Genomic DNA, 72,089 nt, shown 5'->3' on the forward strand with positions numbered 1-72,089 from the left:
AAACACTGAAAGACTGATTTGCAAGAAAGAAATGGAGAAAGTATTTAATCTGGTATTTCTTGTCTCCTAAGCTTCCAATAATTGTCTATCCAGCAAATTAATTTGTCTCTTTCTTCTTCTGTTATTCTGTACTTCATGGACCCTTCTTACTGAGTGTTTTACAGCAGAGATTTTCTGTGAGCTAAAGAGCTTGAATTTCACAGATACGTATTAAAGTGCATCAGGAAACAGTAGAAGACATCACATTTTCTCCACTTATTGTGGCTGAATTGCTACAAATTTTAAATTTCCATACTTAAAAGTATTAGCTACAGATACATAAATCTCTCATTTTTCTGAACACATCCCAGCCTCTACAGGCCAGGAATCCAGCTTTTATGCTAAGTAACATGACAAGCAATTCAAGGTGCCTCTGTTTCTGAATATACAATCTGAGCCAATTTAAAGGGACATAGCTTGGGGCAACCTAAATTGCAATACCATACTTGAGCTGGAAAACACTGGATTTTTGGAAAAAAGGGGCTGAATCAGTATCTAGGTTGTTGCAAGCAGGTTTTTTGTGTAACCTCTTCTTGAAACCCTGCTAAACATGGTCCCACAGCCAGCCTAGGCATATTCCCAGTGCATGCCTATTTTTGGAATTAGGATACACAAATTGACTTATATTTGCTGCAAATTAAACTGATTGTGTCTTGTCCCACCTTCAGGGGACACAAGAAACATTTGATACTTGTTCTTATATATCCTTTTCATACAGAAAAGTGTTACTGTGATTCTCAAATTTATCTCTCCTAGAATAAGCAGGCTTTCCTGAAGACAGTGCATTTTTCTGACTCCTCATTCTCATTTAATTCCGTACTCTTTCCAAGGGTCATGCCCACAGTGTTCAGTTGAAGATTCATCTCCTCTAAGGAGAACAGAAAAAAATGTCTTCCATGTCTTCTGTATGTGATTCTTTTAATAAATTGGGTAAGGATTAGATGTGGTGGCTTTGTAGCATTGCCACAGTTTTTATTCACTGTGAAGCAGTGACCAAGTGCAATCTCTGATGCTCTTCTGCAAAACTGTTGCTTTATCGGTTTTTCCATACTTTGTGTTTGCATCACTGATTTCTCTTCCCCCATGGACTTGGCTTTTCTGAATCTCTTATAGTTGATTTCACATCATTCTTTCTTTCAATGGTCTGTCTGAGTGTTTTTTGACTCTGTTCTCAGCCTTCAGAATTCTGCAGTTCTTCCCAACTCAGGCAGACAGTGTTTTATTAATATATTCCTTTGCGCACTATCCAAGCTGGTAATAGTGAAAGCACTGAATGGAGCTGGCCCTGAATAGCCCATGTGGGATCTTCTCCTCGTGTGTCTGCTAAGAGTACCAGTGAGTGCACCAAATATGAGTATGCACACACATGCAAATGTAGAGATGGATTTGAAATTTGAGCCGATAATTCCTATTGTACCACAATTACCCTGGGATTTGAACACAATTAAACTTCAGAAACACTTTTGTTTTTTCAAAATAGTGCCATTAGACATTGTAATTGCTTTGTATTCAAAGCACAGACCAAAACTGCTACCACAAAACCCACTGTGATTCTGTAACTGTTGTAAAAAACAATGGCATGCCCTCTCCTAACACTAAACACTAAACTCACAGTACATATTTTGTAAAAATTAGTAGCATGCTTGGCTTTTGTTCCCTCTGCAGTATTTTGGATATCCATCATTAGATAATCTTTCTCAGTTTCTTTTGGTGTATTGAGGAAAGGAGAAAAACAATCATTTTGTCAGAGGTGTGGATTACTTTCCTTTGCCAATGGAAGTCATGTTGGCTTAGGCCGTAGGGGAATGGACTGAGATCAGCCTTTTGCACAGGAATCTCTTATGTGCATGTCTGTGAGAGAAATGAGGATGAGAACAAGCAAGGAGAGAGGAGAGTGGCGTTGCAGGAGGGCAAGGTGCCAGAGAATCTTCCTCTGAAGGAAGACAGTGATCTTGAAATGTGTGTTGTCTCTTCCAGAAGAGAGGGAACAGTCCTGCTGGAGGTGTGGAAAGCAGAGCCTTTGTGGCACAGAGACTTGGTGGGATAACCCATGGGTCCTTGGGCAGACTGGCAGGACCTGGCTGCCTGCAGAGCTCTGTCACCTCCCTGTTTTGAGGGCATGTCAGTGATTTATCAGTTCTCCATCTGTAAGTGGAAGACCTTTTTCCCCTTTCTTTTTCCCCCAGACTTTGTAGCTGAGGGAGGAGCCCAGGAATTAGAAACCCTTTGGTATTTCATTACTGGCACATTGCTGGAAAAATGCAGTCCTTTAGGCAGTGACCCAGTTAAGGCTCCTACTTCTGCAGAAATTTGGTTGTTCCCACCTATGCCTGGTGAGCCATTCCTTGTCTCTCCCACACTCTCTGGAAGGTTCTATCCCTCTCTTTGCAGGTATAAATCAATACAAACAAGAACTGCATATTCCTTGCTAGTCATTGCCTAGTTCCCCAGGCACTGACCGAGTCATTGCCTTCCCATCAGCCTCAATGGGAAGTTGCATAATGCGGCAGACACACAATGGAGAAAGGGATATTTTTAAATGTGTGCTTTATTTTTATTTTTTTTAAACCTGTATAAATAAATACAAAATGACAAAGAGGTTCATGTTTACTAAACATTGCATTTGATTGTATGACATTACACAGTGTGTGTCACAATAGTTTACTTTGTAATTGTGTCCTTTTAGCTGTTGGTGCATAATTCTATCACTCATAGGATAAACTTAGTCCTGAAGCTTCATCCAGCCACCCCTTTAGGGGAACCCCTGAGTACTTACAATTGCAAGAGTGTATTAGGGGAGTGCTTGAGTCAACTGGCCAAAATTGGGGAATTTCATAAAAGAGGTTTGGCATAGCAAAAGGAGAAGGTAATGGGATGTGTAGGACAGATTCTTGAGAAAAGAAAAAGTAATAAAGGTTGGGAGCATTTTTATTTCTGTTTTTTGTCCCCTTAGTGGTTAACAGAAACATACGGGAATTAACCAAAGTCAGCAGAAACCACAGGCTTACTTAGGAATATGATTTTTTTTCATGCTCACTGAGAGCAGGCAAATGGACAAACCTTGCATGATCAGTTTTTACCTGATGAGCTGGTTCATATTTGAAAAGGGTAAAAATATACTCAACCACTTGATGAAATGCTGATTCTCCAAACCACTTACCATCCTCACCCATTGAAGGTCAACTGCCAAGGTTTTATAGACATTCTCTGGTCATGATTCGCTTGCTTGCTTCTTTAAATTGCACTCCATGTGCTTTTTCACATTAATTCTCTCATTCATTCTCTTCAAAAGGCTTGAATAGAGCTACTTTACCTTCACATTTTGAGCTTATAAAAGTATTTGCTGCAAACAATTTTTCAATTCTGTTTGGCCTGTTTAAAACAAATTGTTTTCGCATAGGTTAGAATTTACTATAGATTTTTCCCATTATTCTGTGAAATACATGCACTTTATATGTATTTCAGGAGAGGGGATGACTTGAGATCCATGGCTGGTCACCTGAGTATGGTTTATATTTGGTCAATGGCTGAATGTATATTAACAATAACTATGTCTAAAAAAAGCAGTTACAGATTTGAATGGAGTGTGAAAGCCGCAGATCTGGTGACCTTACAAATAAGCCATAAAAAGAAGTTAAAAACCATAGAAATCTTTTTTTGACAATCTTTCCCTGACTTTATTTTTCTTGCATCAGGAGATTTTTGGTAACATTTAGCTAATTATGCATTCAAATCTGTATTTCTCTAGAAGTGCAATGCTTGCTATTGTTTGCATTTGTTACTGCCTTGGTATCTTTTCTCAGCTCACGTCTGGCCTCTCCTCTCCTGAACAGAAGGTTTAGTACATGATTTTATGTGCTTTGAGCTTTTCAGACTTGAAGACTTCTCCTTTCAGAATAAAGGTAAAAAATGTAAACTTTCTTTAAAAAAAGAAAACCCAGTGTTTTCTGCTGAAAATTTCAAATCCAGCAACTCTATTAAGCTCTCCTCCCCTTCCCAATGCTTTATTTCCACTGGGCAACATGGTTTCAACACAGTGGTTATACTGTTCTTGGAGTATACTGAAAATCCATAGCTCCTCCTGGCTTGGGAGTGGAATAGTGAGCACCTTTTAAAAATTTGGTACTGGAAAATGAGTCTCACAAAATTACAGGTAATTGAGCCTCACAAAACTAGCTGCCACTTAACTGAAATGATGGGACTCTTGCTTCCTTTCCAGTTCTCTCCTTCCCGCTGTGGCCACCTTCATTTCCAAATGTACTAACAGAGAATAGAGATGGCAGGTGTGGAAACCTGGGGTGAATAGAAGGGTTCATATTTAAAAAGATTTGTTTGTTCTGAACAAAGTCTTTTTCACCAAAAAGGTATCTCAGTATGAGTGTCAGAGGGGCTGTGTGGCATAAAGCCAAAGGCTGAGGGCTACTAAGATTTGGGAAAGCACAAATGTATGGATGTCTGGACAGCATCCATAGCACATCTACTGCTTAGGGAAGCCGCAGAGTACCACAGAGGCCAATTTCTCTTATAAGCTTTTAAAGTACATTAGAAATTGTAATTTCCTCTTTTGCACAACTGTCTGATGAAGGAGGAACAATGCTTTGCCTTGCCATGGCTCAGGTATGGGTTTCCTGTGCTGGTATGGGCTTGCCTCTGTGTCTCAGGTCCTTTGTTGCTCAGACTATGTCAGAGGGATCATCTGCCTTGAAAGCAGACTGACAAAATGAAACTCAGCCTTTGGCTTCCAGAGGAAGGGGAGAACAGATGTCTGGAATGTGCTGGGTGGTGCTTTAAATAAATGTTATTAGCCGTAACTCCTGAGAAGTCTGTGGAGAGATGCTGATGAACACAAAGTACACTTCATTAAAGTCTTTTTCCCATAATTTTTCCATTTCTCTCCTACCCAGGCTCCACACTTTAAAGCTCTGTTGGTTGTAATTGTCAATAATTTAAAACTCTTACCTTATTTTTGATCTGGTGCTGGAACAGACCACCTGAAGAGCTCTCCAGGGCTATGAGTACATTTAGGAGGTTTTCTGTCTGGAGGTTTAAATGGAGTTCTCTACAATAAATCTAGGCATTTCTCATCTGAGTTGATTTTTTTTGTCTCCCTTGACTTTACAGTTTCCAATATATATTTGTCATTTCTACCTGTGAAATATTCTCCATGAATTTATTATTTGCCTCTCACTGATGTTAGCAATCTTATCCATAATTCTGAAGTCACATATCACTGCTTCACATTTCCCCATTCTAAGACAAATTCTTTTAATCTTTTTCTGTAAATTAGATTCTTCAGGTTTGGTATCACCACTGACTGTGAGGCAAGAACTCTTCCTTTGATGGAGAGGTTTGGAAAGTACTGAATGAGCAGTTTAATTGATATTGTCTCTCTCTCCTCTCCTTATTTCTGCAAATTTCATATAATAAATCTGCTGTATAAACATCCTCACAGATATTAAATATCATATGATGTCCTGACAGTGAGCTTTGGATGGTTCTCCTTGCTAGATCTAATAATGTTATGTCACTTGTATGTATCAGAAGCACGGCAGGTCAGCAAAATGTTGTTGGTTGTCCTGTGACAGCTGTTGTAACTGCCCTTCCAGTAGGATCCAAGATACTGTCAGAAAGGCTCCCAGGAGAGGGGCTAATGAGCAGGAATAATCCTGAAATTATTATGTGGCCACTGCCTCTGGAGCCAACACCAAGAGATGATTGGCAGAACCCCACCTCTCTTGCAAAGAGGGGTACAATATACTGATTGGTAAAACTGTCAATAGACAGGTTTGGAGCAGCCTGCAATAGTATGCAGAGAGGAAAGAAAAGAGAAATTCAATTGCAGATGGGTGTCCTTGAATCAGGAATTGCCTAAGGAGAGCTGAAATTTCCCACTTCTTGCTCTAGGTTATGTGTCTGAGGGCTCACTTTATCCAGAGGGAAAATTGATTGCTTCTTCAAAAGAAAAGAAAAGAAATCCTTCCAACACACAAGAATTTTGTCAGGCAGGTATGGCTATTTCAGAACATTAAAGTCAGCTGCTCTTCTCTAAGTAAGAGCTGCAGTAAAATAATGAGGGTCAATTTGTCATTTTTAAGTTATGAGCCAGAATCCATGACCAATCTCTTTTTCTGTATGATACTGTTTATGTATCATGTTAAATTCTCCAGCTCTGGGCTCCAGATTAGATTATAAATGATATCCTCCTTTTATTCCAGAACAATGAGGTACTGAATCTGTATTTGAAATCATATAATTAGGCAGCTGTGATTTTTTATTTTCCTTGTATGGACAGATCCTGTATTTTATTAAACAGCCTTAATATATATTACAGCTGCACATATGTTCATATGATTTTTCTCAGTCTCATACTAGCTTAGACCTTCCTTCCCTTTACAACTCAGAGGTTTTTATATCATTTCTTTCTCATCCTCCTGACACAATAGAACCTCAGTTTTATTGACAACTCTGCATTTCTGCAGCCAGTTTCTTTGTTCCTAATCTCCTTACCAAACTTCTCCGTTGCTCCTCCCCTTCTGATCCACTACTAATCTCAGTACAGATAAACTATTCTTCCTACCAGCTTTCAACTGCATTTCTTGGTTGGCTTTTCCTCCTCTTTATAAGGAGCCAACTTGTGTTGGGCGTATAAGAAATACATAATTGGTATGGGGGTGTATGCACTATATATACATTAGTGGGACATCTCATTTTCCTGAATATAGCTGACAAATAAAAAATCATTTTTTACTTGTAGCATCAGGGAACAGATTGCTTATTATGAAATATAATCAGTATGTGAAGGCATATTTTTTACAAATTGTGTTTTCTGGCATCAGTTTGTTTGTATACATTTAAAATTTTGTTTCCAGCAAACTTCACCTGTGCAAATTGGTAATTTCTAAGAAGATAAATGTCAGTTTTGCTCAAAAGTATGCCTCCTCACAGAACAGAGTATATTTCAGCAGATTCCATGTAGCCAAAAAGAATCAGAATGGAATATTCTGTATTCATATATAACATATGCTATGTATAGTCTGGATACCCAGCTAAGGCCTTTAACATGATTCTTACATTTCCCATATGGATAAATTTTCAAGTGGACTTTTTTTCTCTGCTGATGGACTGTTGGATGTCTCATTCCCTGGTTCTTTCTAGCTAGTGCTTGGCATATATTTGAGTTATATTCTGCCAGTAAACTGAAGTCAGCAAAAAAAATCCTGTCCTTCTCAGTGAGTTCTATATTACCATCAACCTTTACAAGTTTAAGTGATATTCACAGAATTAATGTAAACATAAGCAGACTTCACTGTTTTGGGTCCACAATTCTGCCTAGTTTCTGTGTGCAAATTAGTTGTATAAATAAGGAAATGTGGTATTTGGGAGTGAAAATATCCTGACTTGTATGCAGCAGTGTGAGAATTGCATATGGAATTCAGGCATACTGCTCACGAATATTTTTTGGGCTGAACTGCATTCCTTGATAAGCTAAAAATCAGATTTAACATGCCTTTGTTTCCAAGGTATATGTACAGATGAACTTTCAGAATGAACGTGCTGATTACACATTTGGAAAGCCTGAATTTTGTAAATTAGATCAGTGGAGATTTGCATGAAGGAGCTCTTGCTAACACAAATAAGGAACACCAGCCTGGTATGGGAGGTTTTGCTCTTTGAGTTCCTGTGTGATGCTTAGACATAGCCTCTCTTATATTACACTACCAACTAGAAAAATTGGTATTGTTTGAGTTTCAGACAGAAGTTTTGGCAACAGTGCTTCTGGATTCTGAATTTAAGGCAATGAGAAAATGACTGAAAGGGACAAAGCCAGGAGCCACAACAGGTGACAGGAATCATCTTTAAATTGCAGACTCATTAAACTAAAGTGGCTGAAAACCCCTGATAACCAAAAACCTCAAATCCCTTCCATTTGTTGCAGTGACTTGGGATTGGATCTGGCTCACCTGCCTTTTACAGTAAAGTGATGCATATCTCATTTCTGCTGTCAGGTGTGACAGAGCACCTCTAGCCCTCATCGCCTGGTGGGGTGGTTTGCTTCTGCTTTGAGGCAGTTGTCCAAATGGGCCTGAGGGATGCTGCTCCCCTTCTCCAAAACAATAGGAAAGAAGTGTAAACGGGTTATCTGCTTGGGCATGGGAAGAAGAGGATTGAGCACAGTCATAAGAAGATCCTGGAACAGCAGCTGTAGTTCTGCTGGTGGGAGAGAGGTGGGTGTCTCAATGATGATTTAGCTTCTAAGTTTGTGGATGCTAAGGTCTTGGTAAGAAAATTTTTAATAGTAATAATTCTGTTCAATTGCAATACTTCTGTTCAACAATAATACTTCAGGCCTACCTACCTACCAGATATCAGAAGGTCCAGCTCTTGTTTGAGGAAATAACCTGTAGTTTTTGATCAAATCAGTTTCAGATTTTTGCCTTAGCTGTTGGTTTGCCTGCCAAGGGTGGGGCTTTGCTGCTGGGTTATATAAAACAGCCCCCAAAAGCACTTAGATCCCAGTAATATGGAAATGAATGGATGTGGTTTTCCTTGTGCTTGCTGCTGAGCAGTGTGCAGCCTGGAACAAGAGGGACTCCTGGAGAAGCAGCATACCCATCACCTTGGGGACATCACTGGCTCTGTGCTGAGCAGGTGCCCCTGAACTACTCCAGCACCCCTCTCTGCGGGGACCTGGAGAGCACGCTCATCCTTATTATTTGGGCTAGGCCAGGAAAATGAGTTTGTTGCACTGGTGATTGCATGGGATTTCTGTAGCAGTTTGGGAGTACAAGAAGCAAAGAGAGAGACAGCCATTTTATTTTAGGCTTATGCTATACATTGAGATTCATTATACAATTTTTCCCCTAAATTAATACAAAAATAGTAAAAATAGGTTAAAAAAAGCCTAAATGAAAACCCCTGACATCTTGCAAGCCATTTATTTGATGCACAGATTAAGACTTCTTGGAGCTTAAATAATCTAGAATTGTTTCTGCTGATCTCTTTGTTTTTTTTTGGTTTTTTTTTTGTTTTTTTTGTTTTGTTTTGTTTTGTTTGTTTTTCCCAAAAATTAAAAAAAGGTAATGACTTGCAGAATGCCAACAACATCAGAACAATTTGTGCCTGAGAAGCGGCTGCCCCAGGCAGGCGCATGTGATGCTGAGGTGCCCTCTCTCCAGACAGGAAGCTGTGCCAGGACAACAGGGCAAGGGGTGGCATGTCAGGGCATGCCATTCTGCTCCAACCCACGCACCATGGACAGGAATTTGTGTTCAAATGCTCTCCTGGGACACTTTTGTCATCTCTTTCTCAAAACAACCCAACCAAACAAGAAGTCCACCATTGCGCTTTCCTGGCAGTGGATGGGTTTCACAAGGGCTTCCCTGGGGACTCATCCCCCCCACAATTTGGAGCTAAAGCTTCTCCCTGCTCTCTAATAATACTGAGGAGGAGGGATAAAGTTTCCCTCCCCACTGCACTGAGCTGGGGTCACTGGGGGTGCCCTGCAGCGATGGTGTAGTGACTGGCTGAGGGTGGAAGATGCTTCCCACCTTTGGGAGGGGCTCTCCCCCCTCCCCACCTCCTTCTCATCAGACTTGTGCGTACCCCAGAAAGGCTTACTTATTTCACAATATTTATAAGAAAATAAATGACAAGTAATTTTAGTGATAAATGTAGGGATAAAGCCATGGAAGAAATACTTTGTCCCTACACAGCTAAATTGTTCAATCTGATTTTTATGGGTCAGGGTTTTAACATGTGCAAAGGCTGGGGAGGAAAAGGCTCAGAATAATTCTTTCTAACCAAGAGCTTCCAGAAAGTGGTTTCCTACAGGGCTCGTGCCTTACCATGCAAGCACTGGTTCAGCAGAACCTGCCAGCAGTGCTGCCACAGTGTGAGAATCGTGAGGAGCTGTTCCTGCACGGGAGCTGATGCTCTCTGTGGCTGCACACCCCGAGAACCCCCGGGCAGGGCTGTGGGATGGGGACAAGGGAAATGGCACCACCACAGCCCCTGATCTGGCATCCCCAGTGCCCACACAGCAGTGCTGTCCCTGACCCTCCCACACTCCCATCCTGCTGACAGTTCCCAACCATGCCAGAGGAGCTCCTGTAACAGCAAACCCAGAGCTGACTCCTATTAACTCGGCTTCCCTTCCCTGTGTCTCCCTGGATATGCTATTTTCTTCCCGAGTTAACAAAACAGGAAAAAGCACCACTTTCTAAGTATTGAAGTCATCAGGTCTTCTCCCACAACCCACTTGCTCTGCTGGCTCTGTTTTTCAGAGGAGCCAGTCTTCCTTCTGGACTCCCCTGTTCCCTGTCCACTCGTGCCACCACTTAGTTTTGTTTTCCCTTTGAATAAAAATAAAGGTGTTGGCTGATGTGGGATTTCATGGCTCACAGGAGGACAGTCAGTCTAGAAAAAAACATTTATAAGTACACCTTTCAATTTACAGTACATGTTTTACCTGAATTCAGCGCTGGCTCAGAAGGCTTCTGAGAGCAGATGTGAATCCTCTCGTGACTCAACATAACCTCAGGCCACTTTGGTACTGTATTCCCTCCAGGTTCATGCAGTTGACCATGATAACTGTATTTGCTTGTCTTTGGAAAATAAGCTCTTTTTCTTTGACAGGTTTTTCTCAACATTTCCAGCTCTAGTTTTAATCTAACTAGAACATTTTCACATTTCTGCTTTGGGCAGAAAATTCTGTCTTCATCAATTAATTTTTATAGCATAGTTATTCCAGCTATAACAAATTTTCTTTATTTTTTTTTTTTCTCCAGTTAGAGTAAATGTAAATTGAAAGTGGACTTGTTATAACACAACATCAGAAGTTATATTACAAGAAAACTGGATTGATCTTGAGGGCCATATGCACGTAGGTTGGCTCTTTTTCCCCATGCTTACCCTGTAGTAAAAATATACTGTACACCATACTTTACTGTATGGGAATTTTAATGTTTGTAGAAGATATATGTGCTCAGTGAGCCATAGTCCTACATAGTTTTGTTAGCCTTAGCTAAAACTTTCACTGTTAGATTTTAGTCAGTGCCTGACATACTCTGTTCTACCCACTGAATTTATAAAAAATTGGATCATCTATATTGCAAACAAAACCACAGTGATACCTGGGCTAAAAAGCCACTTAAGAGTATGACAAAAATCTGCTTAAGCCTAGGTAGTCTTCCAAACTGGAGGTTCACCGGTAAGGGTAAAATCTTATGCACAGTTAGCCACTGGGAGTGCTTTGGACTGAGAACAGAGTGCTGCATCTGCACCTACTAAACAATAGGTGCAGGGAGGTCCATTGACTTTGGTGAAGATAATTGCTCCAGAAGAAAAAGTTGAAGGGGAGGAAGGCTAAAGTGGCTTAGCATAGTCTGAAACCTTGAGAACATGGTTCATGTTGAGGTATTCAAGCTACCTGCAGAGAAGGAGCACTTGGTGCATCCCTCAGACACATCAGGATTCAGGCAGAAGTCTCACGGACCTGGGCTGAGTGCACCTTGGACACTTCCATGGCTGTAGCTTGCCAACCCTGGAGGTGGGGAACAGAACGGCAGCTTGATGTGAAACACAGTGAAAAATGTATGTAAGTTGGGTTTGGCTCTGTTCTGGGTTTTCTCACTTTTGGGGATGCTCAGGTCTCCTGTGTGTCCTATCCCTGTGTGGAGAGGGACATGGCTCCTCTTCTCCATCCCAGTCTTGGGTGGCTAGCAGGAGTTACTGGTTACTGGAGAGGGTAACATGCCATTGGGGAGAACTGCCGGGAGAGGACTCTGCCCTTAAAAAAACTTTTAGGAATGGGCTGGACAAACATCCTTCAGAAATCATTTAAATGTTGTTGGCTCTGCCCTGGGGGCAAGGGCATGGACTGCATGACTTCTCACCCTGCCTTCTGCAGACACTCAAGCCTGTTCTGCAGCACTTTGTCACAGGAATGCCTCCACATCCTTTTTCTGACAGGTTTGGAGATAGAGAAGTAATTTTATCCCTGGTTTTATCACCTTTCTTGAAGATCTCTGAAGGCCTCACACGGTGAGATTTAATAAGAGATCTGTGAAACTGCGAGCTTGTCTTTGGACATCTCTTTAAAGACGCTCCCGTCTATGCACTGCAATTAGATGTGAGGAGGTTTATGGTAACTATCTCAGCGTCTGGTGTTTGCAAATGATAGCATGAGGGATAGCAGAGGTGTAAAATCAGTGCTCACCATGTATTCCTCTCGGCTGTGTACAAGCAACCTCTTTGACACACGTCCCATTTCCAAATGTCCCACAGGTCAGTAGATTACTGCAGAGGAATTGCAATTCCTCTGTAACTCTCAGCTAATTTGCTAATGCCCTCAGAAGTTTAAAAGCCACTGCAGCTGCCTGTTGACGAGCCAGGGGACAGGGTGACTGGTATTTAAACAACATACTGATGATCACAGAAAATCTACAGTGAAATATATTTAAGGAATATTTTTTGGCTGGAAAACATAGCCCCAAGCCTGAGTCTAAGGAAAACAGGGGAAACAGATCTTTTTCCTAGCCTTACATTCATTTGGCTGTCTTCAAGGTGTCCGCCTGTGTTCTGCCAAGGCTGAAGTTGTTGTTACAGATTCCCAGCTGCTACTGAAGCAACTGTTGTTTACTTAAGCAAAGAGCCTGTGCATTCCTGGACGCAGCTTCCTTTCTTCTGGTCAGGGAAGGGACTTTTCCAGGGGAAAGTAAATGTTGCCAGCTGCACTGCTGACTTGTTTTGTGAGTGAGAATGTAACATTTTGCTTCAGGGCTAAATATCTGGTTATCTTATTTTCCGCTAGGAAGGATGAGTCAGAAGTATTTCTTTGCTTGAAAATTAATATTCAGTAGGTGGCATTTGCAGGTTTTGCACAGGGTATTTGAGGGTCACTGGGATTTGGATGCTAAAGAGAAGTTTCATGCAATGAAGCACATCCTGGGTTTGTGACCAAGGACGTCCTAGTGACCATACAGGTACCACAGGCAGCCTCCTGAGCCATGGTGCTCCTAGTGCTCCAAGCCCCATGGCTCTTGCAATACCCCTTCCCCTCCAGATACTGTTATTGAACCAAACATTGTGCCAAATGCTGAAAACTTTTCAAGTACTCTTAGTTTCCAGATGAGCTGCAAAAGGGAGTCTGGTTGGAATACATTCATGTTGCACCACAAAGCAACAGTCCATATGAAACCACCCGACACATCAGCCAGCTTCCTGCTACTGGGTTTTCACAGGCAATGCATGGCCGGAATACTCTCAGCAAAACCTACAGAGTTGGCTTACATATCCCCACAAGGGTTCAACCACATGATAAAACCTTGCAGTAATGAGCCTGTCGCTCTTAAGGATGGAGAGGGCGGAGGAGGGAAGAGATGCTGCTTTATCTGTATTATTCCACATCACAGATGCTGACAGAATTATTGATTTAGAACTCACAGCTCCAAAAAGACTCAGTAACGTAATCTTTTTAAGTTGTTTCTTTTTCTTTTTCTTTTTTTTTTTTTTCCTCTCAGATGTGATGTTTTCAATAGGTCCTTTAGATATGGGCTCTTTGGGGACATTATTAAACTTGCTGCTGCTAAACCACAATCCCAACCTTCAGTTTGTTCCACTCAACTCTTACTGTCTACTGGAAGAGCCCATAGCTGCAAGGTCTATTGCTTTACAGGTACTCTAGGAAGATTGAGGGATTAAGTTATACATTATGTAAAACTACCCACTAATCCTCTTAGTGTGCATTACCAGTGAATGGCCTGAAATAGGCTCTCACTAAAAGAGCCCTAACATTCACTTTCTTGATGACATTTTAGTATTTGAGGTTTGTATCATGGATTTTGGTGCTGAAATATTCAGTACACCATCTTCTGTCTGCTCCTAGATCCACTCATATGTCTCAGTAGAGTGCTAACAAAATTACAGTTAGTAAAGCAGATAACATGTTTAACTAGTAGCGAGACATGTATAAAATAGAATTATATATTTTATAGAGTGACAGAGTCACATGGATTTTTTTGGTCCTTTTTTTTTTGTTCTTTTCTGTTTTTATAAGAAAAAGAAAGAGCTATAAAACCATGATTAAAAATGTTACAAGGGATGATTTCCATTTAAAAACAATGATACTTTTAGAAAAAAAAAGTGATTCATAACATAAAAGTGTTTGGAAAGCACTTGGTTGCTGTGTACTGCCTTCTTCCCCAGTACAGTTTGCTATCTTTTATATAGTCTTGCATAAATGTTTAGATTAGGGGAGAAAAGAAAAATTAAATGTGATGGCAAAGACTTATAAGAGCTGACTCACTGACTTGAGTTATTGCTGTGCAGAAAGTTTGTAAAGCCTTTACATCCAGCGAACATTTAGTGCTACTTCAGCCTTGACAGTTGACCTTTCAACATGATTTGGTTTAGCCACAATAATTGCAGCATCTGCAGTACAGGCGATACAGACGACTGCTTAAGAACCCAACTTCTTCCATTAGATCTTACTTCATGCATCTAAAATTTAACCTCTCTTTGCATGGGTGTGCAAATTCTCCCATATTACCTGTTATAGGAACTGAGCAAGGTACAATACCCCGGCTCTTTTTTTTTTTTTTAAATTTATTTTTAATTTCTCCCATAATTTTGAATATTCCTGGATTTAGCTTAGAGGAGGGAGAGGAAAGCCTCCAATCTCCTTCCTGTTCCCACACATTTAATCAGTACTGGTTTCTTTTTTTTTTCTCAGTAAGACCTAGTGTAAAAAAGCAACCAACAAATCAAGTTAGACTGTTGTAATTTGGTCAACCACTCGGGTGCTATCCATATCCACCATTTCAACACACTCTATTTCCTCACGGTTTTCAGGATTCTTCTTCTCTTTCCTCTTCTTCTTGGAGGGTGGCAAGAAAGTCAATATCACAGGTAAAATGGCAAAGCAGTGAAAGAAGGTGACTAATGCTATTAAAAACAAGCACCTGAACAGTGTACGGGTCAGATTTGAAGGCACAGCTGCAAGAGGAATCAGACCAACAATATAGCAGAGGTAGCTCTGCAAAATAGCTACCCCATGCACTTCCAGGGCATTTTTCACCCATTTAGTTCTTGTGAACTCTTTGCCCAGGACAAAGGTTGATAACAGTGGAGCACAGTTGTCAATTGTGTAATTAATTCCGTAAATTAAGCACAACACAGAAATACAATCTAGTTCCACTTTCCACAAAGTCATAAAACCTATAACTCCAAATTCAACCGAGGCAACAGTTAGAGTGAGCCAGACATTGATCAGAGAGTCTGCCACCAGGAATGCAGAGAAGAAGAGCAGAAATAAAGCACTAATGCAGGAGTTTTGTAAGGGAGCTCCCACTGAAGAAGCATAACGATCCATGTACACAAATGATGGATTGAAAACGATGAATTTCACCTTGGAGGTGAGAGAGAGCTTCCTCAGCGTCTCCAGGAGGTCATAAAGTTCTTCCCTCTTGGTTTCCATTGTCTTGGCCACCAAGAACATCCTGGAGGCCACAACATCAACTTCATTGTTGTATTTCTTGGAAAAAATGATATCCTCTGAAAAATGGGCAAACTGAGGGGTCTTCAGGAAGGAGTTCCTCAACATATCAGTGAAATTCTTCTTCGGCAATCCAGTAGATATGTTGAGTTTCCTAAGATAATTTAAGTAGCTTTCGAACCAAGATATCCTCACAAAGCCCTTGGTATACTCCAACACGTCCTCCTGGACACTGGTGTTCCAGTACTCTATTGACTCGTAGATGTAGAACCCAATGACCGGGCTGTAGTTACTGAAATACTTCTGCTGGGCAGTTGTGTACTCGATGGTCCGAGTTGCAGTCGCTACGATGTTGCTCAGGTCTGACCCCTCACTGACCTGCAGGTAGCCCATTAAGGCAAAGGAAATATAAACAAGGTAAAAGAGAACTACAAAAGGCTTGACGTAAGTGTTTGTTATCCAGTCACAATAGTAGCGTTTCAGGAACCACACCAAAAGATGACTCTCGTAAGTGTTCGTTTCCTCTGAATCATCTGTGTCCTCACTGAATCTGGCTGTCAGAAGAAACCTATACCATGCAGGCTTCTCTTGCAATACCTCTGGCTTTGGTACCTTTCTGCAGAAGATACTATGCTGGTAGTTGTTTTCTATGTAGCCAGTAAACACCAGGCTGGAACCATAAAAGGAGAGTACATAGAGGTAGTTGAAGAAAATTGCAATACAGGAATTGCAGCAGAAAATCCTGGCTGCTTCAATGTTAGTGAAGGGACTGGCACCTATTCCAAAAGTGACCAGGTACATGGCAGTGGTGAGAGAAAACGAGAGCATGGAGTCTGCAAATACAGCTGCAGTCCTCTCTTTAACATGTTGGTCTTCTCTAGTTTTCCTCCAGGAGGACAACATTTCAAAAGTCCCATACAACCCATGACCTACAATAGAGAACAAAGGTAGTGTTTAAAGTATTCAAATCCCGAATTACACAGAAAAAAGTAACATGGACATACTAAAAGGCTCGAAGGAGACACAACTGGATGCTACCAGTGCTTGAAGGAGACATCCTGCAGAAGAGAGAAATGATTATGGAGGAGAAAACCACAGAAGCGCATTTGCTACCTGCCTAGCAAACCTTACTGCTAAAGCTTGAGGAGAGCTCTTCACTGCTGGCACAGGATTCATGGGTTAAAAAAATAGGATTTTTTTACTCTGCATGGCTGTTAAGTTTCATTATTTCTGAGTGCCTGTGATGGAAGATGCTTTCAAATTAGTTTTTCCTGGTGATGGATTCAGACCTGTGGTGAAAACAAAGAAATACAACCTTGAAGTGCCCATGCTGGAAGCAGAGCATTAGTTGGCTGTTTTGTAGAAAATCTGTAAAAAATGAAAATTCCACATAAGCTGAAAGTTGTCAGTTAAATCAGTTATTGTTTTCTCCGCTTCCTGTACAAATTTTCCATCAGGAAAAAGAAATCCTAGAAATTAAACAAACAAATAAAGCACAAATAAATTTTAGAGAAGGAGAGTCGTAAAACTGATATGGAGCTGCTTAAGGCATATGTGTTCTTTATAGATCTAAGAGCTTATAAAACCAAATACAGCCCTATATTTCTTGGCAATGCCTACATTTCGTAATGTATTTAATTGACTCTTAAAATGGATATACCATTCATAAAAGGAAAAGAAAACCTGTTGACCTAAAATCCTGTGTTTAACCCCCAAGTGCAGGTAAATCAGGAAAAGTACATGCTTTTATTTTAATCCCTGGTTGTTCACCTTCCTCTTACAGTTTCTGCATTGTGAAGATGCATTTGGAGGACACAGATTTCTGCTCTCTGGTAGTGAACCTGAGTTGGGAATGCAGCCATTTACCCTCTATCAGGTGAGAGGAGCTGAAGTAATTGTAGTTTAATGATTTACACAGAGATAAACAGAATACAGTCTTTGTATCACACCTAAAATATGAGATGGTAATATTTTCTCATAATAATTCATTGCAACATTCATCTTTACTTAAGAGATATTTTCCATATAATCCCAGCCTCTTTGCTGCCTTTTAATTCCTCCTCCTCTGTATTCTTTTGCTGATTTTGCTGTCACTTGTCTGCTTCTCTGGTCTGCTCCTGGATTATCTCCAGAAATTCCCAAAAGTCAGTCCACTGTGCTTTGCTCTTACCCATCTTCTCTGATAGTATTAGGCAAAATGATCAGTGCTAAATTAGTTGCTGATAACACTGAAGAGCAATCACTGAACTTTTGAAGCTGATGTTCCAGTCAGGAAGGTCAAGGTAATTCACAGATCTCTCTTAGAATTTCAGGCTGTCTGCAGAGTACTAAAATTGCTGTATCAGCTCTGTTCTATCCACCTGTAGACAATTATCACTTTTGCTACAAAGGCTATAAATACCAGTCAAGAAACCCCAAGCAAATGATGTGTTTTGAAGAACTGGAGCACCACATGATATATTAGGGATGTTGGAACTAGATGATCTGGAAGGTCCCTTCCAGCCCAAACCGTTCTATGATGCTGTGAGTTTAATCTTAAATGTGCTGTGAATTTATTCTTCTCATACAGGCTAAGTATTTAATTAACTTGACAAAATAACCCTTTTGTGGTCAGCACCTTTTACTTTAGGGGCAGTTGTTGCTGATTCACTCCACCCTTCCTGAAATCTGTATTTGGATAGATGGCAAAGCTGTTATGCTGAAAAGAATAGGTATGGAGTATTTTATAAAGAAGTCACAATACAGAGCTCATAAGATGAGACAATAGGACAGCCAGTGTATCTCCTTATCACCTGGTGTTTAGTGTAACAAAGTCCACACTCTGATGTATATCAGATATTTCACCTATTTTGTTATTTAGAGTTGTTGCATGGACCTCAAATGTCCAATTTGTAGCAGTATTACAGACCTGGCTTTGGTATTCATCTTAATTTTCCCCAACAATGTTTTACAGCTGCTTTCAGAGGCCAGGTCAAGACTGTCAATTTGATAACTAGCACTGTGCCCCCTCTTAAAGCTAATGGGGAATACTGGAACTCCCCAGACATAAAACCAAGCAAAAAGCATAATCAGTGACTGGCACCCCATTGCTAATTATGCTTCAAATAGTTATGTTCTAGGCTCGGTAGGGAAAGCTATTAAGCTTGCTTTCAGTGTTCTTTGTAAAGACAGACTGACCTTTATTTAAATGTAACTGATCACTCGCCAAAGTAAGGAGTGAGAGGTTTAATCCATTTATGGCTCCCATGAGTCCTGCAGACAGGCTTGTCTGCGAATTTCACATGGCATCATACACATTAGCATTGAGTGAACAAAAACAGAATCAAATGAAGTCATTGAATATTACAAATTATTTCCATCATGAGCTTTAGCTATAGCATGTTTTTGTAAAAAAAAAATAAAAAAATTCAGCATTAATAAGCTCTCGCCTAAAAATACTCAAATAGCTATATTAATTTGGAGAACCTTTGACTCTGCAATAAGAGAAGTAAATTAGAGCTAGTTAAATATGATGCTGAACATGACGTTTTAACGGGTATAAGGCTTTGGATAATGCCTGATAACATGACTTCTGATACCACACTCCTTCTTTAAGCAGGAAAGATAAAACCATAATTTGCTCTTACATAATCTTCAAGACTACCCTAAAATGGAATCTGATTTAGAGAACTGCTCAAGTAAATGCATGAAGAGGCGTCACCACATGTGCTCCACAAAGTCAAGAGAAAAATATTTGGATACTCTCCTATTTTTGGATAGGTTCCTTTTGTTGTTTGCTACACAATCTGTGTACTAGGAGCTGGTATTTTCCTTCAATTGTACAGTTTGTGATTCCTCTGTCCATTTATACGATTTACATTCAGGAGGATATGCCTAAAAGAAAAAACTGCAGACTTTTTGCACTAGTGGCACTCCTGACCTGATCCAGTTTTCCCCAAGAAAAAAATTAGGCCCAAACTCAAGCACAGATTAGGCTTGGCAGTCAAAAAATTAGTTGTTTTCAGCTAGAATGGGATTTACCTAACCTAATTTACCTCTCTAAATACTGACTGTAATCATAAGTTGGGTAACAACCTCCAGCACTGTAACTCGCTGATGTTCAGATAAATCTAGCCCACAGAGACTAGGGCAGATATCTCCATGGAAGCATTTTGAGAGAATTTCTTTCACTTCTCTGTCATTTCAGAGTTTTCATTTTTTGCATAACTAATCAATTTGCACCAATTACCTCTATTTCTCTTGCTGTTGCTACATCTACTCCATGTAATATTAATGAGACGAAGGCAATTTTTTCCATGTAAATAAATTCTGTAATTGCTTCAACTGATTTTCCCTTTTTAATAGAGATTTAGCCACAAATCTGTGATCATTTAGAGCAACTTGTTCATTATTCACGGTCATTCAGTAAATAATAAATATGAACTCAAACAACTAATGGGCTACTGGAGATCTTTTCCTGCTGACATTTGCTGTTATGATTCACTGGTCGTGCCCTACAGTCAGGCTGTACAATCATGAGCTAACATGAAGTACACAGAAAGATGGAAGTTGTTTAAAAAAAGAGGTTCAGGGTCAAAGGAAAATGTTAAATGGATAGGAGAAAGGTATTGGACAAAATGGGAATCAAACTTTTTTTCTTATTCTCTTTTTTTGCTACTTTGCATTTAGGAAATACTCCTACCATGTGTTGGAGGACTGAGAACAGGCATTCTGACTTTTGTAGCCAAAGAAAATGAAGAAGGAAATTACTGTTAATGCTAAGGAACTCACAGGCTTTTCATCCTGAGATGGGCTACCTTTAATTTTAGAACCTGATAATAATAGCAATACTACCAATAAACCAAATAAATTAGGCCTAACTTAAATAGAGCACTTTTACGAGTAGCCCAAAAATGCTATAAAAAGTTTAATTTCCCTCCTTCAGAAAGAAGTTGTGCTGGATCGAACTGAAACCACCACACAAGTCTTTCAATTACACATGCTCTGCAAAATCAATGCAGAGCACACATCAGAAAAAAAGCACTTGTAGGAAGTTGTGAAAATGAAAGCAAAATTTTCTCTTCCTTAAAATTATCAAATCATTTACCTCATTTTAAAATACTACTTCTGTGTAGGCATTGAAACGGTTCTTTTTAGTACCATTTTCACATTTTCAAACCATTTTCAAAAAATAAATGCATCCTTTCCCCTGTTAAGTGGTTGCTCAAGCAAGGAGCCTTCAGGAATTGGCATCGGCAGCCCAGCCTTGCTGTTGGCTCTGCTCCTGACTGCAAACGGCGAGACCAAAGCGGAGGGAGGAGAAGGGATTTAAGCAGCCCTAGAGTCTGTGAGAGGGCAGCAAAGTGACCTGGTCACCAAAGTCAAACCAGTTCTGCGCTTGCTTGGCTTAATTGCTTACCTGAATCAAGGGCTGCTGCCTACTTTTGTAAAACAAGTGAGGGGTATGTTCAATTTTGCAGTAAAATCATGTGAAGTTTTGATCTTACTGTGGTAAGATGAGGCTTGGATATCCAAATCTTCTTCCATCAGAGAAATTAAGGGGAATGACTGAGAAAGAGGTTTTTGGTTCTTCTTGTTTTACCCATCTATGAAAGTAGAGAGTAATAGTAGACTGTGGGTCTCATCTTTTTTGTCCTTATTGTTTCGAAGCTTGTATGTTTCTGTATGTGTTTGATACTCAAGTAAAATCTCTCTGATGCTCACAGGTTGTGAAGTTCCAGCCTTCTGTGTGGAAGGTCACATTTCAGGGGTAATAGATTTTATTAATCCCATTTTAATGCAGAGACACACCAAACACTAATAACAATAGATCTGCTCCTCAGGGAGGCTAAGTGCTGCATCAGGATGCATGGTGCCCATTAACCACCACAATTAACACCAATAAAGCATCAAACTGACTTCCAGAGGGAGCAGACTTCACGTGTGGCAAAGCTGGGCTATGGGATGTTTCTCCCTTCTCAGGTGTTACTTCCCCTCTCCTACTGAAGTTCTCTGCTCCCACATGGCTGTTACCTAATTCACCTGTTTTAGTCTGCACTGGAACTAAATGAATGGTGGGCATCAGAAAGTAGCCTTTATTTTATTTTATTGGTTTTTTTAAGGTTACTTTTGAAACAAAATCTTTTCCTGATGTTGATGGCACAAAAGACTGTCTGAAATGGGTAATGACTCATGGTAGGATATATGGGAGCCTTGTAAACTGGTTGGGTGAAAATTTGAAGTGGAAGCATGGTCCGATGGAATTTCTGAGGTTAAGTGTGGATCTTGATTTCAGGTTTATGCTTGCACTGTAATAGCTGCACCCCATGTAACACTATTCAGCTGGACCAATGTTGTCCCACTCAGGTTTATTTAAGCCTGAAATCACTCCACCAAATTGGAGCACTTGTCTGCAAGAGGAATTTAGTGTCCTGTGAAAAAGGGTGTGAATGTACAGAGGGCAAACTATGTTGCACCAGCTTTCTTTGTGGATATCTGTGAAGCACAGCTTGATTCACACTCAAAGTGGAGTGAAATATCATCTGCAGAGACAAACACCAGATGAATTAACATGAAATAGTTAGGATGCTGTAAATTCATATCCCAGCTTGCTGTCAATGCGGGCAAGGTCTCAAGAACTGCTCTTGTGCAAAAATAGTACACAGGAGGTCAGAATCATATCGCAGGAATTGCCCTTTCCAAAACAGTACCTGCAATAACATATGATATAATGAAGGTGCAATGAATTTTCCTAGCTGACAGTATTAAAAATAACAATGTGCTCCGCTCAACTCTAGGACTGCTTTCCACAGTAATGTCAACAAAGAGGCTGAGATAATTTCCCCCTACTGACTTATTTTTTTCCAGCTAGATCAGTGATCTCATCAGCTCCCGTCTTCTGACAAGCCAAGTGAAACCGCTAATCTGGACTCCCTTTGTCACAGGAGTTGCAATCAACCAGTTGTTGACTAAATACCCGGCCTGCCTCATGCAGCCTCTCCCAGCAGGCATGATTTCAGCCCAGAACATATAGCAGGCTCAAACTGCTGCTGAATGTGACAGGCAGGGCAAGAATATTTGCATCCAGCTGAAGCAAACATCTGGCTCCATACCTTGTTCTCACTAAAATAATAAAATACTACACCGAAACGAGATCCTTCAGCGTGCAGACAGAATCAGCAGCAAGCATAATTTCTACAACACTTTCCACTGAGTGGATAACAATTCACTGGCAAGGGTTAAGCTGACCACCTATACCATTATTAGTGTGCTGTTGTAATAAACCCCAAGCAATGTCCAACTTTGTGGTCCACAAATGGTGCAATACTCCAGTTTTGCTGCATGAATGTCAGACCTGAAGGAGGGTGTGTATTGCTGAACATCCCACAGTGCAGACTTGTCTGTCCCAAACATTTGTGCTGAGCTAAGAAAATGCACTGTGAATCCTACTTGCTTTTCCTACACTTGCCTGTTTGTGGGAGCCCAGTTCAGTGTAGAGTAAAATCCTAGAGGATACTAACATCCTGTAAAATACTCATCTAAACAGCCCTGTTAGGAAGCAGTGTTCATTTCAGGGAAATTGTGACTAGGGGACTGTGGACTGTGGACAGTTGAGTACTGTTAAATACATCCTCTTTGGCAAAGTGATTGAAGTCCCAGCCACACAAGCACAGCCTGACCTCATTTCATACCTCCAAGCACAGGTTCAAAGGCCAAGTGAGCCTGAATGCTATGTGCAGGCATGGTACATGGATTCAGGACACATGAAGAGCAACATGGGATGGGATGTACCGGTGTAAGCATAGGCTGTACACATTACAGTGCTTTATTTACCTCCTGTCACACAGACTCTGTGTGTCAGTATTGTAACTGCATTACAGGTATGACAACATACCTCAAAAACATGGTAACAGTACTCTTGGGTACATTCAGTATTTGCAGTGATTGTTTTAAAAGCTACTAAATTTTACACATATTATCACCTAAGATGTATTATGGCTGCAGGTACTAACATCTGACTTGGGATCTTTCCAAGAGAGAAACACACTGAAATTAGGTAGGTACCTGTTAGGTATCTAGGCATGAAACCATTTGATCAATCTCTGGTTGTGCTTTATATTTGATTATTAGCCATTCACCCTTGAGTGTCAGGTTGATCTCTCCAACTGTGTTTACAAAAGCACTGGCCATCCCAGTCAGAAAGCCCCATGCACGCCCAAGTATTCCTCAACTTACCACCAGCATGAAAAACACAGTATCTTGGTGCATGCACACCAGACAAAAATCTGCCTCAGTCTCTGGAGAGAGAGCTGTGTTTTGTGCTGTATCTACTTGGCAACAAAATAAGAGAAACCAAAATGTTTAATAATACACTCTCAGAATGTGCTGCGTTTCACAGCTGTGGGCGGCTGTGCCCACAGAAATGCACCGTGAAGGGAAAGTGTCCCTGTGCAGCACACGCTGGCTTGGTGGGTGCGTGCAGAGAAGATGCCTTCAGCTGGTGCTCAGTTCTTCACAATGGGAGAACACAATGGTATTTTCAGTCGTAGATATTGCTGAAAGACTCTCTGGGCCATTAAGCCTGCACTCAAATTGCTTAATGCACAGTCAGGAAAGTGGGGTGTGTCTGGAAATCCAGCACAAGGTTGAGGCCTCATTTAGGTCTTGTGCAGCACTCCCAGTCACAAAAGAGAGTAGGTTCCTCATAAGACTCATATGGATCTGCTGCACCAGAATAATCCAGATCCCAGTCTTCTGGCAATGAATATCTGCCATAATATACTACATTTTTAAACTAAGCTTTTGGAAATGGAGCACCCAATCAACTCTCTGCTCTCCTGCAAAACAAGCTGTTTTGGTCAGGTGCAGCCCTTTCTGACCTACACTAAAAAGTACACATTTGCACAAAGCAGGCATGGACAAAATAAAATCACCCCCTCGGTCTCACCCAAAGTTGTGGGGACACAGTCAGCAATGGGATACAAGGTGCACGTCAACTATAAACTCCCCAGTTCCATTTTTTATCGTGGCAAACAAATAACTAGCCAATGTTTTAGAAAATGGTACAAGTCATGAGCTAATTTTAAAACCATGACCACGTATTACATATATATATATATATATATATATTTATATATAAACCATGATGACATGTAATTATTGAAATTATTGAAATGAAAATCCTTCAGTATAAATCTCTAGTTTTGTGATATATATCTTGTGTATGTTTTTATACATACACAGACACAAGACACATATAAACATTCTGTAATTTTTCTATCTATATAAGGGGAAAAGAAACAAAGTGAATAAGAAGTATTTTAATAATTCTAATTAAATAGAATTAAACAATGGCATTCATAGTCCTAGACTTCACCACAATCCCTAATCAGCAATGGTGGTAACATGGTTCACCACTTTTTATTTTTGGAGTATGTGTATTTACTAATAAAAAACCTTACTATTTCATATTGCATTTTCAAATTATTTTTTTAAAGTATACCAAAATTCTGTTTAAATTAACAGCTTCTGATTGTAATGATTATACATGCAATTCAGCACTTACATTATTAATCCTGAATAGACCCATTGATTTCAATAAAATAAAATTATTGAATTAGGTTTTGGGAGAATGATTGATGTTTTTCTTGTATCATCTTTTTTTACTTTTGAAACAATGTAATATTTGAGATTTTGTTGTCACAGTGATAGCAAGAATGTCACATAAACACATTTTAAAACAGGTACATTTGAGAGAAAACTTGAGTGGCTGTTGTATTTTGGTAAGCCAACTGAGTTATGGTTCAAAATCTAGTTTTATATATAAGAAGAACATTTAATTCCACTTAAAAATCAGTAAAGGGCTGTTCTGGCATTTAAGTAGCAGGCTGTCAGCTCTGTTTCAATGTGTCACTTGCTTTCCTCTGTTTTCACAAAAGACCTGGCAAAAGTTAAAAGTCATATTTCTTTCAGTGCAACAGAAGGAGCTGTGTGTTAGCAAAATTTGGTTTTAGCTGCTGGAATATTTATGTCTGCATGGCTTGCTCATCTCCTGACTCCCCAGACCTTTTGGAGATCTGAAGAGAAAGCATTTGAGCCAAACCTGTGCCGTACGTGCAAGTCTGTGCTTCTGGAGCAAACACCTGACTCTGTCTGGCCTCCAAAGGTTGCCCTGCTCCAAAGTCCTCCCAGAAACGCCTCTTCATCCTCCTTAGCTCGGGAACACCAGAAAATCCCCCAGGAAGCAGAGTGCCCTGCATAAGCTGTTATTTGAAGAGAGGGAGAAAGCCGCATGGAGGATGACAAGAAGAGGAAGGCACGGCTCTGCTCACCACTGCTGCTGGCATGGGGTGCAGACCCCAGGGTGTGTGGGGAGCCAGGACCACCCTGTGCACCACGGGAGCTGTACAGGATGGGAGAATGCCATGCCAGGACAGTAAAGGGATGACAAGTGTGGCTGGCAAGATGAATTTCCCCATGGTGCACATAGCTCAAGCCTCACTAGCCGAGGAGCTGGTCACATGTGGAGTTTGGTCTGCTAAGAAACCTGGGCTCATCTCACATATGACATCTTATGACTCATATCAGCAGATAAAACTGAAAACTGATTTTCATCACTAAGTGATTTTTGGACAAATCTTATGCATGCTGTGTAAAAGAAGCACTTAAAAGTGAAGAGCCTCCTGCAATCACCTGTGCTAGGTTAATGTTTACCATGTTACAGCACAGCCAAGTGACATACAACAAACCTCCCAAAAATGCAGTAAGACATAATGGGTGCATTTGGGGCAAACGTGTTTTAAATGTGCTTTAAATTTCTAAGGCCACAAGCTAAAATATCATTTGCTTCTAGGAGTGCTGTCCCAGTGGAACATGGGCCAGCGGAATATGGATTTGTTTACCACACTTCAAATTTCTCCTTTTCTGGCGAGAAAGCTACAACTGCAACATCTCAGGCATACACTTAAATTCTCCTGTTATAGTGATGTTTGTCACTACTCATACTCATAATATACAGATCTACTCATACTCATAATATACAGATCAACCATATGTGAAACACAATGTTCAGAAAGTTGCAAATATTCATTTAAAGCACATACAATCTACTATTTTTACTGATTAAAAAGAAAAAAATTACGAATTTGGAACTCAACTTGGGCTTTTCACAAAGCATCCATACTTATTCCAGTTTATTTACTCCACCTCTGGATTTTCCACCAAAGGTTTGATGAGCTGAAAATTATTGGTCCCCTCTCTGCACACAAGCCTCTAGGCTTTTGCCTGTTTGGGGGAAATGTAATTTATTTGAAGCTTACAAGGTGGACTATCTCTCTCACAGCCAAATGAAATGAAATGAAGCCACGTCAGTTCCTGCTGGTGCTCCCCAGGTCTTCATTGATCACCCAGGCCCAGTGCATAAAGTGTACCCCAAACATATACACATACATATATATGTATATATACACACACACACACACATCCTACATGTATAGAGAGAAAGGGTTCCTTTCTTTAACCTCTGAACTTCCAGTATATTCTCATATATGTGAAAGCCTCTCTTGAGGGACTTCACTTATTGAAGAAAATCAGGATGTCAGTGCCAAATTCTTGGTACCTGTGACTGGGACACCTCTGACAACCTCCACTCAGCCCTTGCATGCACCGAGTTTCCCGCAGTCAAAAGAATGAAGGCAGCAAAAGTGTAACAACTTTATGTTACTCTTTGCATAAATGAATGCTCATTGAGCACGCTGCATCACCTGTAACATACTTTTCACAAGTGTGTATGGGGGCACCAGAAATGAAGAGGAAATGGCTGTACAGCACTTGGTTTCAACATTAAGATGTTCTCTGGACTGACTTCCTCTCTTCCAAAAAACATTGTAAATTATCTGAGTCATCAGCAGTCTTCTGAAGCCAAGAACTGTGTACGTGTGCAGGGATTTCACTGGGCTTCGTGGTGGTGAAGGGGGAACTCAGACACCATGTTGGCTGTGTGCAATGTGTGCCAGCTGCAAGCTCCACCTGCTGCTTTTGCACTGCCCAGGAATGGGCTGGTGCCTAAACAAAACAGTCTGCCACCATTTGTTTTCAACTCTATTTCCTTCCCATGCAATAGTGGCTTCTGTGTTTGGGTTTCTTGGGGGGTTTGAGACTCAGCCTTCAGGAGGAGAGAAGGATGAGGAAGACCAGCAGGTGAAAGAGGTGATTAATCAGCTCCACTTTGGGTGCAAAGTGCTGACTTTGGTGAGAGGACTAATTGCTACATTGAGTGAGGAGGGATAGCCTGGGAACCTCCTTCTGCTCCTACTCCCTCTTCCACATGAGGAACAGAAATGCTAGGTGATGCTTGAAGGACTATGGAAGATGCATGGCTGCTTAGAGAGGTCACAAAAGACTGAGGGACTGAGGACAGAAAAGAGAGAAGAAAAAAGCATGATGAGGAAAATGACATGCCTGGGATTCTGTCTGTTATGGGTAGATAAAACCAGATAATTTGATTCATTTCTTAGAAGAGGGATGAAAGGAACAAACCACAAAATGCTTTAGGACTGTAACTGAGCTGTGCAGGGTTGAACTGGGAAAGCTGAGCAGATGGAGTGACAAAAAACCAAGTGTACTTCCAGGGCACTCTTGGAGTGCTTTGGCAGTATGAAAAAGGAAAGGATGAATGATGGAAATCACTGGGAAATCAGAAGCAGCTGAGATAGAACTGCAGGGTATAGAGGGGACCTATCTGAGAGCCAAGGAAGTTGTTGAAGAATATAGGGAAAATGATGGGAGCAATGGGCCCAGCTGGGGCTGAGAAGAGAGGAGGATGAGAGAGGAGAAATTTAAAGAAAACCCAACCAAAATGGCAGAAGGAATGGCACACTGACAGGACTGTGAAAAATAGCAGAAAAGATGAAGGAAGCTTAGGGAGACCAAAAGATGCAGGGGGTTGTGCAGGCATTAGGAAGAAGATGCCATGGCCTGGAACAGGAAGATGGGTGAGACCTGCTGGAGGAGGCTGCCAGATATTGCAAAAGAGATGGATGAGATAGGAGAAAGGGACATGGGGGAAGCCAGCTGGGCCAGCTGAAGGAGGACATGCTTCCTCCCAGCATGAAAAGACAGCAGAGTCTTTGGACAGGTAAAGTGAGAAAGTTTAGCCGGGGAATAAAAAGCCAGACTCAGTAAGCTCCACATTTTTATTAACTGACAGCAGGAAAATTGGTGGAAAAATACTATACAAGGTCAAACATCAAGGGGTGTGTGTTACCTCTGCGTGTGAACTGAAGGGCACTGAGGAGACCTGTGGAGGGGCTGCTTCTGTCTCTTTGAAACTCTCTATATGTAACCAATGTTGACTCTTCAGCTTTATTGAACATAGCAAACACTTGGATGCTTGATAGGGAGGATAATGAATGCTTTTTGCGTGTATAAATCTGGCATACATTGCAACTTCCCATCAGCATGTTCTTCCAGAGAGCTAAACAGCAGCCAGGCCAGGTGCCTTAGTAGCACTGAGGCACAGCACCAGTGAGCCCCGTGTACTGGTGTGTGCTGGCCTGAGCACCTCAGGTTTTTGTGCTGGTGGTCAGATGCCCTGCTTGGTTTAGTTGCCTGTTGCCTTCAGGGTCTCTAACCTTCAGCAGTCCTCTCACTTGCCCTTCTGTGCTTTTCACTCCTATCATCAAACACATTGACCTCCCCTCTCCTTCTGTTACTGTTTACCTTCCCGCCTTCTTTCCCAGCTGTCTCTGAACTCAGATCCCATCTATGGGGCTCCATTTTGCATTTGTAAAGCCCCTGTACCAGTGTCTCAACTCTCTCCTCCATCAGCACAGCTCTTCCCCAGGCAAGTCACGTGGAAGGTGTGTGTCCAACAAATCTGTGTTTCTAAGAAGTGACTGGAACTCCTCTGCATCTGTAAGGTGCCAGTATGAGCCCTGGTTCCTCCAGGTGCTTTCCAGAGTGCTCCGCACCTCACCTGCTCCTGTGCTTCCTCCCACCAGACGCAGCCCTGCAAGGGTGTCCTTCTCCCTCTGACTTTCCTCCACTTGGGACTGAACCTCAGGAAGACCCTGCCTGGGTTTTGCCTGACATTTCCACCTGCTCCTTCCCACTCATCTCTCCCTGGATCTCTCTGATGACTTTTACTTTTCTCTCTTACCAGAAGGAGCATGCTGCAGGGCACGATGTGATGGAGGTTGTAAGAAGGGGTTTTCCTTTGTCCCTGGTTTTGATGAGTTTCATACACAGCTGGCTATCATTTCCTTTTACAGTGTGCTCAAGCCACTCTCATAACTTCTACCTGGTTTTCCCCTGCCAGCACTGGAGGCTAAATATAAGCTCTCGGAGCTGGCCCTGTGTCCCTGCCCATATCTGGCAGCGCCTGGCGTTCCACCGCGGTTTCGCACAGCCGATGCTTTTCACAAATTTGGCAGCTGAAGAGAGCCACTTCTCCCCGAGTAAGCTGTATTCATTTCTGAAGGAACAGCAAACACATTGCTAGTTTGCAGTGCAAAGGGCTATGCTGCAATTTTCTTTTGAGTGCCTAGGTTCCACTCTGTCTCTGAGAAGAAAAAAAAGTCACACCAAAAACTTGTTCAGACAGCTCTGGTTGTTGTCTAATGATTTGTTTGGTAACACTGTGATTTTTTTGAAGAAAACGGTATTTTTAAAGGTTTGGCAGTTTTTAAACAGCATTTAATGTGTAAGGGAAACTTGTGATGGATATATTAGCATCTGTGCCAGACCAAACATCTGTAGTTCTTAATGAAGAAAGCAACAGGAAATCAGAATTTTAATTCTGTTTTTCAGCTGACACTATAAATCAGCTATTTTAAATCCAACTTAGTTGTAGAATTTATTTTTTTTTTTGTTTCTATGGTCAAAAATGAACAGCCCTAATTCAGAAAAGTATTCTACAAGAACTAGACATGTTAGCAAACTTGTCCTTAAATTACTTGTTTGCACACTGGTAGATGTGGATGGCAGTTTTAAAAACCACAGAGACATATGCTAATTCATACTACATCCAGACAAATGGTGGGAACTTGCTAATTTTCCCAGGTTTTAGGCTTCACTTTCAAGTTAGAAGTACCTATGTTAACCTGTAGCTGGAGAAGAACAGCTCCCAGTTTGACTTGACAAGATATCCCAGAGGAAATAGTGGCCACAGCCAGCTTGCCCTCTGCTGCCTCACCCCACATCCCCTCGGTGGGGCTCAGGCCAGCCCCAGCCTCCTGCCTGCCTCTCACAGCTGGACCTCCAGGCACCAAAGGCAACCTTCACTCTTTTAGCATCTGCTGGGGAAGGGGGTCTCTGGTAACATTTCTCCTGGCTTCAGTTTTTGCCATTGAGTTAAAAATCAGGAACGGTAAAAAAGAAATCTGCCCCACCATAAAAATTGTCACAGTAGTGACATACTCAGACTATGCAGTCATCTTTTGTAAGCTGGGTTACAGTAATCTGCCTTCATTAAAAAGTAAAATAAATTAGAATAAACTACCAAGATTAAAACCAAAGTATGAAGTGTTTAAACTGGCATGTCATATTTAGCAGGTGGAGTAAGCAAAAGATATTCCTGCCTACACTTACACAGCCTGAGCTTAAGACTGTGATTTGGTAAATCATGATAATTTAGTAACTTTTTAAATTCCCTGTTGATGCAAAAGCTCAGGATTCAACATCTACAGAGGCTAGTACCCTTCACTGTAGCTTGTTTGTTCTTGGAAATGGCTGATGAATAAGGGATGTCAAAGAAAACAGGATGAATGAAAGAAGTATTACAAAGCACTTTGATCAGACTATTTTCCAGACATACTGCTTGTATGTTTAGAAGGGGCTTGTGGCTGGACAACCTATTCAGAAAGTAATTCTTGAAATACAAAAAGGTTGGTAATTGCAAAACATTGCTGACCAGCTAATACATCTTGGAGACAGTGATGGTCTCCAGATACACTTATTGAGGAGAAATAGTGTGAGATAAACAAGCTATAATTCAGTAAGGACAAGGGCAAACTTCTACATGTTGTTTGGAATAAATGACTGTGAAAACAGGATAGAAAATGACATGAAGGATCTGTGAATTACCATGTACCACCAACCAAATGCCAGCCATTTCATACTGCTGAGAAAAGAATGAATGACATATGGCGATGTATGAACAGCAGTGCTGTATGAAAGATGTGAAAAATCATCCTCCTACTCTACGTGCTGCTGAAAGCCTCAGTCTGAATCCTGTGCCTGGATTTAGGCATCACACTCCACAGAAGATGTGGAATGGTCAAAAGTAAGAAGATTGCTGGAAGTCTGGTAAACATAGTCTGAGGAAATCTGGGATGAAAAGGAAGACTGGGAAAATGAGAGTGGTACCAAATATGCAAAGAAAAAAGAAAATAAATTATTTTCCAGATGCAGTGGATAAATGAGGAGGACTGCTAAGTTACAAAAGGGGAATTCAGGTTAGACATGATGCAAATGCTGTAGTGGTTGTGCAGTGAAACATAGGAGGAAGTGGTCCAAGCAGGAGACAAAGTGCATGATGAAAACTATCTGTTATGAAAGATGTAATCTCATCCTGTGTCAAATGATGTCTGGAGAGTGTCCCCCGCCTCCGCAACGCTGATGAAAAGTTAAAAATCCTCAGCTGCTATAAACCAGGGAAGCTTCATTAATGATGTACACCAGTAAAGGGGCCGTGCCTGAAATGTGTCCGGTGTAATAATTTTTCCTATCTCATTTCTGCTTTTAGCCATGAGATTATGAGTAATAGATACAGGGCTACATCGTTAGCCAGAAATCCTTTAGCTTTCTAAAGGTCAGTTAATCTATGATCTAATCTGATGGTCACTGAAATTAAGTGGAAGCAGTTCAGTGGGCTATAATGGAAAGTTCTTGGTGTCTGTAGCCTTCAGTTTCCTTGACTTAAAACATCCTTTATAACCAAACAACATCTAGGTATGAAATACATTTCAAAATGCATGCTGCATCTTTCTGTTGTACTTCAGGAAAAAAAAAAAAGGCCAACCTGCCTTTTTAGCTATCTGCCAGTTTAAAACAGTTCTCATTAAGAACTCCAAAATGCTGTCAGTGCCTTCTGTTCACCTGTTGATATTCCCATCCCCTGGGAGATTTTATGCAGCTGGGGAAGCAGGCAAGATTTACGTGAACTTGGCTGCTCTATCTTGACTTGTTCACAGTGGGAGCTGAGCTGCCCTTTTAAGAGTGGAATACTTCAACCAAGCAAGAGCAAAAAAAAAAGAAAAAAGGAAAAAAGAAAAAAAAAAGGAAAAGAAAAGAAGAGTTGAGTTGACTGTACAGCTTGGTACTTAATGGAGCACTAAAATAGGCATGTGAAACTTTTCATAGTTATCTGTATGTCTTTGAAGATTTCAAGTCTCAGCATTGTCACTACCAGTAAATTAAAGATCTGAGAGGTTGTCCCAGTGAGCAGATATTTGATCCCTAAACAAAGCTAATATTTCATATTTTTGAGTCAGTTTCCTCATGAACTTTCACTTCATATGTCTGGACATTAGACTGCTTTTCTGCTGCTCTTGTAACACATCTGAAAATCTCCTCCTATCTAAAGTTATACTTAATATACGCTACTTAGTTTGAGGAATTGAATTTTATAATACATGAACAGGCATAAAATCCCACCAAAGAAACCAGAGACTCAGGTCAGAAAGATACCCTTCTTTTGGCTCTGACTTTGTTGTGCTGCATTTCCTCTAGATTACAATGTAGTTTAATTTTCATCGATGTCATCTGAAAATGACAGCCAATGTAATGTAGCTGAATTCTGTTTGTCACTGAATATATTCTGTATGTTAACTGGTAGTGTGATGCACTGAAGCATAGTCTTTAATTAAAGCACAACAATACCACAGTGCAGCAGCACTACAGTACCAGCACGGCACAGGAACCTGGTGCTGGATATAAAAATAGTCTCAAAACGTGTCATATCACTACATGATGTGACTAAGTCAGTGGAGACACTTACACTTGAAACCTGAAGTATTACTGAGCACTGATTTTCAGCTGGGGAAGCTGTGATCAAATCAATGCATGTATTATTCTCCACAAATGAATAATGGCGTGAACAAGGACATATTAAACACCTACAGTGCACAAAGCTTTTCACACTGGTTATGAACCAAACACAAAGAGGCTGTGAACTCTCCAGAGCTCTCGTTTTGTCTCCCATGAAATCCTCCTGCCTCTCTGGAGACAACATGCAGAATTCCCACAAATTGCCTGGTGCCAGCAGGAGAAGGCCCTGACTTTGGGTTGGGAGCAAGATCACCACACTTCTGTCTTCCCCTTTCCTACCCTCAAAGAAAACAAACCAAACTGAAACCACTCCATACTCCGTAGTGAGTGAGGGTGGTACAAGACCCAGGGAGATAAAGGTGTCTGTGCTGGCACAGGAGCCAGGGAGCAGCCAGTGCTGCTTCCCTCTGCCATGGGATGTGCTGGTGCTGAGCTTGCAGGTCCATCCTGACCAGGGGTGTCAAAGTTCTCTCGCCCAGGGCTGTGAAACCCTCCCTACGCTTGCTCAGCCAACACAGGGACTTATGGAGAAATGCAACCCAGAACCAAGCACCACTCATCCCACAGGCAGGCACCTGCCAAGTCAGGACAGCATCACTGTGGTCTCCAAAGGAGCCAGCACTCCCTAAATGCCCAACATGGGTAGTCCTTTGATTTGCCAGCACAGCTGAAGCAGTCAGTGTTGCATGGGGACCACTGCAAAGGTCTCCCTCTGAAACCAGAATCAAACATCCACAGAGAAGCAGCAGCTGGGCTCCCTCTCTGCAAAAGGCATGGCATTTGCACATCCTTCTTCCTTGCTACTGCACAGACTCCATGTCCCACGGCATTGTGCTACGCCATACTGGAGCCCCAGGCGTGATTTTAACATCCAGGCACCATAAAAACAGTTTAGGAAAAGAGGCAGTATGGATCTGGCATGGGGCAGCACTGCAGGAATGAGACAACAGGAACCATGCAGTGATGCTTGTCTGCTTGCTGGGAAATGTGTCAGGGAGGCACAAACACACAAAAGAGAGAGGAGATAGTTACCTAACATGACGAAGGGGATTCCCAGGAAGGTGGAATTGTATTTCCCACCAGTGAGATTGATGATCCCGGCAGCAGTCAGGGTGGCAAGGGTCACTGTCAGCAATCCCAGCAGGCCAAGCCAGGGTTTGCTGCGGACACAGTCCTGCATGGAGCAGCAGAGAATGGCCAAGGTGACCACAAGGACCAAGCTTGTGATCAGGTAGCGTTCTGACACCCTGCTCGTCTTCTGGAAATCCTCCTTCAGCGAAGAGGAAGTGAAAGGATACATTTTGACTTTCCTGTTGGATTTCTGGAAAAGTTCAACAGTGTCACAAAAAATTGATTCCCACTTCTCTGCCACCATGTCATTCAGGGAGTTGATTGCCTGCAAGTAGTAGGTGAGCTGAATGGCTTCCGCAGACTTCACCCGGTCCTTGCTGTGCACAGTAACCCCACCGAGCTGATGCCCATTATACACTTCCCTGCCATCCTTTAAGTGAGTAATCGGATAAGTGATTGCAAAATTAGTTCGATTAGAAGAACGAGCAGCCTTTAATTCCTCCAGTACATGCACTATGTCGTCCACTATGCATGTCTTGTCATTGTTCAGGATACATATATGGGCAAATGTGTAATTGAAACCAGGTCTTTGAACTTGGATCCTGGTCACTGCAGAGTGCAACTACAAGGGAAAGAGAGATCACACACGTTATTCATCAGTTCATCTTGCACAGTAGCAGCCAGAACGACAGCAGCTCCTCGCCGCCATCCCTTTTCTATTTGATCTAAGCAACAACAACAAAAGTTCAGGTGACTGCAATATTAACAGCACACTCATTGCAAAAACAACAAACAAACAAACAAAAAAAGGAAACATGCATCAAATCAGCAGTATTATTCCCCTATGTCCTTTGCTGGTAAATCTGGCATAATGTGACGTGCATATGTGCCAGCGCAGCTGCTGTTTGGCCTCTCTAAATAAGCAAACTCAACAGGTCCAGCTAAAGCCCAGCCATGTCCAGGGACATTGTTGTGCTCAGGATTTCCCAATTACTCTCAGAGACCAACCTGAGGTACAGAAGGCAGAAGAGCACCGTGAGCAGGCGTGCCGCCTGTGGCAGCCTGGCAGTGCAGGGGACCAGCACTCGCTCTGAGTAAAGGACAGGCCACAGCTGCATGTCCTACGTGTAGAGACTGATGGCAGAGCAGGGAAAAGAGATCTGGCAATAACTAATTTGCCCTCTTTTCTCCTCCCTCTTTCGCCCATCAAATCCTCTGTAGTCTGAGGGCAGGAAGCAATGGCAGAGACACACACAGGTTTTCTCTTGCTCTCTCTGAGAGTTTCTGTTAATTAGTGAGGGTCCCCTAACTTTAGAGTTTGTAGGTTATTGTTAGGTCTAGCAGCTCTTAGTGCACCTTCCTTTTTGTTTCTCATACTTCTGAAATTTGCCTTGCCTGAGCTCTGACCCCAAAAATATTCAGTTATTTTTGAGCATCAGAAAGGCAGAAAAACTTACCATCTCTTCTTGAAAAAATATAGAAAACTCTTGCAACACTTTATGAATTCATTTTAGTCAACATAGAAGAAACAAGAAATTTAAAATATGGCAAGAGAACAGCCCTAATAGGCTAGGGTTACAATGTTTTTCAAATTAAATATTGAATTTGCTAACATGTATCATTCTGTCTGATGACAAACACTTTAAAAGAATAGAAGATAGTGTCCAGGAGAGCAGTAGAGCTTATACACTCATCTGGGGGCAATGGAAAAAATGCCTAATAGTCCTGGCTAACCTCCTGCATCTGTTGAAACTAAACAATCATAAAGACTTCTGTGTGGTATTTGAGACTTATTTGCAGCACCCCCTCTCCCCTTTTATATGGTACAATCACTCTGATTGTTTTGTGATTACATTGCACAGTCTCAGATGGGTATAAATTTAGTTATGTTGTCTCCATTCCTCAGGATAATGAGACATCATATAGACAAAGATGACAACATTCCTATAGTCTCATCTTGTTTCTCTAGCAGCTTGGGGGTCTATTTTTCCACCTTTGAGTAGTTTTAATTTTTTTGACAGAAATAATGGTTCAATACTGACACTAGGAAGATAAGTTTGAGAAATGAACTGAACTAACAAATCTTTTCACAGTACTGTGAGAACATGATACCTGGCCATGGTGAGAAGCAAAATTTTCCATTGTGGTAAGAAAAAAAAAAATTAACTGTCTGTGCAACAGATTAGGGTCTTTCACACAACTTTCTTCTAAAAAAACCCCAAAGTAAAATATTTGCAGGAACGTGACAAAGAAATTAACCTCTATGGGCACTATTTCCCATCCTTTCAGTTTGGGGTTGCAAAGTTCCGCTGTTTTTTTGGTACAAATTCTATTGTATGTGACTACAGTTTGGGGAAAATGCCCTGATTTACCAGATCAAAGACAGATATCTGATTTTAATTTTTTTGCAATGAGAGCTACTGAATGGTTTTCATTGACAACAGCTATAAAACAAGACGTCACATAAAGAAGTGCAGCTGAGGGAAACCAGGAGGAATTGAAGGAATTTCCTGCCTTTATTAGATTCACAACACAACTCCTTCAGAGAGGATCTGTGGAGTGACACAATGCAGAAGAAACTAAACTGACATGCAACTTTTATCAAACAGTGTATATTGCTATTTACCCACCCTGCCTCACAGCAGCATTTGCTTTCTTCCACATCTGAAGCATTTTCTTTTAAGATTTAGGTTATAAAATAACCTCATCTATCACAGCTATTACTTCATCTTTAGTGAAAGGCTAGAAGCTAAATGTCATGCCTAAAATACTCCTTTCCTCTTGGAAATGATCATTTCAGGCTTGCTCTGCAGCAGTGGCCTGGTCCTTCCGAGACCGTGCCGGGCTGGACCAGGCGTTGCATGGAGAGGACCTGCCCATCCCACCTCTCAGCAATGAGGCTTTGGGGAAGAGAGGGAAGCAGGCAGACAGCTCTGTGTCCTGGCACATCTTGGTAGCTGAGCAGCTCCTGGAGCTGGCTGCAAGCTTGTGCAGTTTAGAGGAGCCATGAGAGATATTCTGAGCTTTGCCAGTGGCCACAATGTTTGGTCTCAAATTGGCAGCAAACAGCCAAAGAAGAGGAAAACTTGCCATTCCCTCCATCCCAACAAAGTATGCTGAGAACTGCACCAGTACACCCAAGGATTCAGCACTGGGAATCCCGACCCAGACCTTCCTTCTCGACAAACACACTTTATCTGCACTTTTTTCAGACCCAATGCTAGGAAAGTCCTCTGCTGCCTCAGTGCAGGGCAGGGCTGTGCTGCAGCATGGCTGCAGGCTCTCTCCTTTCTCCCTCTGCTTGCCTGTGGCAGCCCGTGAGCCACAGGATGCTGCCTCTTCCCTGGTGAGAGCTGCAGTCCCATGGCACTCTCCTTTCTGCTGCCATGCTTGCAATTCAGCTGCAGCCACACAGATTTTTCCACCCATTGAGAGCCCACACTCATAACCCTGGGTGACTGGTTTCCACAGACAACAGAAGCTCCAAGAGCTTACAAGGGCACATCCTGTGAGTTCAAAGGATTGCACAGTCTGCAGTTTGGCTTGCCTGTGGTACACCAGGTCCCCCAGGAAACTTCAGTCTGATGGTAAAGGCTGTTGTGTGATGGATCAACATTAGCAATATGCTAATGCATAATGCATACTGCACTCCTCAGTGCAGAGGATTGCAATAGCAAGTAACCATACTCAGAATAAACCTGGCACCTAGTTCTGGGACAAAGGACTGACTACCAGATCCTCATTTATCCAGCTGTTCTTATCCTTACTGATCCTACTAGGAAAAAGGGAAATTTAAAGGAATAACAAAATCTGAATGAATGTTTTTTCTTGAAGGGAGACATGAACTGCTTGCTCATCACTCACAGCTTTTTCAGCTAGCTAACAGTGCAAGGAACCAAAAAGCAGTTTTCTGCTGAGATGCCAGAGCACTGCAGCAGGAGAACTGCACAGCACCACCCAAGCTCCCTCACCACGGTGGCACATGATCCCTGAAAGTGTTCAGACATGAAATAACAACATCCACCTCTTCCTTTCCCCATTGTTTGAACAGTGACCATTCCTTGGACTTTCCCTCTCCCTTCTGAAAATGGTATTTATCATGTGTCCTGCGTGCACATGAAGTCTGGGTCAGGATTCCCACCACACAGAATTCTAGAACATTGTTTTCCTTTAGTCTTTAGTCATTCACATTTGGTAAAATCTTGGTCTTGGTCTTTGCTTACTTTAATTTCAGACAGAGAGGAATTACGGCTTCAACCAGGAGACAAATACCTTTCAGCAAATATCTCCAGGTGAGGGCTGTACTGGTCTCACACCTCTACACCAAACCATGTTTAAGCCTGTGGCACAGTTGACAGATGAAATTACACTGCTCTGCCAGCTGGTTCTGTCCATGGGCCCAGGAGGGGATGCCACGAAGCAAAAATCCTTCCACTTGTCCTGGGCTAAACCATTTGCACCAGGGACTCAGAAAGCCATGGCTGGAAGTTCTTCAAGTTGTTTTATTTTTGCTGGTCCTCCTACCTCCTACCTGGAACACAGGTACCAGGAACCAGAGCTCCCAGGAGGGTCAGTTTGGGTGCTCTGGGATGGCCAAGCCCTACATTGGGCTCTATGAGACAGCTCTCCACTGTACAGAGCATGGCACAACTTACAGCAGTGCCATCAAAGCTGAGCCCAAAGGCAAGAGAGTTGTACTTGGAGATGTATGGTCAGGACAGAAAGGAAAGCTTGTTCTTATTCTTAAGTCCCTGCAAAAGATTCAGGAAACCACAAGGAGGGGTGAGAAAAACCTGCATCCCTTTGCTTTGTGGAGAAATCCTTTAATTCAAAGGTGAGAAGGTATTACTACAATTTTGTTAATTTAATCAGGTAACAAAGAAGTCTGCAGCCTCCCTGTGAAGGAAACAGATCCCTTCCCAGCAGGGATGTGTTAGAAATGCTGATTCATCTGCAAAATGGTCCAATCCCAGAAATCCTTTAAACTCACATTACATAATCTCCTACCCCAATCAGATCTATGGGCAAAGGGGACCCAACCACCAGTTTCCCACTTGGGTCTCACTGTGCTGGTGGCACAGCTTTGCTCCCAGGGAAACTCCACTGTGACAGCGACAGCAAAATGCAGCGGGACCATTCAGTCTTTGACAAGCTCCCATGCCCAGCTCACGAAAACACATCCTGAGTCTCTTGGAAGCTGGGTCGGTCACAGACACCATTTTTAATCAAAAGGATGTGTACAGCTACCTCCTGCTTATCATATATACCTCGAAAATATGTTTGGTTTTGCTGCTGAGCAGTGATATGTGGTGTTTATAGGGGACATCACTCATCGTAAGGACTCGACTATACTTTGTACTTGACATACAGTCAATGAATGGCCAATGAGATAAAACTAGCTAGATACATGGATGTCCTCCTGCACTGCAAATGATCTGGCACGCAGACGTGTTTTACTCTCAGGTGCATCATCTTTGCAAAGCCATATTACTTTGTTGTTGCTGCTATTATTTGATTTATTTAGTCTTGCAGTCTCCATCTGATGGTTCAAATCCAGTAATAGCTTTGCTCTGTGGTGCTGCCACTCTTAGAATTTTTTGCTATCATTTTCACCAAGTCTGGTTTTTCCATGAGTCCTGGAGTCTGAAGTATTGTGATTTCTTTTTTTTTTTTTTTTTAAATCTCAGCTTTCATAAAACAAAAGTGTGATCTCGTGGTTATGAAGGACAGACTGAGAAGGCTCTGAACTCATTACCTACTACTATTTAAAATTTTATCACTGTTTTGGGTTCAAGAATGAAAAACTAGAAAGCAGGATAAAGACAATAATTTTAAATATACACTTCATTTTATGAGAAGCTGGTTTACTCTTTTAGTAATTTTTACAGGTAACTTGTGCCAAGGAAAATGAAGAGGATAAAATGTCTTTAATGGATAGCTATAAATTTCTCCACTTTTTCTATGATCTCAGTAATCTCTGGCATTTCATACCTTTGCAGTGTACTTTTTTATTCACATCAAGAGATGGCCTCAGTCAAAATGTAAAAAGGTTATGAGAGGGAAAAGACTTGCACAGCTTCCAGATTAATTTATAAAAAATCCCCACTGTAGGTTTTGCAGATATGGGCAGAATTAAACTTTCAAAAGTGCATTTTCATCAGAAGGTGCAGAGAGGGAGGGCAAGGGAGCCCCTGGGCAGGGCTGTGCCCTGCTGTCAATCTGAGACCGAGGGTCGGGGACAGAGGTTCAAAGAGGGTGCTGGGCAGTGGCCTCCTGACCATACCAGCCTAGCAAGGCGTGAAGAGCGTGCACACAGCTGGCAGAGCAAGCCAACAGATCCTAATGGCTCGGGATAAACATTAGAAGTCACAGCTGGAGAGCAAGCGGCAAGGATCGCTATGAGTAGCTTGGCTCTTTTTCTCAATCCTACAATCAGGTTCCCTGAAGAGATGCTAAGATACTAATTATGCACGGGATTTATTTCTGCAACTAATTTTTTCAGCTGTCCAAAACACAGTGATTTATCTTTTCTCCAAACAATTTCCAGAAAAAGTAAAATCTAAAAATTGTTCAAACTACAAGTCATCAGCTGAGGGACAACTATTAGTGCTCGAAGCGGCAGATGTGCATGCATTTCCATTTCCATCTGTCTTCCTGGTAGCTACAGAAAATCGCTAGATATGATTTTTCTTTTCTAATCTGAAGTGGAGAAGCTTTTCTAATCAATACCATCTTAATTCTGACACCTTGTAAATCTGCCTAAGTTTGTTCCACTGAGAGAAGCTCACTCTGTTTTTTGGGCTGACTGCTGCTGGAGGAAAGGACACCTGGGCAGCAGAAACCTCTTTGCACAGCCTGGTGTGCGGCCACAAGACCAGTTTTTCCTGATGGGTGAAAAAGAATAAAACTTTGCTCCTGTGTCTGATCTTGCATCAGTTCCACCACAGGTGGTTTTCTCCATGCGCTTCAGATGCCTCCATGAACACCCTTCCATCTTTGTACTGCTTCTCAGGGGGCTCTTGCCAAGGGCTCCTCCAGCAGAAAGCCGAGGAACAACCCCTCCTGTGCCACAGGGAAACCTTAATAGCTGCAGGTTCGCAGCCCACAGTGTTAGTTAACAACTCAGGTCCTCCTTCTATCTTCCGATAGGATAGAGGGGGATCTCCTGATGTAAACCCCAACTTAAAGGCAGGGCCTTGTCACAGCTTTTAGGAAGTACAAATGTGGTCAATAGGAGCCTTGGCAGCTCTCCCTCAGCCCTGTGACACTGCCTGGTCTCGGTGGCTGTGACGCACAGATGTCCCTGGCCTCTGACGCCTGCCCTGCCCATTTGTGTGCTCTCCCTGAGGGGTGATGGCCCCAGCACAGCCAACACGTCCAGACACCTACTGGAAACACCTGTCCTCCATGTGCTCTGTTTGTCAGAGGGGGAGCAAAGTTTGACCTTCCAAGGCAGGACAGGCAAGGCACCACGGGATGCTGGGCATTGCAAGCACAGACTGCTCGGCTGGCAGCAGCGCAGGGCTGTAGGGAGCATCACACCACGGAGTGAAGCAGCAAGGAGAGCGGAGGGGCCCTGTCCAAGCCAGTGCTACTGCAGTGGGGCCGGGGCGTGGTGGGCACCAGTGGGATGTCATTGTCCTCCCAGGCACAGGCAACTTTAGGACTTCTGCTCCTGGCACAGACCAGTGCCTGCGGGAGAGAACAAACCCTCTTGCCTGCAGGAATCACGCTGAGGAGCTGCTGCTGCTGACACTAGGAGCTCGGGGATTTCTACACACACTTCCATACTGTCCTTGCAACGTGCTATTTACCTTCTCTCTTCCTTGGCTGTGCCCGGATCTTACCTGCGAATCTTAATTCTCATCTGTTTTCGCATAAGATACATTTTAGCCCTGCAGCATTGTGCTGCTATGACAACAGGCTTGCACTTCTGCTGCTTTCACACCCTTGTTTTTCTTGTATTAGGACTCTTCCCCTCATCTTACAGCCTTGCTCTAAAGACATGACTTCATCCTTTATTTTGTTTTCAGCAGAATGCACTGTATGTTCTATTGACTGTTTCCCAAGAAGTGTTTTTAGTGCCCGAGCTACCCAGAGAAGGTGGAGACCTACTACATCCATTGCTAGATCCACAGCTGACTGCCTGTGTCCAGGCATTCAGGAGTAGCCAAAAGTTTCTAAAAAAGGATACCTTGCGCTACTCAGGATTGCAACAGACCCAGCTTTCGGCTCTGCTGAACAACCACAACCCACTTCCACTGACTTTGGGAATAATGATTTAAGTGTGCCATGTTTGTACAGCAAAGAAATTGGGAATACCACAGACAAGGGAACGTGGTTATTTCTAAACATGGTTGTTTCGTCCACGAATTTCCTCACACGTACAAAGTAAGTGAGGAAATCCGTGAGGACCGTAGACAGAGCGTGCCAACACACACGTTAATAGGAACAGAATAATTAAGGTGCAGAGAGAGGAAATAAAACCCCAACAAGTATGAAGTCTGCAAGATTTTGAAGCTGAATTGTTTTGTTCTGCAGTAATCAGAAGTTATGAAGTTCTTAAATGAACGTGTCCTTAAACAGAAATACCTGACTTTACTTCATTTGTGTGTACAAATACATATTTAGTCAGTTACCTAGATCAAATAATGGCCAGTTTATGAGAGAAGCAATCTACAAGCACTAAAAATCTGTAGTTAGTAAAGGTTTCTTTAAGAAAAAAACTCCTGGCATCTACAGATTTTTATAGAAGCAAACTGCAAATACAATCCCCTTCAGTAAGGCATGTTACATTTCAATCCTTTTTAATCTTTATGTCTTGATATCTTAAGTGGAGTTTTTGACAAAAAAAAATTAGAACTGTTTTATTGTTATAAACACAGTAATGGAAATAGAAGAGAGAATATTTTTCTGTAAAAAAAGGAAAATATTAAATAAAAAAAAGTCTTTAGTATGGTGCAGTTAACTCAGTGTAAGCATACAGGAATAAACAGACTCAAAAGGATAGTGTCTCAAATTCTAAGTTAGAACAAATTTTCTGAGATCCAAAAATCTGTCTAGCTCTGTATTCCCAGTGAGTCTGTATGACTTTAACCTAACAAGTCTCTTGCTGCAAGTGAAAATATCACCATGAAATGGTAGGGGGGCTGTTTTACCACTATTTTTAGGTGGGATTCTAGGTTTTCTTAGACAATTTCTACAGACTTTATAAAATCATCAGAACCCCTGCATGATGGTCCATACCAAATATCCCAATTATTTTTGATTTTCTAAGCACTTATGGGAAATACAGGGGTAAAAACACACTTTCTTCAATTAGGTGTTTTTACCTCCTACCTCTCCCTCTTTAAAGACAAATCTTGTGGGAGAAATGTCCTGCACACCAACAGCACAGGATGCCAGTTCCCTATGCTCAGCTACAGAGCAGGTACTGCAGCAAGTAAAATTTCATTATTGTCCTCCCACGATATCTCAGTCTCAGGATGCATCTCTTCCATATCTGAGATTCTACCAAGGCTTTTTATTGGAACACCTATTTAAGACCAGAGATTGAGGATATGTTTAGATTTCTCCCTTCTGCAAATGACTATGGCAGCTGGAAATGCAACGTTGGGATGGCAGGCCTAGAATGGTGTAAGCACTTGCAGGGAGCTATGAGAACTATTGATACAGATTTACACAGAAATAAGAATAAAAGAGTACTTGGTATCATCTCAAAAGCAAAACTGTTCTATAAGGCAGCCACACACCTCTCTGCTAATGAGGAGAGACTCTGTGTGGAGCAGCTTGTGCATCCAGCAGGACCTGGGGCTGTCCTGGGAGCAGGCAGCGTGGCGCTGGCAGATGTGCGCTTACAGCGGGAGCCCTTCAGCAGCTCCTGCCCTGGGAGCGCTGCCTGAGCCCTGGGCTGAGACAATTCTGAGGCTGAGCCCTGCCCAGAATCCCTTCCCAGACAGCAATAAGGTATCGTGCAGCACTGGCAATGGTGACTTTCTCAGGCTGGTAATGTGCCCAAGAGGAACTGCACTAAGCTAACCCGAGTGTTTTAGAGATGTCACCACAAGAGTAATTTCATTGAATAATAAACTGACTTGATGTTAGACTGATTAATTTTTGACAGTACCGTCTACATCTCATCTACATCTCAGTTTCGACCGCTCAGAGCCCAAAACTTTGTATCCCTTTACTAAGGGACAGTAACAGAAGCTGACTTTTTCCTCTGCCTAAATCAGGGAAAATTTTTCCTTGGCACATGACTAGGAAAGCTGTAGATACTCAAGGCTCATTCTTTTCCCTCTTTGGCAGATGAAGTGGGATATGGCAGGTAAGGAAACCAACAAGATGTGCTCCAAGAGCAGCCAGCATCTGCCTGGGACAACCATCCTCCCGTGTCTCCCATCCTCCTGTTTGTGGGTGGAGATGCAGCAACAGCCGTGTGGGAGGAGCCAGCGTCCAACCTGACATTATTCTAAAGCAAAACCTCTCCCTTGGGGAGGTCATCCTCTGGAAAAGGAAAGAGAAGCAAAAGCTGCCATGTAGGTTCTCTGCCCTGGCTGTGCTTACACGGCAGCTTCAGAAATGTGAGTGGGATTTACTCTGTGGTGTCACCCAGGACACTTATTTACAAGCACAGTCCTTTGAGTTGGTTGGCTCTGGACTGCAGCAGGGGCTGCCTTTGCCCCCTTCTCCCTTTCATGCAGCTGAATGTGTATAGAAAAACCTTGATGGCCATCTTTTCTTTCTCCTTCCCTTGGTGGGCCCTGTTAACACGAGAGGATGCAGTCCTGCATGACCACAGAGATAACAATATTGGGAGCTAGGAGCTTTCCCTCCTGTTTGGCTGTTCTTTGGCCTGTGGGGCCGGGCCATCCACAAGGTTGGACAGGCAGCTGCCTGAGCCTGCCTCTGTCCACAAACAGAAGCATAATCAGGACAAGGAACCTAATCCATTCTACACAAAGCATATTGGAATTAACTAGATAAGTAAAGAGTTGGAAATAATGCATCAGACACGCCTGACAATGTCTAAACAATCAAATGGCAATGGTGTTCGTTATCTCACTAAAAGAAAAATAATAATTTTTTTTAAGTTAACTTGGTCTATTAAAAAATGAGGCTGTGTTAAATACTGACAGAACTTTCTAAGTTATACCTCTTTTGCTGACGTAATAGATGTTATGCAGAAGTTTGCCTGCAGAAAGATTCTGAGTATCATTTATTTGTGTGTCACTTTGCTATTGACAAAACTACAGATCTCCAGAGAAAGCAGTACAGAGAAAAAAAATCCATTACCATTATTATCCTATGACTGAGTAAATGTGCATATATTTGGATGCAAATGCAATTCAGAGTGCAAGAAAATGAAGGAATGAAAATAATTTCTCTGGAGTTTTCTCATTCGCCACTAACATTGCTGTTACTGTAAGCGAGTCGACACTCATTAAATGTTTGTTCATTACTGTTCAGTAATATGTCAAAAGGAAAACAGAAAATAGTCAGTGGCTCTGTACCACAGTTCTGTATGTGCCTATAGCGGAAATAAAATATAAATAAATTCACTGTAACAGTTATTTCATTGTTTAGTAAAGAGAGAGGTCTCCCTGAAGTCTCTTACAATAGGTGTTTGCATCTGTTTTTACATTTTAGAAGAGACACTCCTTGATATGATTAAGAGGAATTAACATTGGCTTTTATATGGGCTGTCAGTTTGACATCCAGGGGAAAAAAAAAACAAAACAAAAAACAATGCTGAAATCTTTTGGGCTTCCAAAAGGCAACAGCAAAAATGTGCAGGATTGAGCTAGCCACACCTCTGGTTATTTCCAAATGTTCCTTTCCTTTTTCTTGAGTGAACTCGATCCTCTGAACACTCAAGTTTTTGCATCTATAATCCCTGTTTTTCTTTCCACAATCGTTCAAAACTACTGGGGTATAAACTAGAGTACCAGCTTCAAGAAACGCAGGTTTCTGACATGATATATAGTACGGTGAGATGTCCTGTCAGATTGTGACTCGCACACTCCGTGCTGCTCAAGTGGGAAGATGCTGCCTGCTCTAACTTGAACCGGCAGCACAGGCTGCACCATGCCTGCAGTCTGTAGCTGGGCTGGATTTTCTCTTCATCTATGAAACCGGTGGTGGTGGGCTGGGAGTGGAGGGGAAAAAACCACTACCCACTAAAAATAAGCTGCTGAGTTATGTCATTTGCCTTGATGAGCAGTGAGAAGAAGGTTTTGTGCTACATCTCTCCCTGCAGAAGTGCAGTCCAGACACAGCAGCAGCCCCCAAAACGATTCTTGGCAGCCTGATAGACTGGTACCTAACTGTTTTTGAAGTTTGAGTTTATCAAAGCCCGAGACGCCTTAACTCGGGAACACAACTGCCACGCGAGTGGAGAGACGCCGAAAAAATTATTTAAGCAAGCCAGACTGCCCTTCTCACTTCACCCAAAGCAGATAAAAGCAAAACGGGGAGAACAGAAAAGGACTGGGGGGGTGGGGGGGGGGTTTTGGTTAAAAAAAATAATAAAAAAAAAAATAAAAAAAGGAGGAGGAAGAGAGCGGAGCCCGCGGCGCTGGCGGGGAGCGGTGCCGGCTCCCCGCGGCGGGCTGGCGTCCCAACTGTTGCAGGGAGGTGACCGGGGGGCTGCGGTGGCAGCGCCCGTGCCGGGCGGGCAGAGCACGGCATGCGCGGCTGGGTCCGTGCCGGCGGGCAGGTGCGGGGAGCGGGGCGGGGTGCGGGGCCAGGCGGGGTGGCGATGCTCGGGGCCGGGGGACCCGCCGGGGTTACCTTGAGGATGAGATCGGTGTGGTGCTGGTCCAGCATGTTGGCCTTGCGGAAGGAGGTGATGATCACCCGGCCGTACCTCCCAGGCGTCTGCAGGTCGGAGTAGAGCCGGTGCTTGGAGCGGTTCACCGGGAAGAGGCTGTCCACCAGGTTCCTCTCGATCTTGGCCAGGCTGTGCGTGGGGGCCAGGAGGTGCTCCACGCTCTCCTCCACCTGGTAGCGGCTGAAGCTGGCGCCCAGCAGGATGGAGATGAGCACGGGCGCCGAGGCGAAGAACACCGGGTGGCTGGCGACGAAGTGGCCGAGCCGGGAGAAGGACGTCCCCAGCCCCCTGTGCAAGACCTGCCGCAACATCCTAGTGCGGAGGGCGCGCAGGAGAGCGAGCGCCGCGCCGGGGCCCCCGCAGCTCCCCCACGGCCCCCGCAAGACCATGGGGCAGCCCCGCCGGGCGCCGCCTCCCCGCCGGCCGCGGCTGCGGGGGGCCGGGGGCCGCCGCCGCGCGTGTGCGTGTGTGTGCGGTGTGTGTGCGCGCCCGCCCGCCCGTGTGCGTGCGCGGGGCGGCCCGGGCGCCCGCCCCCCCGCAACGCCGCCGTGCCCGAGAGGAGTTTCCCGGCCCCTCGGTGCCTGACTTCCCAACCCGCCGCCCCTCGCCGCGGAGCCGCGGCGCGGACCGCCGGGGTGCGTGGGGGGGGGGGGTGGGTGGGGGGGGGCAGCCCCCCCGCCCCCCCCCCGGGGGAAGGGGCAAGCCCCGCTCCCCGCCCCCGCCGCGGAGTTTGCGCGGGAGCGGGGCTGCCCGCAGACTGCTGACTAATCCCCCGGCCGCGGCAGGCGAGGCGAGGCGGGGCGGGCGCGGAAAGCCCTCCGCGGCGCCCCCGCCGCCGCCGCCCTCCGCCCAGGGGCGCGGGGCCACGCCGGGCGGCGCCGAGCACGGGGCGGCGGGCGCAGCGCCGCGCCTCCCGCCGGGGCCGCCCGCCCGCGGCCGCGCTCCGGGCGCCCCGGCGCGCCCCCCCCCCCCCCGCCCCCCCCCGCCCCCCGCCGGCCCCGCCGCCTCGGGGACGACTGGGCGGCGCGGGCTGCCCGCGGCCCCGACGGGCGGGCGGCGAGGCGCGGAACGGCTGCCCCCCCGTGGAGGGGGAGTTGGGTGTATTTCGTGGGGGGCTTTGTTGCGGGGACCCGCCGTCAGAAACGTCCGGCGCTTCCCCCGGCGCCGAGGGCGGGCCGCGTCCCGGGGTGCCCGACGGTGCGCCCCACGGTCCCGCCGCACGGCTACCGCGGCGGCGCCGGCAGCGCGGCGCGGCACAGCCCGCCGGCCCCGCGCGGCACGAGTGGGCATGTGCGAGCGCCGCACATGCCCATTAGGGAAAGCGGGTGCCGGCGGCGAGGCTGTCCCTGCCCGTCTCACGGTCCCCGGCTGTCCGGCATCGTCTCCGGAGCCGCCCCGGGCTGGCCCGGCAGTGCCCCGCGCGGGGAGCCCCGGCACCGCGGGGAGCCCCGGCAGCGCTGCCGCTTCCCTCGGCGAGAACCCGCAACCCCGGCGGCTGTGGCTGAGCGCGCTGCCCACCTGGTGTGTAGGTACAGACCGTCCTCGCCGGATGCGATTCGGGGGCACGGCCTCGTTTTTAAACACAAATTGTATTTAAATAGCAGAAACGAGCACAAATGCCCTGGCTGTTGGCATATTTGGGCACGCTGATTCCTAGCGCTGTTACGTGGCCCAAGCTGCTACTTCCCAATCCAAAGGTGTTGGTAATTTGAGTCCAGTTACTACCCAGGCCGGTGGTTTTACAAATCTGAGAAAAGGAAGTTTCTGTTTGACGGCTGTTACATGTATTGCTGCATAAAACGGCAGTGGCTTGTTTTGCTTGTTAATAGGCTGACAGTCATCCTCCCTTTTACATTTCAGTAGTGTCTGACCCTAAGTTAATGTTTTGTCATGGACACTTCATGCACGAAACCTTGACATCATTCCTGTCTCCTCACAGCTAGGTCACACAGCTTGAATGCTAAACTCTTTCCACGTTTCACTTGTAACACGGTGAGGGAGTCAGTGGCTTGATTAACCATAGGCAAGGTCAGTAAGGTCCCAACATCTCCTGGTTCTTCTGGGTTTCGTGCCCAAGACCAGAAATGACTCCAAGAGTGGTCTGCCTATGAGGTCAATGCAGCTGCATCTAGAGTGCCCAGTCCAGGGATGCTGGGGTTTGTAACACGATTGTGCCTCTGCTCAATTCGACTCCCACAGAGGTGGGTTCCCACTGCTTGTATCAGTACCACGGAAGTTTAAGAAAGAAAATTTAATTTGAATATATTTTAAAGAACATTTCAAAGGTGGACATAGAAGCACAGAGATGGCAGAGGACTGGACCCGAATTTAGGTGACCATTCAGTACTAGGTCAGGCCTCAGAGCCCAGGTCTCTTGTCTCCCAGTCCAGCACTTTCCCCTCACTGCCCATGACTGTACACAGATCTGAACACAGGCTTACTCACCTCATTGTGTGTCGAGGGAATGTTGGGATGTGCCTACTGCTCTACGTCATTCGCAACAAGTAAAGAACTTTTGTCATTGCTGCAGGCAGTATCATCTGTGCTGTTTTTTTTGGGTCTCCATTAAAGATATTTTCTCATTATTAAAAATGAAGGGAGATTATTAATTGTTTCAGTAACCATCCAGTGGCCAAGTCACAGTTCTCCAGGGTATCTCAGGAAAACTAGTTTGAGGATCTGACATCTAGCCCAGTTCTCAGCGCATTAACTTTGGATAAGCTGTACACCCCAGGAACACTCAAAGAATTATTTGAGATCATTGGACCCAACCATTAACAATACATTCACATTTTTGCAGGGGCATAGAGGAAAAAACTGATACATCAGCAGTTCTGCTGGATGTTCTTCTGTCTTCCCAGAGAAGTGTCAGTTTTATTGCCTGTTGTAACCAGTATCAGGCTGTGCTGTTTGCTGCAGTGGAAATGATGTCTTTCCAAAGAGAGTCATGGGTTTTCACCCCACAAAATTCTGCCTCCCTTTGGACCAAGGAAATGCCCTGCCTTTGTCTGTGGGGGTGCCCATAGAGGAGGGACATATGGGGGAATGTGGGGCAGCTTGACATGTGCTACTGGAGTTCAGGTGTGTGTGCTGGAACTGCACTGAGTACATTACAGTGCCGCAAGCACCCTGGGGATGTTACCAAACCAGGGGGGAAACCTGCATACTCCTGACCCTGCAGGTAGTGAAATCACCTTGGTACTGAGCATCGTTGCTCTGGCACTCCATAAATTGCTGTCACAATGCATTCTGTGGAAATGTGGTTGTCAGGAGTGGAACAGCTGGAGGCCTCCCACAGCACTCTGTGAAGACCAAAGCCCAGTGAGCTCTCTGTTGCAGGGGAAGGGGAAAGCTGGCAGCACGTGCTGCACAGCGAGCACTGAGCATTAACCTGCTCTGCATTTCTTTTGGAGCAAAATGGAAGGGTAGGATTTCTATCACATATGTGTGCCACTCTGCTACAGCTCTGAATGGCGCTTTACAAAATAGATAATGATGTCTCATTGCTCCAGAGAGTTTCCAAACTAAATTAAGAAAGAATGATGGGAAGAGATGACCGTACAATGAGGTGCAGATGCTGGGAATAGGGATAATGAGGGGGGAACAATATGATTATGTCCTTTCAAAGCAAATGCCTCAGGGTAGCTACTTTTGGGGACAGAGTATAAAAGGGGCATGGGGAAGATGTGATGCAAAGGCAGCATCAGCACAGGGTTCAAGTCGGCCCTCAAGAGCAGATTTGTCTGCTGGGGAACATTTGTTGACTCTCAGATCCCTGCAAAAAGACTGCCTTGACCCACGCTCAGATGCTGTCAAGGCCAAACAGGTCATGTGGATTAGCATAAGGCCATGGTGTCATTCCCAGGGCCTGCAGGGCCTTGGTGGGTTTAAGCAACCCAGAGCCCAGGTTTAGGATGACATGAGCATCCAGAAATGAGCATATCTTTATGCATCTGCTCAAATCTTGTTATGAGGGGAAGTTCAAAAACTAAAGTGAGAGGAAGAAGTTGACATGGTTTTATTTAAAATAACTTCTTTCTCCTGTCTCTCCAACAGTGGTCCAATGACAGAAAAAACTGAGTGAAGTGAGAGAGAAGAGGATTCCTGATGAGTAACTTCAGATGAGTGAAGAAGGCCTAGGGGAAAGAAAAGGTGTCAGGAGCAGCTGGGATGGCTGTGGGAGGTATGCAGAGAATCAGGATTTTGCATTGTTTAGTTAGGCATGAGGAACCACAAGATATTTTAGGAGCATGTGCAAGGGATTTAGTGCTGCGAATGGGGAATGTTTTTACCAACAGGGCACTGAGCAGAGCGTAATGCAGGTTCCAGCTGGAGCTTGGAGAGAATGAGGTTACCCACAGTGAGGAGATGGGTAACAAAGGCTTTTTTTTTTTTAAAAAAAAGGGAACTAAAAAGAAAAAAATCAAGGACAGTTTAATAATTATTGTTAGACTCATAAGGGTTGCAAAACCTTTTTTAATGACACTTAGTTGTGTTAAGCTGATTCATATTGGTGGAAAGTGTTGGTGGTGACATGGAAAGACCCTGTGCTTTGTGCCAAGGGATCAAGACAACATGTAGCCAGTCCAGGATGGCTGGGGAGAGAAGTAGTTTTCATTGCATCACCCCACCAAGCTCTGCTCTGTGCTTCTTGGCCTCAGGTCTGGGACCTGGGCCAATGCCAATTAAATTGGTGAGGGCACAGACAAGGTTAATGATAAAGTTAATCTCCCATTGCTGATTGGTGAGGGATCCTCACAACTTGCAACTTTTGTCCATTTGCAATTAACAGAAAAATGAAGCAGAAGGAGGCATCCTCCTTATTTCCAGGCTGGGTTCCATCACAGTAGGAGTATTATACACAGGTATCATTTTTCTCTCATATGTGCTATGCTTCTCCCAGAAGGATGACAATTTTCTTATGCTAAAAAGGACTTTCCAGAAGCAACCTTGGGAAATTGAAAGCTGGTCTCAGTGCAGTTAGTAGTTTATAATTAATCAGTGAAACTTTACTTGCCTATTTTCCTCTCCTCAGCCTCACCTTGTTTTGGCTGGCACCAAGGGGTGGGACATCATGGGCACAAACAGCATGATCAGAGCTTAAGAGCCCCAAAACTGAGGTGACTTTTTAAACTGTGCAACCAGAGAAAGAAGAAATGAAATAGAGGAACAAAGCAGCATCACAGCCTGTGTGTTCCCTCTCTACAGCAGTCCTTTGGGTTGTGAAGGATGGGGCTGTATCAAGAACAGCTGCTTTCTTAACCCAGCATACAAACCAGGAAGCAATGCCCTGCCAAGGGATGGCCACACATTTTGCAATCTGCATCCACAGATTTCATTGCCAGAATTCAAGATGGCAGGTTTCTTACCTCCCTGAAACAGGCTACTGACAAAATCAATCATGTCGGAATTTTTTCTTCAGTGTGTGCAAGCCCCTAATGTTCACCAAATGGAAGGGAAGAGAGGGACAAGGGTGAGGAAGAGGCTGTGCACGCCCTTTGACGTTGCACTCCCCAGTGCCCTGACGTGCTGCCACCCGTGACAGGACACACACACTCCACACACTGGACTTGCTAATGCAGCTCTTGGGAGAAATCACAGGAACTGAAATACCTGTTTGCATCTGCTGAAAAGAATCTTCCCTCCTGCTCCTGCATGACAACATCTCTTTGCAGTCTGTCCTGTAAAATGCAAATATGTAAATGCTCCTCTCTGGCCTGTTCCTCCAAGTGGATAGAGAGATAAACTAAAACAATGTAATACACCAAGAAATACTTTGACAGCTAGCACCTGATTCTTTCCCAAGTGCCCTGGTGGTCACTCTTCGGCAGCTCTTTGCTGATTCATGAAGACTGCTAAGAGAAAGCATGTGTGACATCTTTTACAGAGTGTAATAAAAGGAGGAAAGTGCCCTGTGTGGCTGGAACTGCAGTTCTGTGGTCTGTCTCTGAGATGCTCCATTAGCCTGCTCCTGGCAGTGATGATACAAAAACTGGAAATCCCCAATTGTACCATTAATATGAATAGATTGGAAAAAAACCCTGGAATGTAACAGGGAGCCAGTGAGCCTGTGCTTTTTTATTTTTATTTTTATTTTTTTTTGCTTTTTCTGCCCTCTCTGCTTGTATGAAAGATCAGTAGAGGGGAAGGATGGATCTGATCCCTTGCATATTGGCACAGGCTGCACAAAACCACAGCTCTGCTTTTGTTTGAGTTCTCCTATATTTTGTTAGAACCAGACTTGCTTCTTAAGCTGAAATCTCTGGGTCTCTCTCTGGCTATGTTTTTGGCTCCACCATCTGATATTTCTGATTGACCAGACTATTAATCATGTCCTCTCACCTGTTTATTTTAAGAGTGTCTGCTGACACTTCTGCCAGACCTAGGCAAAGGTCTTTCCTTCACTGTAAATAATAATGGCCTGATAAAAATATAGAGTCCTTCCTTGCAGAGAGATGGATTAAGTTCTTGTTTTGAAATGCAGTCTGAATGGTCCTGATGTACTGAAATGTTACAGCAAATATAAGCAGACGAGTCAATTTACAGCTTTCATACTACATTTTAAGAAACAAAACAAGCAGATGACAACACAATAAATCTGCTTGGTGTCCCAGTCTGGTTGATGTTAGCTGAATACAATTGTATTAGATAACTGGATCATGCAGCTTTCTAAAAAAATAGGAAATGCACAAATTTTATTAAGAACGTGGTTTTGTCTAAAGAAGTGGACAGACTTAAACAATATATCCTTTGGGAAAAATGTCTGTCAGACAGTGAAGAAGCATTGCTGTGTATGTGTTACCCTGGGTGCACAATTCACAGCTCTTATTGGAGTAACCCTGATTATTTTGATATTGGAATACTACTAGAAAAGGAATTATAATACTCAGGGTTCAAAGGACCAAAATAGAAAAGAAGTTTCATTTGTAGGTAAATTATTTTAAGAAAATAGTTATTTTTAAATTAACTATCACAGTTAAGTGTATAAAATATATGACTTCTCTAAAGATAAAGCACTGCTTTAAGAGATAAGCTTTAGTAGAAAACAAAACATTAACTGGGAGTTTAGTAAATATGTCTAGAGATACTGGGATTTTTGGCAAAGTATAACTCCTAGAATAGTGTGAATGTTTCTCTTTTGTTTATATGCCTTCATACAAAAATGGGCAAAAGAAGTAGGCTGCAAGTGAATGCAAAAGAAAACACATGGAGCTATTAAAATAGGTTAGCATTTGATTTCAGATTTAGGAATGAATACATACATATGCACACATAAAAGCACATGTATATGTGGAGGCACACACATACAATATATATATATATGGAATATGTGTAAATGCTTATTTATATATATTTTATATATATTTACATAGGCTTAAATAAAAGCAGGAGATATTTAAGTTGGATACTAAAATGCTTTTTAATGGTGACAGTCTCCTAATAGTAATGTGGAGAAGCAGGGTCACCTGAGAAGGGTGCAAGCTTTCCAGTCCTGGTGGATTTTTAAGAAGCAAGCTGGATAAATGTATAAGGTGTGACATAAGTATTGCTAATCCCACTTTGGTGTAGGAGAATGGACTAGGTATCTCTGAGGACTCTGTCAGACAGCATTATTTTCTGTGACTCCAAGATATGAGCAAAGAATAAGTTAGATGACACACTTCCACATCTGATGAAGTATAAGAAAAATAGCCTGTGATTTGTGGATGCAAAAAGACTTATTACTGAGCACAGTGAATAGCTCTTACATAGCTCATCTACTTTCTCTTTCAAGAGAAAATGTGGGTTTGATGGAAGTCCCTGGCAGAGCAGCCAAATTGTGTAGACAGGGCTGATCAACCTATTTCTCCCTTGCTTTACTTCTTCATCTTCTGACTTACATCCCCTTTACAGCCTTTGGCTAGGCTTTGTGTCTCTAAAGCTGTTAGTAAAACAATTATCTAAATATATATTACAGATGTACAGCTTTGGACAGCACACTGACTCAGAAATGTCTTCCTACTGCTCTGTCACGTTCTTCCACCTGCATCTAGATTGCATATTGAGTCATATTGACAGTGTTGTTGGCTGTAAAGTAAGAGACCTTCAGTAAAGGACATTTTAAAAAACCCTGTAATTTTTCTCCAGTCTTGCAGAATGTCTTTATGGACTGGCATCAGATTGAGTAGATTTTAGACAATATCACAGGGGTTTTGCATCATTTATAGGATGCAGCATAGATGACAGACCAAGGACTGAAAGCTGCTGGAATCAGGTTCTTCAATTGCTGTGTTGCTGTAGGCAATGCACTTTTATTCGCTCCTTGCCTCAGTTTCCCCGTCCTTAAAACTGGGATGATAAAGGTTGTCTGCCTCTTACAGGGAGTGGAATGACCATACTCAGCAATTTAACAGCATTTAGGAAATACAGTATGATAAACCAGTGCAAAGTTTTATTCAGACCAGAGACCTGTTACTGTAAGATCATTCTTAACATTATACTTTGTTATGTTTTATCAACTGTTTTGAAATGTTGCTATGAGCCAAATAATACAATGAATTGTAATGGGAAAGTGAGTTTTACCTACTCTTTAACCAGCCCATTTTCAACTTCCCACAAATATGGATCCCAGATGACCATTGTTACAGCCCTGCACCAGTGCTTTCTCGACAAACACCAGAAAATTGCACTAGGGATGTGTTTGTCAGCAGTTTGGATGTACCTCTGTGCTGCTGTCCTTTCTGTCTGTCACTAACACATCTTTCCCCTGCATTGCTGCAAGCACCCGTGAATGAAGCCAGGGACTGTCTATAATCAGGAGAAAAATAGAAGAGGAGCTTCTTAGACCTTTAAGAAGCAAAACAACAGACAAAACAAACCAGCCATGTTATCATAAAGCAAGGGGTTTGTCATTCTTACACTCCTTATATTAACATGTGTTCACTAACAATGTACTACAACCATTGTAAAATAGCTCCTAAAAATGTCCCATTACTTGCTTACTCCACACTGCCATGTCAAGAATATGCAGGACAGTAGGAGAAGGTTTCTCAGAGTACTGTATTTAGGGTAAGACAACAGTCTGCCTGTTTTTATTTTTAAGCACTAAAAGTCTCTCATGACAAAGCATGGATTGTACAATTCTGGAAGAAACCCACTTCAGTAAGTCACGGGTGTACCTTTTATGTGCAGGTGAAATGCATACAGTCTTTGAGAGAGGTCAGTTATTCTTAAGGCATGCATTTTCAGTTCAGAACCATCAGATAATTAAGCAGATGTGTATTCAAAATAAGAAAACATTGGATTCCTTTTCTCTTACATGCTTTTTATAGGACTGGCTTGATTTTCCAATTGTTCCTGTTGCTGAGATAAAAAGAGAAGCAGGGAATTATCCTACTGTATAATGTACATTTGATTTTTATAGGGTTTTTGGGCTTGCTTTCTATGAAAGCTGCATTCCAAGCAGCACTTTCTGCTCATGAATATAGAATTACATTACTGTAAATGTTACATGTTGCTTTACATTTTAATTGAGGATCTGGTGTTCTACCTGGGTAAGTGCCCATCAGCATTAGATGACACACAATTAAAGCAGAGTGGCTAAACCTAATTTTCTAAGGCAAATGTTTAAAATCGCATCTGTGCCTATTTTTGGATCAAAACCCCTTATCAAGCTGTACACTGGCTTTCCTTGCAAATCCGAATGTGCAGACCATGGCAGTATGAATCATCAGCCTGTCTCTGATCAGCATTCAGGGTATATTCTGGTTTGTCTATAATACTAATTGAGTTTGGCTTTGCACCTGAAAGCACATGCTTTATTTTGACTGCATGGGAATATCATACAAGGAAAGACTCTTCTATATTTCAGTGAAATTTACTGTACATTTGTAGAAATCATTAAGAGTAATTTTTTTCCCTCAAGGCTGCTGCAAGCTTACATTTTGGTTCATGAGAGATGAATTCTATTCCTAAAACTAAAATCAGTATTTCATTATTCTGTAATACTTATGTTACAGTAGTACTTAGAGCTTCCTCTTGCTGTTCCTTTAAAAATTCTTCCAAAATTCGGTAAATCATAATAATCTCCAAAATCACTATTTGCACATGCTAAGCAGATGGTTCCTAAGAGATGGCTGCTTAAACCACACTCTTTTTAGCATGCTCAGTTTGGGGCTTTGCAATTGCTTTTTTTGGAAGCCAGGGGCTGCTCTGGTCCCTGGCAATTCTGCTAAATTCAGGGAGATTGTTTTCCTGTTTTTGTTTTCTTTTTTTTAATGAATCCTTCCCTGATATGATGGAATTAGCCTGACTGAAATGGAGAGGAAGAGATGTGCATGAAGATACATAAATCTTAGGCAGCTGATGGAGAATAATGGTGCAGAGGGGAGCTGGGACCAGCAGGTGGGAAAACAGTGAGAGGAAGAATCCTGGTCTTGAGGAACACATTACTTACAGATGTGGAAAATGAACAGGGAGAAGTGTCTTTCGCCATCACCATACATCACCCCTCTGTGTGTTTATGTGTCTCTTTTGTTGCCAGAGAAGACAATCCCAGCAAAGGGAGTGTTTTCTTCTCCCTTGAAAAGTTTCTTTCTTGGCTTGTGAGGTCAAAGTCTCTATATTAAGTCTTCAGATCTCTCAATGGGTCCTCTGATAATAATGCATTTAGGGACTCATGTGGGGGATGGGAAGCACATCTGCCCCCATCTCCATTCCAGAATTTATATGCAGATATGTATTAAAGAGCATTCATGTTGCAGAGTCAGGCACTGGAATGTTCAGAAACACCTTAATTCAGGTGCCAAAATGACATTAATTTGGCCTCAGTGTAAATATACATTTTACTTGCATGCTGACACATTAACTGTTTTAGGATTAAGCCATTCCTTTTTAGGTGTCCAGGGTCAATTAAGGAAGGAGTCAGAGTTGCATATGAAATGAGTCTGTTCCCTGGAGGCCAGACCCTGCGTCATTTGCTGTAGGTGCTGGAATGTAGCTGTGGCTGGAATGAGAGGAAAGATGATTTAAAGAAAAAGACTCAAGAGGTACATAGCTGTACATCCTCTTGCACATCAGGCTTTGTCCTTGCCTCTCACTGCTATGTCTAACTACCTGAAAACTCATATCTGAGAGCTAGGAACCAGAGTTTTGTCTGGGTAAACGTATGGGAGGAAAGGGCTTGAGTGGAAAACAGCTGCAGTAAGGTGTGTGAACTCAGCTTTGGCTTCTGAAATTTGTCTGTCTTCTTGTCAGGGCTGGGAGATCCTGTGAGTGAAAGAGAAAATCAAGATAAGTGACACTAATCCCTGGGTCACTGGTCTGTAGCCAGAGGTCTAGGTGGCATAGAATGGCCTGGACAAAGGTAAAACTGTCTGTGGCTTGATAGAGGAGAGGGAGTAGTATATGAAGAGTGGCCAGGCTTTGGCACAATCAAACTCACAGATGTGAGAAAAAAGGTAATGAAAAAGGGAACCCTTCAGTAAGGTGGAGTTCAGGGTCGGGGGTGACTGCTAAGCTCCAGCATCTCCTGATAAAGCTTTGCAATTTCTTCCTGTTTGCCGTTGCTGAGTCCCTGCTGCTTTCAGGGTTCTTTGGGGATGCCACCAGCCCGCTGATGCATCAGCCACAGGCTGTAATCTGAGGATTACCTGGGGGAAAAAAGAGTCGGTTAGCTCTTGTAAGTAGAGCAGTGCCTTCCATTTACACTGACTGCGATGTTGTGGGGGTCCCCTTGCCTTCAACTCTTGGAAAGAGCCTACCAAGAGACTCACTGTCTCTCTGGGGATGGGCTCAGCCAAATCCTGGCCGTGTGACGGGCCACAGGTGCACAAGGCGCAGTTGTGTCCTACGTCCATATCAGATCCCGAATTTTCCGCTCTTCCTCGCTCTCCTTTCCTCTGTCCTCAGTTTCCCTTTTCCCCTCGCCTCAGACCAGCTGAGGCAGCCACGGCTCCTCTGCCGCCTCCCCCGCGGCCCCGCGCGTTCGCCCGCGGGAGGAGACGGGGCGGTGGGACGGGGCTGCGGGAAGGGAGGCGCGGGCAGCACCGGGATTTCCGGGCAGCTCCGGGGGCTCCGGGCAGCACCGGGATCTCCGGGCAGCACCGGGATCTCCGGGCAGCACCGGGATCTCCGGGCAGCACCGGGATCTCCGGGCAGCTCCGGGGGCTCCGGGCAGCACCGGGATCTCCGGGCAGCTCCGGGATCTCCCGGCAGCTCCGGGGGCTCCGGGCAGCTCCAGGAGCTCCGGGCAGCACCGGGGGCTCCGGGCAGCCCGGGAGGCGGCGGGGCCGCGGGGCGGCGGTGTCGGGCAGCGCTGCCGGGCGCGCTCGCCTCGCCCCGCCGGGACGCGGCACCGCGCAGGAGCTGCCGCGGGACACGGGCAGAGACCTCCAGCGCTGCTGTTGTGGCACTTTGGGAAAACCCGCCAGAAATCCCCGAAAAAGCAGCTGGTGGTGCTGGCCCGAGGCTGCGTTAAGCGTCTGGGTGTTACCCTGCTAGCATAGCGAGCATGAAGTAATACAGTATTTCTGCCCCAAAGAAATGGTCCAGTTCTGCTCTTTGGGGTTTTGTTCACCTTCCACATATACAGGTGGATGCTGCTGCAGAGAAGAAAGGCAAATGCAATGCTATGGAGAAGCAAGGCAGAAGGTGTAAGCAGCCGGGGAGTGCCCAGGTGCGGCACTGGAGCGTAGGGAGTCAGAGGATTCCTGAGCAGCAGCGGCAGCAGCAGAGTGTCTCTGAGTAAGTGTCAGAGTGTCTTGGCAACAGTACAAGATGTCTGCAACTTTCCTTCACTTATGCAGAAAACAAGTCGTGTAGGCAGTGCAGTGGTGCGTGAACACAGCGGTGTAGGCTTGCCTTTGAAATATTTGCATTGAAAGCAAAGGCTTGCTTGGTCGGTGTAGGGAGACTGAAAATTTTGTGACAGAGGCTATGGCATTTCTCTCCCTGGCCATTAATTGGTTGTTACAAATCTGCAGTGCAGTAATTTTCTCTCTCTCCTTTTTTTTTTCTTTTTTTTTTTTTTTTTTTTTTCCCTTTCCCTCTCCTTTCCTCTCTTTCCAATTATTTATTCTAATAGTAATATTAGTTTTCAGTGGTGTAGAACATGAACTAGTTTCTTTGGTAACCAAGTTGGTTACACACCCACACAAAGTTAGAATCTGCTAGGTGCAGACATTTTCTCTTTTAGAAAAGATGTGGGTTTTGAAAAGCGCAGCAGTAGGGCAGCAATATATATCTCAGGGAGTTGTTTCAGAAGTCCCATATACCATATGCAGATTTATATGTAAGTCCTGGTCTTTTGTTTACACACACATATGGAACTTGAATATACTATCGATATATTGATTTCTCCACTGACTTCAGGATTATATGCTTCTTGTCCCAATATTTCATTCTTCCCACTTTCTCCCTCACTCCTACCCACTTGTAGGGAATAGGTGGCTGTGAAAGAGCATGCAGTAGGGATACAGCACAGGTGAATAAGCCTGGAAATGTGTGCTGCATTTCTTCTTAATTTACTTGGTGCAAGTAAAAATTTGCCCCATTTCTTAATCTGCCGTCTGAAATTAGAGAGATGAAATGCAGCAGCTTTTGTAGATAACTTCTTTTTAGGGATTTAAGTAAAAAAAATTGACCTTTCTGTTTTGATTGGATTTTGAAACCAAATAGCTACATACAGGATTAAAACCAATTTGTGGGTATGAATTGTAACAATTAATGTGACTAATAATACCTGTCATATTATCTTGATCATGATCAGTAGTTTGGTCTACAGCAGAAGCAGAAACCTGTAGACTTTTATTGCATTTTTTCTTGTGACATGTCAAATCTTGACAAAATTAAAATGTGTACATTTTTAAATGTACTTCCCTTGTTCTTGTATATGAGGCAAAAAGGCACTAGTACCTGAGAACTGAAAGGTATCTATAAACAGAGACTGAGCCTGGCAAGGCCATTTCATTGCTCTTGTCTGAATGAAATGTTAAAAAGGAAACAATAAATAGGTAAGAATGAATTAGAAGTCCTACTTTCTTTCCTTTCCTGTTCTGAACCATCAATTATAATAGTAGGTATGTTTTTATTTAAATATGGTTTTTATGCTAATGTAATGCCTTTTAACTGCAGTTCTTCCAAAGAGGGAAAAGCCTGACACAAATACAGAGAGCACCTGAAAGTACTCTTATGCAGTTCTTGTTATTTCGTAATAACCCTTCCTCTCCTGCAGCAAAGTGCATAACATGCAGTGCAGTTCTGCACTAGAAAGCTGGAAAGGTTACATTTCACAGTTTTCAGGATCCTGATGGAGATTGAGCTGGATGGTGTGCAGTAAGCACTTTTTATAATACTGTGCGGTTAAAATTTAATCCCTTATAGATAAAAGGTAATGAAAACATTAATGGTAAAGAGAACCTGACTTGAAGCAAACTGGCACTTTTTGCTGTCTTCCTTTGGATCCCTTATTGTCATCCCGTGGCCACATCACTTTCTTAAGCCTGCAGGGAATGTTTCCCTCTGGTCTTCTGCACATTCTGCTGTCTCCTCCTGGTGCCAGACAGTCCTTTCTGCAGCATCTTTCCCAGGCTCTTCCTGTCTCTCATTGCCATAGAGACAGTGTGTGCCTGTTAGAGTCACTGCAGAGATGTGCTCGTTCCAGCACAGGGATGGCTGGAGAAGGCAGGACATGGGCAGACCTGGAGGCTTGGGGTGCCATGGAGAGAATTTTGTGCCCAGGTCCTGACCTGTGTAGCTGTTTCAGTACAGAAGGGCAACAGGCTCCAGAAATGCTCCACAATAGAAATGAGCTCATGGGGTCCAGCCAAAAGGCTTAAGGAACTCATTCCCAATGGCTTGGATCATCTGAGACATTTCTGTTAAAGATGATGCACAATCTTAGTTCATATTCTCAGCAGTAACCAAAAGGATGCTTAGAGAAGGAAGGCTGGGCTTGTAATACAAGAAGTAGTCAAGGACTCAAGGCAGCTTTGATTCCTGTCTCTGGCCTGGCAATTCTGTGTGGTTCTGACCAAAGTAAGCGTAAAAAGCTGAAGTTGCACCGCTGCAACAGAAGTGTGTATGGTTACTCCTGTGGTGGGCAGCAGCTGTAGGGCAAATGCTGTTTCTGGTGCAGGTCCTCTGCCATGTTTGCATGTGGAGAAGTAGGGGGAAAGAAATGGGAGTAGGGCACTGGGGATACTGGGGCAGCACACTGCACCAGGGACAGACCCAGAACATGTGGCATGTCTGTGTGCAGGCGTCTGCTGCAGAGACCCTTGTCCTGTGCTGGCCAAGTGCTGTCCCTGATGGTGAGACAAGGTTAAGAAACATGCACTGAGGCTAATAAAGCTTTACTTTCAGTGGGGCTAATTAGCTTCTCTTCAGCAACATGGCAAAGTGAGTGGCAGCTCTGCAGCTAAATCACTGGGCACAGTCCCATGCAGAGCTGCTCGGCCTTCCTTGTCTGCTTAAGGAGAATCTCCTATTCATGCAGCAGTGGCAAAGTCATGAGGACAAGTTACCTTTGAGGAGCTGACGTACAAAGGTGGTATCCATCGTTATTGCTGTTTCTGAAATGATAGCTAAAAATAGCAAAGGCCATAATTTACAGATATATTCTCGTATTGATATTCTAGCACTTTCAGCCTTAATTAGCTCCACTTTCCTGCTCTCTCTTATTTTCTCCATCTCTTCATGAAACATGTCTTAGTACACAACAGCCCTTAAAAATGTATAAGGATACATTAGCATGTGGGCTGCATTTAGCACTGCTGTTACTGGTGGTGAAGAGAAATCAGCTTGGAAGAAAACATGATGTTAGGTGTACAAAGAAGCTGAAGAGAACCTGTGCATACAAGGTTGGTGGATGACCCAAGGGATGTCTAGGGTGGAAATAAGTTGTTAAAAATGGAAGGGATAGGGCTCAGTCACCCAGTTTTTATGCTCCCAGCCTTCTCCTGTGAATTAGCAACTGAAATTCATCATACAGCCCCAATATAATAAAGCTCCAATTTAACACCATAATCAACCCAGGACATACTCTTTATTACTTTTGGGTTTGTGTCTATGTGCTTATGTTTGCTTATTTACTGAAGCCAGAACTGTTGTCCTCACACTGAAGGTAAGGGATGGAGGATGTGGGTTCGCCCTCAATGTGTGGAATCTGCATATCTGGTCCCTGGGTCACGCCTGGGTTTCCTTTGATTTGAAGCCTCTCAGTGTTTAGGGTTGCCAAACAGCACCTGCTCTGAAGTGAAAGTGCCTAATGTCACCAAGGCCTTACAGTGCTTTCATCAAAACTTGGATTAAACTCATAATAATGTCCTTTATGTGCTGCAAGTACATTAACACACTTCTCTGAGACAGAGCCTTCTTCCATTTCTCTGGTTCCTGTGGCACACAGGAATTACTGCCTCCCAGAGAAGTGTTAAGTGAAATGTCGCCAGGGGATTATCACCTCCCTTTCCTGCATGGTTTTGCTAAACTGAGCAGGAGAAAAGGAGCTCCCACTGCCCTGCTAGGAAGCCTTGAGGAGGAACTCTGCTTTGTAGTTTATTTTCAATAAGGGGGAAGAAACATTGTGTTGCTATTGTTTTTCTGGTACAAAGGGCTGTTCCACAGCTCACTTCCAACACTTCCAGCTGCCTTTGTGGAAAACAAGTCATGGCCCAGGAAGATTCACTTAATGTGAGGCTTTCCCTCTCCCCATTTCCTCATATGCTTCAAACATGACTCCAACGGGGTTTTACTGATCATGCATTGCTTACAAGAACCAATGGTAAATTCAGTTGCTTGTAGCTTTTGGGTTCATTGTATTTCTCATCTGCCAGCCTCCTCTGCCAGCAGAAGCAAGATCTTTTGGTCTTGGAGTCTTTTTCTCACCCTGGTCACTCTCATCTTCCCTAAGATGAATGTGCTGTACTGTGAATTCTAGTTATTATTCACTGTGATTATTGCCTAACTGTGATTTATGCAAGCCAGTGTTACCTCAGACAAGGTGTGTGTACTCCCAAGCTTGTGTACACAGGCTGTTGACAGCATGATGTTGATGATGATATTTTATGATAATTAATAAATTAATTAATCCTGGAATGTGTTTCAGATGTGTATGCTGTGGTGGCAGGTCATCATAAGATGTTTTCTACAGCAAATAATACTTGGAATGAAGATACATGGATTTAGGCAGTGATACATTAAAAGCTAATTGTGGTGCAATGCTGATGCCATTTTAAAAGGATAAGCATTGAAAACTGTATTTGAGCCAAGTTGAAGGGCTTGCTTCCTCTTTAGCTGGCATTTTTCCCATGTGCTCTAAACACACAAAGCATCTGTACAGGATGTAGGATGTACAGGAGTAGGGGCGCAGCCCCTGCCTGGGGAGGACCCTGGGCAGGGCACAGGGGGAGCAGCCCTGGCCTGGGGCTGGGGGAAGGACTGTGAACACCTGCACCACTCACTCCTGCCCCACATGGCTCCTCTTCTTGCCCTGGAAAGGATTATCAAGTCTTTGTGAGAGAAATACAGATCATAGGCAGGGGAGTAGATGTGAGGGAGGAGAGGAAGGGAGGTGGGGAAAACAAGGATAACACCATTTCTCACTGTAGCATGAATGTATCTTGGTGTCCATTTTAATTGAAGACTTTCTTCTTCCTCCCTGTCTTTATGCTCCCACCCCCTCTCCAGACAACTTGAGTGGGAATTGGAGTGAGGTGAGGGAGGTGCTTTGGGGATGAACTGGATATTGAGGAGCATGTGGAGTTAAACATGACAACTTGGGAAGAAGCACCAGGTGCAAGGACACAACAGCTGGGTGTCTCAGGGTAGGTCTGCAGTTGAGGGTGGCTTTCAAGTAGAGCACATAAAATCCTCCATCTAGACCTCTCTAGAATTGTGCCCAGGCATATTTATAGTGGAAAAATTAAGGAGATTTAGGTTGGAGGTGTTGATATGGCAGTGGCAATGTGGGCTACAGAAAATGTCCATGTCACGGAGGGGGAAGGAGGGTGTGTTAGACCCACACTGCTGAAGGTACAGCTGAGGATTTTGAACCTGGCACCTCCAGGGTGGAGGAAATTGCCTGCTTGTTGAGTTGTAGAACCGACACACCTAGAAAACTTTGGCTTCTTGTAAAGCCTCCTGTGAGAGATTTTATATTCTGTGACTCAGCTCCCATAACTGCTAAAGAGAACAGCAGTGTATTTGTCAATGTCAGGGGAGTTAGCACATCAGTGCTGGAAAATTGCTGTGAGGTCTTTGGATGGACAGTACCATGAAAAACACTTCAGTCAAAAAATCACTGTAAAAAACACTTAGCCTGGTATCTTATAATTTATGTTTTAAACCGATTTTTTAATATCATATTCAGCAGAATGAGCTAGTGTTGCTGTTAATTTAAAAGTGACTTGCAGTGTCTTTTCTGTTTTTGTGATTTAAAAAAATGCCTGCTTTTTTTTGCTTGTTGGTTCCTTTTTTTTAAAGAAAAGAAATATTTTGTTTTTCTTTTTTGATTTCATTTTTGGGAGACATAAGGGAAGACCTTGATGAAAATGTAAGGTTTTTTACCTAACATGGGCTTTTATCCTGTCAAGAAAAAAACCAAAGAACAATAACAACAACAAAAAAAGACAAATTATCAACATTTTAAAAAATAGTTCTCAGAGGGAGACAATGAAATGGGCATAAATACAGTTTCTGAATTATATTTTTTCTAATTTTGTTTAGGCTGTTGAAAATGTTACTGTTAGTATTTACCCCATCTGGAGCCAAATGTAGGTCTCGTAAGTAGTGGGAAAAGGTTGTTTTGTAAGAGAGGAGGTGAGACTGTTGAGAAAAAAATGTCCCAACCAAAGGTGGGCGTGGACCAAAAGCTCACAGCAGGAGAATGTACCATTACAGTGAAACCCAGACAAACTGCTTCAAAACATAAGCATTTTGTGTCAAAATAAAATATTTACATCTGAACTGGAGTAGAGTTAAGAGTTCTTGTGGTTAGTGAAAACAAAAGGTATCATCAGATCTCCTCCTCCTCACCAGTGTTTTATTATGTAGGCTATGCATTAGCCACTAAAATATCTTTCTAATATAACATTTCTGAAATACAGTGGGTCTAGTGACTGTCTCTTAACATCTCAAATGCTTTATTATAAATTGCTAGTCCCTACTGAGAATGAGTGTGTTCTGAAGTGTTGGCTGGGAGCATCTGGTAACAAGAAAGGATAATGTTATGAGAAGCAGTTTGCTAAATTAGTAACTTCGTATTTCAGTCAGAGGTATTTTAATGTTACCTTACACTTTCTATAATTTGTTCAAACCAAGTTGCATTTAATGCTGTCTGTCATGATACAAGTCTCAACTGAGGCTATGCAACAAGATGTGAGTTCAGATATCCATGTATGTGATATAAACCTATGTTTAAGAGAAATCTATTTAGGACCCAGATTTTAGCTGCTTGATATACAACACACACACACACACACACACACACAAAAACCCCAAAAAACCCCCAAAAAGCTCCATTCTACTTACATGTTATTGCTGAAAAACCAGAAGTAAAAAGTGGTATGACACCTAGAGTACACCTATAATGATTTAATTTGCTGCAGAGTCATCCATCAGCAAAATGATAACTAGCCAACCCTTTTGTCAACAGAGCACTACAAAATTTATCATTTATGTTGGTAGGTAAACAAGAGAGTTAATGAACCAGAGACAAGGTGGTCATGATGGGCAAGAATTTAGGGATTCTGCATTGTCTTCTCCCTCGTTCATCCTTTCATACTTGTACTATTTTGATTTGGCACCCATTTTACTCCTGTTTTACACTTGTCTTGCACTGCACTAAATAATTACACAAAGATGAAGGCAGCTGCAAATCAGGCTTGACATATTTCATAAAGTAAATTGCAGGAACCATAGTTAGTCTTTAGGTGCTTGCCTGGGTTTTACAAATCACTCTTTATTTGACCTTTGACAATTAAATTTTCTATGTTTCTGTTTATCTAACTGTACTACCCCCTGTTGTGTTATTAGGTGTAATTTATCTATCACTCAATATGGTCATATAAAATATTTTGAGATCTCTGCTGAAAGAGACCAGGTAAGTGCAATATAAAAATTAGAAGGATAATTCACCTATTAAACTTCGTTTGTTCTCTTTTTGATATACTGGGCTTTATTAACAGAGTTTTATCCAAAATTTTTAGCAATTGGAGATGGAGAAAAGCAGGAGAGGGTTATCAAGATCATGGGTATTTAAAATGATTAAAATTTCAAGAAGTAGTTAATGGTTCTCTTTAGGCATAATATGACACTGACTCTTTCAAAACAGCTTAAATAAATTAATATTTGCATTAATATTTACTACTCAGCAAGGCATTCTCAATGTTTTGCAAACCAACCATGAAGAAACAGATAGAGTTTAAAAAAGATCTGTAAATACTCCTAGTCAGAAAAGACAATTTCCAAGCTTCCTTCATATCTTTTAAATTAAGGTTTTGGTCACCTCAGAAGAAGTAGAATTTGCAAGATACCTTTCTGAGCTCATTGTTGTTCATTGGAAAAGTGTTACAAGACAGTCTCCTGTACATGCTCCCCTGTAAACAGATAATGGAGCAAAAATGGACACGCATCCGTCAGGGATGGTAGCTGTAGAAGTTGAAAGAACTAATTTTTATAATGAAGAAAGTATGGAGAAGAATTTATTGTACATGAAATGACTCTAGACATGATGTTAAGACTGCGTATTTTTTTCATTTAGAAATCAATCCTGCATGCTAAATTACTGTGGTAACGTAATTTCTTTCCTGATTAAGGGGGCATTTCTCCCTTTTCAGAAGTCAGAGCACTGAAAAAAAGCCCAGCCAATAAACCCTTTGCTTATTGCAAAATACTGTGTTGGGATTTGGGGAACTTGCTGCTCCACCCAGGCAGAAAAGCTGGGAGCCCTGTTCCATGCCAGCTCAGGCTGCTGACCCAGCTTTTCTTCAGTGAGCACTGCAGCCCTTTTGCCTCCTACTCCCAGCCCAAGCTGCAACATAATAAGGTTATTTTCTCCTGCTGGTTGCAAAGGAAGAAAGCAATTGAAAGGTATCATACCTATGCTGAAAAACTCCTGAAGGGCTGATGTATTATGGGATAGGAGGCAAAAGGGCTCCTGATGTACCTGAAGGCACATCTTTATCTATAGATCTAGCCTGGAAACATCATGGTTTGTCTTTAACAGGAAGTTAATTTTGGCTGATTTCCAGTAAAAGTTCTCAAGTGCAGCAGATGAATGTCTGATTCTCTGCCACCTTGCACTATGGGTAGTCACTAAATTTTGCAGAAAACAACTCTTTGGTCTACCAAATCTGACCCTGCAAGTCACCTTTGTGGCAGAATTTTTGTCTGGAGTATGGGCACCACCTTGTTTTTCATTCTGCAAGGCAGTGGAGGTTCAGACCACAGGACAGTTATTTGCTGCTCTGTCCTCAGCATGGCATATATTTATATTTCTCATCTTTTTCCTCTAAGCTGGGTGAAAAGTTTTCCAACTCTATAGGAACTTCTATTCAACCATCTGGTTGAATAATTCTGGTTTAAGGGGTAAAAGTTATAGTCTGCCATGCTATCTTCAGGGATACAAGCTTTTGAGGGACAGGCAGTAATAAATACTGTCCTTAAAAGCTAGAAGCTTCTGAGTGTTTGCTTAGAGGTATCATCACATCCTGGTGGCTGATGATCCTTTCTTGAGTGATTAGCCTACTGTGGCTGGTTGGACACAGGCTATTTATTTTATTGTATAGCTGTTCAATATAGGATGTAGTGGAGGCCTGAATTTCCCTGGAATGGATGCACTTTTAACCCCTCAGCTGACTCAGAATGAGGTAAATCTGTGGGTGGAACAGGGGTGTCTGTGAGGACAACACCAGGACTGGAGAGGCTTTTGTGCTCTGTGCCCTCACACAGGGTAACTCCAGCACAGGGGAAGCTGCTCTCCTGCTGGCTCACAATTCCCTTCCTATACATGACTCAGCTCATCATTTTGCCAGGTTTTTTTATCAGCCAAGAAGTTGTAGGAAGTAAAATAATTTGAAAAACAAAAAAATACTCATCAATAGTTTATACATTGGTTGTGGAATAAATGATTTGTGAGCATCACTGCACTGCTCTGTTGGGAAGAGTTATAAGCCCCTGGCTTTGCTTACTAAGTCCTGGCCAAGCCTTCCTTGGTCGTTTCCATTCTCTCTGGAATTTCCTTTTCCCATTGCTTTATTCATAAGGAGATGATTTTTATCACTCTCTGCTCAGCAATAATGTGGTTCCTATCCTTCCTGCAAGAAGAAATTTCTTATTCTTTTTATTACATATAATAATTCTTTCCTTAATTTATATCATGTCATGTATTATTCAGTGACATCTCTTGGCTCTGATTACAGGTTCTATATAATCTTACACACTTCAAAAATGATTGTTTAAATTACAATAAAATAATATCCAGCTCATTTATCTGCTGAATTTGTCTTTCATTTGCAGTTATCGGAGCCAGTGTTTTATACAAAAGAACTTTCTTGAGGAGCCTTGCAGAAAGGTGGAGCTAATGTGCTGGCATTCCTTGAGAAAGAGAAGGAAACTGCTCTGGGAAGTACTCCCTGCCTCGGGGGAGAGATGTTGAGGTTTGGAATGGCACAGAGCCTTCAATTCACTGGATGCCTGAACCAGGATGCATTGAAGACATTGGGAGCGATGTAAAATGATGGCAAATTGTGATCTCAGCAGGTTTTTAAATTGTTCCAAAGGTGGAAAACTGAATGAAGCTACCGTCTACTTACCACTTACAGACAGAGCTCAGGATCCTAAGGGATGTAGAAACTGCCTCAGTTCCTCTGCTCTCCTCTGGTGGCCTGAGCCAGCAAGAGCCAAGCGTGGTTTGGCTTGGTTTGGTCTGAGATGGAAAGAAGATTCATGCAGGAGGTGATCACCAAGGGAAGGGAATTTCTTGTAGGAAGTGGAGAAATGAGGATAGGCTTGAAAAGCTCCTCTTCCTTGACCCTGATGAAATTAATTTTCACACCTTTTCTTGAGATCAATGAAATCATCTGTGCTGTGGTATTTTCCCATCAATCCAGATAGAAATTGCTTCTATTAATAGTTAAGTATTGTGGTAGTGTTATGAAAACCCTGTTGGAGATTGGACTGCTGTGGTTTCAGCAGTGGACATTCATAGAGAACAATATAACTGCTCCTTTTAACTCCTAGGGTCAACATTTCTAATATTTCTATTTATTCCTTTCCTATGTATTTAGAATATCTCTGGTCCTCTCCTGGATCCCAGCAACCTTCTTTCTGTTGGAGAGAGAAAGAAATTCCTGCTGTGCTGTTGAACAACCAATAAGCTGCTGTGTGGTCATGCTGGGCTAAACCCTGAAATAAAGCTACAACAAGTGCTCAGGCTTTTCTCTTTCTTTGTGAAGACCCACAGACTCAGGGGAAGAGACCTGTGAGGGATTTTTCAGGTTGCTGTTAGGACAGTTTATCAGAGTTACTGATCTAAACTGGCTTACCCCTTCAGCTCCCTGGCCTCATGAAACAAAGCTCTTATGAACTCGCCTAATTTCCCAGAAAGATCTATTTTTTAGTTCCTCCTTCAGTATCCCTCCACTTCAGAAGAGGCTGCTTTAGGCTCCCACAGCTGGAGCAGCTCCTCTGGCCCTCTCTATGTTTGTCAGAAGTTATTTCATAGGGAAATCACTTGTTCATGCCTCAGCTCTCCTCCCAACCCAGCTCCAAGTTCTGATGCCTTGAAGTGAATGCAAATCCTGCCCAGGAATTTATGTTGTCTAACTTCATCTTCTCAAGCTACTGGTACATCTAGGTCTTGACCCACTGGACAGGCCAAATTTATATCCATATTTTTTAATTTGGGCTTCTTTCTCATGAATATTGTAAAAGTATAATTGCACATACCAAGGAGTGGACATATCTCTTCCAGGGTTACTTCAATCTGCTAGAAAGATACTGCTGCTGTGTGATTTCTGCCCACAGGTCCAGATTTCAACTCCAACTTTCTCACTTTTGAGGGAGAGGGAAGGTGCTGGATGTCTGTGCCTAGTCTCAGTCCCTTAGATTATCCTTTCTGCACTCACTTGGATTAGATGTGAGTTCAGCTGCAGTGGGTGACCCCTCCCCAGCTCGCATTCCCAGGATGGAACAGAGACCACTTCTAACACTAAATCAATTCCTATTAGCAAAACTGCCTGCTGGAAGCTTTTATTTGCTCTCCTAGTGCCAGGGAAAATAACAAGTTTCTTACCCTCCTCACACAGTTCCTACAGACTCTTTTATCAAATAAAAGCAAAGGATGGGTTTTTTTGTTGTTGCTTCTTGTTGAAGATTCCTGACTGAAAACCTGCAGTACCCACTTTCTCTCTGGTTGGGATCCAGCACTGCAGAAACTCATTTTCACTATACTTCAGCTGAAAACTTTAGAGACTGCGGACAGGAGCTGGAGCAGTCTCTGGATGCTGATTCTTGTCAGGTTTATAGATGTATTCCTAAGCAAGTCGCTTCTGCTCTCTGCAGGATGTTGCTTCTATCTCTAAAGGTTAGGTTATGTAAAAATAATGGCAGAAGCCTGCCTTAACCTGGCAAAAAAATGGAATAAAAATT

General features: G+C 43.0%; 1 protein-coding gene across 1 annotated transcript; it reads right to left on the reverse strand.

The window, feature by feature from the left end:
- Positions 1-8,837: 8,837 nt before the first annotated feature.
- On the reverse strand, positions 8,838-47,851 carry PTCHD1 (patched domain containing 1). Its single transcript, XM_005516692.3, has 3 exons — positions 47,423-47,851; positions 34,592-35,252; positions 8,838-16,461 (listed from the first exon to the last, which is right to left on the reverse strand). Exons 1-3 carry the CDS (start codon positions 47,849-47,851, stop codon positions 14,807-14,809), a joined length of 2,745 nt encoding a protein of 914 aa, XP_005516749.2. The 3' UTR covers positions 8,838-14,806.
- Positions 47,852-72,089: the final 24,238 nt, after the last annotated feature.

The sequence above is a fragment of the Pseudopodoces humilis genome, chromosome 2 (assembly GCF_049639895.1).
Source record: "Pseudopodoces humilis isolate 2021_Gansu_Grassland_sample_001 chromosome 2, ASM4963989v1, whole genome shotgun sequence".
NCBI classification, from domain to species: domain Eukaryota; kingdom Metazoa; phylum Chordata; class Aves; order Passeriformes; family Paridae; genus Pseudopodoces; species Pseudopodoces humilis.

What these genes read in the sequence shown, in the direction of transcription:
- PTCHD1 (XM_005516692.3), bottom strand. Translation starts at nt 47,851, where the DNA reads ATGGTCTTGCGGGGGCCGTGGGGGAGCTGCGGGGGCCCCGGCGCGGCG. An exon ending in ACACCGATCTCATCCTCAAG is followed by an intron (nt 35,253 to 47,422) that starts GTAACCCCGGCG and finishes TTTCCCTTGTAG; the next exon opens with TTGCACTCTGCAGTGACCAG. An exon ending in AATCCCCTTCGTCATGTTAG is followed by an intron (nt 16,462 to 34,591) that starts GTAACTATCTCC and finishes TCTCTATTGTAG; the next exon opens with GTCATGGGTTGTATGGGACT.